Source organism: Dreissena polymorpha, chromosome 11 (assembly GCF_020536995.1).
Source record: "Dreissena polymorpha isolate Duluth1 chromosome 11, UMN_Dpol_1.0, whole genome shotgun sequence".
NCBI classification, from domain to species: domain Eukaryota; kingdom Metazoa; phylum Mollusca; class Bivalvia; order Myida; family Dreissenidae; genus Dreissena; species Dreissena polymorpha.
Window position 1 is genome coordinate 32,615,075 of NC_068365.1, and position 53,013 is coordinate 32,668,087.

The 53,013-nt window shown below is 34.9% G+C and overlaps 1 protein-coding gene and 1 long non-coding RNA gene across 2 annotated transcripts; both read left to right on the top strand.

Moving 5' to 3' along the window:
* Positions 1-13,527: 13,527 nt before the first annotated feature.
* Positions 13,528-15,949, top strand: LOC127850373 (uncharacterized). The gene is made up of 3 exons (XR_008035270.1): positions 13,528-13,634; positions 14,849-14,968; positions 15,684-15,949. It is a non-coding gene; the product is annotated as an uncharacterized LOC127850373 (long non-coding RNA).
* A 5,275-nt stretch (positions 15,950-21,224) lies between these two features.
* LOC127849738 (uncharacterized) lies at positions 21,225-32,415 on the top strand. The gene is made up of 9 exons (XM_052382489.1): positions 21,225-21,746; positions 27,761-27,920; positions 28,082-29,004; positions 29,217-29,331; positions 29,545-29,699; positions 29,926-29,995; positions 30,824-30,961; positions 31,608-31,783; positions 32,230-32,415. Exons 3-9 carry the CDS (start codon positions 28,144-28,146, stop codon positions 32,413-32,415), a joined length of 1,701 nt encoding a protein of 566 aa, XP_052238449.1. The 5' UTR covers positions 21,225-21,746; positions 27,761-27,920; positions 28,082-28,143.
* Positions 32,416-53,013: the final 20,598 nt, after the last annotated feature.

Genomic DNA, 53,013 nt, shown 5'->3' on the forward strand with positions numbered 1-53,013 from the left:
TTAATGAATACAAACAATTTTTATTCTCTATGTACATTAAGCAAAGATAAAACAGGAATGGTTTCTCACATTAAAATATTTACCGTACTATTCAAGATTACTCAACAAATTAAAATCCAACTGGACGTTATCAGTGTTTTGGTAAGCATTTATATCTGGGCCATATAACTTCTAATCTTGCACATACTCACGAAAATTAACTGACTATCACTTTTCTATGTTTATTTTGCAATATGATTGCAACTACCTTAGGCACCAGTGCTAGTTAATGCATCTTCGAATGTAACTTTAGAATGCCATAAACAAAAGATAGCAAAATAAGTTAATGTAATGCTCACCAATGTTAAAGCACGGCATCCAATTATTTCTTGAACTCAGCATTACATGATGTAAACTGACATAGGAGTGTACAGGATGAGGATAGGTTTGTTCCACTCTCGTACTATGAAAAGTAAAGGGCTTCAACATATGAATATGTTTGAGTTAGTTTACTGGCTGGCAATCCTTCTTCTTAGAGGAGGCGATGTCCATCCAAATCCTGGACCCGACAGCTTCCTTGATATGTCATCCTCTTCTTCGGGTACATCTTTCTCATCTTCAATAAATGATGCATTTGCACATAATATAAAAATTGTTCGTTACAACGTTCAGAGCTTCCTCGCCAAGAAAGATATTCTGTATGCCGATCTCAACAATTTTGAAATTATAGTGTTTACTGAAACTTGGCTCATCTGAACAGTTGACACTGACGACCTACTTTTTCCTTCTTACCATAAGCCGTTCAGACGGGATAGAAGAAACGATCCCCATGGAGGTATTCTAGTATACGTAAAATCCGATCTCTTTGCCATTGAGCGACCTGACCTACAAATTGATGATCTAGAATGTCTATGGGTCGAACTACGTATAAAGGGAAGGCGTCTTTTATATGGCTCTATCTACAGACCACCAAACTCTTCTCCTTATCTACTAGAATGCATACACGATTCGATCTCACTAGCCGTTGACACCGGTATTGAGAACATTGTTATCACAGGTGATTTTAATCTTGACATGAATAAACCACAGTGCAGGATCAAAATGGAGACCCTTCTTTTACAGTATAATCTCACACAGATTATTAAAGAACCTACTCATTTTACTGAAACCTTGAATTCCATTCTTGACCTTTTTATAGTAACACCTTCCTTGAAAGTGCTAAAAAGCGGCGTTGGAGAACCCTTTCTTAACCAGCAACTTCGATTTCATTGCCCAGTCTTCTGCGTCATAAACTTCAATAGATTAGCTGGATCTAATTTTAAACGTAAAATATGGCGATATAAATATGGGGACTACACTAATCTAAGACAACTTGTGCAGAATTACGATTGGAACAGTTGTTGTGATAATAATATTGACATATACACTTCAAATTTCACACGTCAACTTATCAGTCTCTGCGAAGCTACAATCCCGAACAAAATAGTTACAATAAGAACAGCCGATCCTCCATGGCTACATACTAATATTCGTAAGGAAATCCGACACCGCAAACAAAAAAGCCAAGGCTACTAATTTAGACCGACACTGGCACATCTTTCGCCAACAACGTAATATTGTTAATAATCTTGTCAGATCAGCGAAAAATGTGCACTTTGAAAATCTCGCTAAACTTATACGTGAAAATCAACACTCATCATCCGACTTCTGGAAAATAATAAAAAAATTCACAAATAAAAACACCACACAAAACGAGTTGCCTCCCTTAATTCATAATGGTACCATATATGAGTCACCCCTTGATAAAGCAAATATTCTTAATTCATTCTTCCAATCTCAATCTAATTTAACTACACCAAGTACGCATATGCACAACCTACATTCCCAAGAGCCAGATTACCCCGTCTTTGAAGATCTCATTATTTCCCGTCAAGATGTCTTGGATTCCATTAAAGTGATGAAAACGGGAAAGGCATCAGGTCCAGACCAAATAAATAGTCAAGTTCTAAAGCAAATTGCATCCGAGATTTCAGGTCCATTACGAAATCTTTTTATTTTTTCTATTAGTAATGGTAGGGTCCCACGGAGCTGGAAAGAAGCAACTGTTTGTGCACTTCACAAAAAGTCTGATCCTCAGGATGTTGAAAATTACAGACCGATCTCTCTTTTAAGTGTTTTAAGTAAATGTCTCGAGAGAATTCTACACAAATATATTTTTAACCATTTAAGGGCTATTGAATTTATAACCCCATCTCAATCAGGCTTCATTCCAAAAGATTTCACTGTCAACCAATTAGTCTCTGTGTATCACTCCTTTTGTAAAGCCCTTGACGAAGGTAAAGATGTTCGAGTCGTTTTTTGCGACATTTCTAAGGCCTTCGACAGAGTATTGCATGAAGGACTTATCCACAAGCTCCGACTTAGTGGTATCTCGGGCAATCTTCTATCTTGGTTAAAAGACTACCTACATGAGAGGACCCAGTGTGTTGTAATTTCTGGCTGCCAATCTGACCCATTACCCATAAACGCTGGTGTCCCTCAAGGGTCTATATTAGGGCCCCTCCTCTTTCTCATTTATATAAATGACATTGTACGAGATATCCACTGTCCAATTCGCCTATTTGCAGACGACACCACGCTATATATCATCGTCGACAACCCTGTTGATGCGGCTAATCATCTTAACACTGATCTTGCAAAAATTCATTCCTGGGCTGATAAGTGGTTGGTAACCTTCAATCCATCCAAAACCGAATCCTTGATTGTATCTACAAAAATCAACCGCCCAATCCATCCTCCTCTCTTTTTCAACGACTGCCAAATCACTGAGGTTTCGTCTCACAAGCATCTAGGCTTAACTTTTTCTGATACATGTTCCTGGCATGACCATATTGAATCAGTCAAGAAGAAAGCATGGCAAAGACTCAATGTAATGCGAACGTTCAAGTTTACGCTCGATAGAAAGTCCCTTCTATCGATTTACACAACATTTATTAGACCAATTATTGAATACGCTGATATAGTCTGGGATAACATTAATACACAAGATGAAATAGAACTTGAGAAGATTCAACAGGAAGCAGCAAGGATAATCAGCGGGGGAACACGTTTGGCATCCTTGCAAAACCTATACAATGAAACTGCTCTCGAACCATTAAAATAGTAGAACAAAACATAAACTTACCCACTTCTATAAAATGTATAATTCACTAGCGACCCCATACTTGTGCACACTTATCCCCTCTAGCGTGGGAGAAAGATCTGCTTATCCACTTCGTAACTCTAACAACATTCGCAGTATCCAATGCAAATCACAACTTTTTACACGATCTTTCCTACCATCAACTATAAACTTATGGAACAATTTACCCGAATCGGGAGAACGGCTCCTTCTCTCTCTGCTTTCAAAGCAAATCTTAGTAAAGATAAGAGAATAATTCCCCAGCATTTGTACGATGGGGAGCGGACATCTAATATTCTACATGCGCGTTTACGAATGCATTGTAGCAGTTTAAATGAACATTTGTACTCAAAAAACATTGTACATAGTCCATATTGTCAATGCGGTGCGATTGAAGACACATATCACTTTTTCTTTAATTGCCCCATTTATGCAGAAAAAAGAGTTATCCTTTTTAACAATTTGTCTAGATTCTTACCCATAACTTTGCAACTTCTTCTTTTCGGTGTTAAAGACGGCTCATATGAAGTAAATTCATTAGTGTTCAAACATGTTCAGTCTTACATCCGAGATAGCCATAGATTCTAACCCACTTCTATTTCAGGAACAAACCATATTCTGCTAACGATGCCCCGTTCCCGCAACTGCTTCCTTTCTTACCGCAACTTCTCTAATTCTGAAACTCTACTCTTCCACTGCTATCCCTTTCCTTCTCCACTTATTAGCTCTTATGCTTTCTACATTACTCTGTTATAATTTTTGTATTATAGGTTATATTATTTTTACATTTCTAACCAGTATGCAATAATCTATCACTGTAATATATTGTTTGTAATTTTGACATGTCTTTAAATAGTTGTTATACGTTTGGTTGTTTACACCATTACAGCAGCGCTTCTAACTGACAGAAGAGAGACATAGTATAAGCCTCGAGCTTCCTTCTCAATTCTGTCCAATTGTATGCTACAGCCTTTATGTAAAGCAATACTGCAATTCTACCTGCCTAGCATATTGCTCAAATATAATATGTATGTTTGTATTGTATTGCTTATATGTACTTTCAATGAACTAAATAAATAGTGTTTAAACCAAAGCACGGCAAGAAAACGGACAGCAGACTCTATGTTAACAGGGGCTTCTAACGCTTAGTTGCCCAATTTTAAATTCAAAAAGTTTGCAAGGTCTTTCCCGTCGCCCCCGGGGGATAACTCTTGTTTGTCCGAAAGGGGGCATTAAATAGGGAACATCCTCGCACTGGACAGTGGCGCATACCAGTAAAACGCCAAATAGGCTGTATTTGACTCCGACCCTAATTGAAAGTCCCAGCCAAAACTAGGTGGGACCGAAAGATATTTATCATAATGGATGCATGTACTAGGTCGCTTGCGGGGGATAACTCGTGTTTTTCCGAATGGGACCTTAATAGGTGCATTCCCACTCACTGGAAAATGACACATAATGCGCTTAATAGGCTGTATGTGACTCCGACCATAATTTTAATTTCCAGCCGAAACTATGTGCGCCCGACAGAGAGGGAGGTGAGCATGCACTATTTCACTTCCGTTGGATAACTCTTGTTTGACCGAAAGGGGGCCTTGAACGAGGAAACCCACGCTGTAGTAAATGACGCATCCCAGTAAAACGCTTAATAGGATGTATGGGAATCTGACCCTAATTAAAAGTCCCAGCCAAAACTAGGTGAGCCCGAAAGGCACGTCGCTTCCGGGGGATAATTATTGTTTGTCCAAAAGGGGTCCTTACAGGTGCATACACATTCACTTGATAAATGATGCTCAATGCGCTTAATAAGCTGTATGTGACTCTGACCCTTACTAAAAGTCCGAAACTAGGTGAAGCCCGAAACTAGGTGAAGCCAACCGGCAGTCGACTGGAGGTGTGCGTGCACTAGGTCGCATTTTTTTGGGAGAGAGATAAATTTTGTTTGTCCGAAAGGGGGCGTTGAAAATGCATTCCAACTCACTGGAACATGACGTTTACCAGTAATACGCTAAGTAGGCTGTATGTGACTCCAAGCCTAATTAAAAGTCCGGGCCGCAACTGGGTAAGCCTGATTTCAGCATGCACCAGGTCACTTCCAGAGGATAACCCTTGTTTGTAAAAAAGGGGTCCTTAAAGATTCATTCACATTCACTGGATAAATGACGCATAATGCGCTATAAAGGCTGTATGTAACTCCGACCGTAATTTAAAGTCCCGGCCGAAACTAGGTGAGGCCGACAGGCAGTCGACGGGAGGTGAACGTGCACTAGGTCTCTTCCTAAGGAAAACTTTTGTTTGTCCGTAAGGGGGCGTTGAAGGTGAATGCTAACTCACTGGAAAATGACGTATACCAATAATACGCTAAGAAGGCTGTATGTGACTCCGAAACTAATTAAAAGTCCCGGTCGAAACTAGGTGAGCCCGACCTCAGCATGCACTAGGTAACCTCAAGGGTATAACTCTTGTTTATCAAAAACGGGTTCTTAAAGGTGCATACACAATCACTGGATAAATGACGCATAATGCGCTCACAATTCTGTATGTGACTCCGACCCTAATTAAAAATCACGTCCGAAACTAGGTGAGTCCGACAGACTGTTGACAGGATGTCAGCATGCACTAGATCGCTTAAGGGGGGTAACTCTTGTCGGTCCGAAATTTGCCATTAACGGTGCACACCCAGTCACTGGAAAAATGACACATACTGCGAAAAAAGGCTGTTGTGACTCCGACCCTATTTAAATAGTCCGGCCAAAACTAGGTTAGCCCGACAGGTAGTCGACGGAACGTGAGCGCGCACTAGGTCGCTTCCGGAGAATAACTCTTGTTTGTCCAAAAGGGGCCAAAATGTGCATATCCATTCACAGGTAAATAACGTAATAGTTAAATCGTTAAGTAAGGATCTATGTGACTCCGACCATAATTAAAAGTCCCGGCCGAAACTAGGTGAGTCCGACGAGCAGTTGACAGGATGTCAGCATGCACTAGGTCGCTTCCGGGGGATAACTCTTGTTTGTCCGAATGTGGCCCATAAATGTTCATTTCACTCACTGGAAAAGTAAAGCAAACTGTCAGTAATGCGCTAAATAGGCTGTGTGTTACTCCGATATTAATCAAAATTCTCGGCTAAAACTATGTGAGCTCGACAGGCAATCGACGGGAGGTAAGCGTGCACAAGGTCACTTTCGGAGGATAACACGTGTTTTTCTGAAAGGAGGGCCTTGAATGTGCACACCCACTCACTTGCAAATGACGCATACAAGTAAAATGCTAAATAGGCTGTATATAACTCCGACCCTAATTTAAAGTCCCAGCCGAAACTAGGTGAGCCCGACGGGCTGTTGACAAGATGTCAGCACTCACTAGGTCGCTTCCGGGAGATAATTCTTGTTTGTCCAAAAGGGGCGCTTGAAAGTGCAAACAGACTCACAGGAAAAATGACACATACTGCCCTAATAGGCTGTTTGAGACTCCGACCCTAATTTAATGCCCCGGCCGAAACTAGGAGAGCCCGATAGGCAGTCCACGGGAGTTGAGCCTGCACTAGGTCTCTTTCGGGGATTACTCTTGTGTTTTTTTTTCAAAAGGGGCCTTTAAAGGTGCACACAGACTCACTGGAAAAATGACGCATACTGCACTAAATAGGCTGTATGTGACTCCGACCATAATTAAACGTCCCGGCGGAAAGTAGGTGAGACCGACAGGCAGTTGACAGGATGTGAGCATGCACTAGGATGCTTTCGGGGGATAACTCTTGTTTGTCCGAAAGGGGCCCATTTATGTGCATAACACTCACTGGAAAATAACGCATAATGCACTAAATAGGCTGTATATGACTCCGACCCCAATTAAACTTGCTAACTAGGATAAAAAAGATTTATGTTTCAGCCCATTTAATATACGTATTACATTGGCTAAATAGGTTCAAATGGCTGCTAAATAGGCTAAAATGGGCTTTATAGGATGTAGATTTCAACCTTTGTACGCGTAATTTATTTATGTTTTAGTCTATGTATAGGTCAACGAGTATTACGCTAGAAAGATTGTTAAAGTTTATAATTATGTCCTATGAAACGCGTCATTTACGTTAGAACATTTTCACAAATTTTGATATTATAGATTAAATGTTAAGTACGCGCAACATGTTAAATATTGTTTGCAGATGATCTAATAATGTATTCATTAGACTGCGGTACTAACAATAAGAATGCAATAATATCAACATGTTTAAAGTTTGTTACATTAACTAATGCACATGGTCTTCCTCTAGTCCCATTGAAAACGAATACATACTTCTTATAGCGTGTATGTTTATGTGTATACCATTAACACGTATACTCGTAAATGTGTGCGTGTGGCCTTTTCACAATTAATTGGTTTGGAGTTTGAAATAAACCAGGATAAAAAAATAATTCTAATAATCTGTTCAAAACAAACACAATCAATAAAAAGTCAATAATAATTATCTAAAAATTATCTAGTATTCAGTAATAATAATAATACTTCTAATAATAATACTTCTTATAATAATACTAATAATAATAATAATAATAATAATAATAATAATAATAATAATAATAATAATAATAATAATAATAATAATAATAATAATAATAATAATAATAATTATAAAACTAATAATTATTATAATAATAATAATTATAATAACAATAATAATAATGATAATAATAATTATAATCATAATAATATCAATGTATTGCTTTAAAAGTATTGAAGGTCTCAAGTGTATTAATACACGTTGTTAATATGTCTTCTGTTTTATGATAAGGAAATTTTGAGGTGGGAAACCCAATAAAATATATATAAATCATACGTAATGTCATACTTTATTTCCTTCAATGTCAGTAAACAAGCTTAGTGCTCTTGAACAATTGACAGAGGCTAACCAATTTTGTACTTGTTTTAGTGTTAACCCACTTAACAAGGAATGTCGCAACATATCAAGCATAACATTGCGCAGACAACTTGGTACGTTAACTAGCAACCTTGATTATTTTCATTCCGGACTATTTGCATGAAAAATAACTATTTTTTTATAAAAACGACAATCAAAGGCAATATATGGCGAAACTGACCCCATTCAAAATGATTTAGATGTATCATTGCTGCTTGGTTGACATTTAAGACCAATATTCATGATAAAGACCTGTCTACAGATTAGCGGGTAAATAGTGTTCTAATTCATAAATAAAATAGTGCGTAGCATAAAGGACATAAATAGCACGGCGGTTACACAAAATATAAGGACAATTACGAGTCGGATTTGTTGTTGTGTTAAACTGATGATTCAAAGCTAAGTGATGAATGAGCTTCATACCATCTTTGGTGCCAACTTTATGCATTTGCGTTTTCACGATTTACTTTTTAAACATTTTAGGGTACGTAAGTTAATATCCTTTTTTCTTAAGTTAACGAAGACGTTTATTGATATTTATATTATTTGAAAAATGCCTTGAAGCTTCCCCCGATGAACAAATGAAAGTTGGCCTGTATAACGCCTGCGTCCAACATCATTTCTAAGTAAAGCCATTGGTATCCGACAATGAGTCAATAATGCATCAATTTTAACAGGGATCTTATACAACCGCGCCTGTCGGGAAAGCACGGTTGAGCTTTGTCCGAAATAGTAGAGATTGTCCGGTTTCAAATGTGTTATTATGCCTATAGTTCCTTAAACAATATTCCCGAAGTGGTTGCATCATTGCGCGATAAAGGTGTACTTGTTGTCTCTCTAAACGAGACTCATTTACATGTGTTTGTCCAGGTGTAGTGCCTGGCGTTCAGCAGTTGATTCTGGACGCCCACAACACGGCCCGGCGTGGCGTCACGCCCACGGCATCCAACATGCAGTTGATGGTGTGTACCAACCAATCAAGAATAACACGAAACGTTTGGGTGTTTTCATTAGCGTTGTGCAATTGTTATTAGCGCTGCCATATTGCCATTAGCGGTTTGTTACTTTCATCAGCACTGTATAAACTATCCGAAATTCTATCTAGTGTCAATTTGTTAAAATCCGCATTTACAAAAATCTCGCAGGAATGTAATACATTTTCATATTCAGCAAATAATCAACGCATATCATCCACTTATCTGTTAATTGTATAATCTTCTAAATAATTCTAATTAAAAAGTTATGTTTTGCTTACTCATGAAAAGCCCTCATACAAGAGGTGCGATTTTGGTACGTAAGCCATTACTCGCGCATCAAATCATCGTGTACTTCAGCAGTATCCTTGTATCACCGATATTTTTATCCTTTCATAAACTTAATAGCAATTGTGTTGGGTTAGACATTCTTATACAATTCGTTTCATATTGCGTTCTACAATTTACACTCCCACGAAGGCCGCTGGTCAATTATTGGTAACATTCAAAATCCCTAGAATACAGTTGTGTTTACTAAATATATGCTCATTCTTATTACATTCATTTCTCATTTGCTGTTCGTCGCTTTTCTGCGGGTGACACGTGGCTTATGGGTCACTTTTTTAATGGCGCAAAACCCCATAGACTATGCCAAGTCAGTTTTTGCCGTGTGTTTTTGCTGTTTTTGCTAATATTGTGTTGCCATTGGTTACTTGCCATACATACAGGACCCTCTGCAAAATGGGGTTTCTCTCATATTCATGCAGCAGAAGTCTCGATTTCTTTACAGTCATATTCTGTGATACGATCTAGATACATACGCATAATATCGGAATAAAGACTATTAAGAGCTACACTCAGATCATTTGAGCCTCGTTATCTGTATTCTGGGCATAATGCATATGCGTTAAGTGTCATTCCAAATCAGCCCCTGCAGTCAGGTCGGCAATTTCCGCTTTTATTGTATTTTCGTTTAACGAAAGTATCTTCCTAGCGAAAATCCAGTTAAGGCGGACAGTGCTGTAACTGTTTAACCTGTGCGGACAAAGGTAATCTTGGGTGACAATTTCAGTATAACGGAAGTAAACTCCAGCTGCTGGAGCAGTATTGCCTTCTCCTGATTTACAATTTGTTGGTCCTTTATTGAAGGCCAGTAACCAATTGCCAAAACAATACGAAACAGCACAATACGAAACAACATACGCAAATAGACGAATAAAGCTGGAGTCACCTCCTTGGAACGGTCAATGCAAAGCATTGGGGGTTTAACCCGGTTTTAGAGCGCACAGCCTCACACTTGGCCCAGCAATATGCATAATACATATAAATGTAAATATAATGTAACCTGATAGCATTGAAACTCAAATTAAACATTAATAAAAGTGAATTAAAGCGCATTCAATTTGATTATCATTTAATTACTCAATGGTAGGAAGAAGACCAGATCAACAGAGTTTCAACTTTTCGAGGAACGATGAAATGAAATTCAGCGCATGCATTACGCACAGTTTTCACAGAACGAGGTTTTTTTCTCGTCTGCTACCACGACCATTTATCGTCCGTTTTATTCAATTATTTATTGCCTGCTTCAGGGCGCTTTTCAGTGGGTCAGAACTTAGCATATGGCTACTCCAGCTGGACAGGTGCAATCGAAGGATGGGCAAAGGAGAAGAAAGACTTCACCTACGGTACCGACAATAAAAACAAAGTTGTGGGGCACTATACTCAGGTAATGATCGTTTGGTTAAGGGAAAAGGTTAAAGGGCGGGGTTTTAGTTTGCTGTGCATTGTCTCTCGATTTTTACATTAACCTCCAAAACATTGGGATGTAAGTCGTCCATGGATACTCGGCGCAGTATACAGCGACGTCACTTTGTTTTTTCCCCTCATATGTACAAAAACATACAGCGTTTAAATTTGTAAGAACTTCTATTGCTTTGCAGTTGAATTAATACTTTTTGAAAAACTTCTTTTGATCTGCCTCCGTTCGGTTTGTGTTAGGATTAACACGAGTCGAATTGGGTCATCAAAAAATGTTCAATTACTTAACAATGAAATATGTGTCGATGATTTACAAACTCAATCCTTTGTTGATATCCCAACTGCTCGATTTTCCCATTGGCTAATCCATTACCCTAATATGCTTAATTAATGTGCTTGCTATACATTTTTGTTTATAAACAATCCGATTATCAAATAAGTGCCACTTAAGTTATAAAAATACAGACAGTTCGCCTAGATATACTACAATTACCGGTATCTTGTTTCCAGATGGTGTTGGCGCAAACATCAAAAGTTGGCTGTGGATATGCCGTCTGTAATGGTCGGCCTTATTATGTGTGCAACTATGGCCCAGCGTAAGTTTGGTACTGTTTTATCATTTTGTTTTCGATAAGTTTTTTTTAGGTCGTCTCAAACGGAGCAATGAAGAGGTATTTCATTTAGACTATAAATTTACACCCATTAACATTTTGTTCCTCATATCAGTGGTTGCAAGTTAAACCCAGTGGGTGCAAGTTGTACCGAGGGGTTACTCGTTATGGTAGATTTTGTTAGTTCTACATTAATCGTTAAACTTGTATAAGTGGTTACGTCATGAGCTAGTGGTAACCCGTTACACTAGTTGTCACTCGTTACACCAGTGATTACACATTGTTTGAGACGTTACATGATGAATGTTCACTTTTATTATATGTACCGCAATCTGGGAAAACTGGGCTTATACCATGTCCGTTTAGAGTCACCCCAGCAGTACACACAGGAAAGTCAGGGACGACACTTTCCGCTACACTGGCAGTTCGTTTAAAAGAAACCTTCTTAAAACAAAAAAATCTATAAAACCGTTTCGTCCCTGATTAGCTTTCTCGGACTGCACAGGCTAATCCGGGAAGACACTTTACGCACATGCATCAAGACCAGTTTCCCAGAACGTTTCTTGTATCTTACAGGGGTAATTATATGGGAGAACAGCCATATGCAAACGGCACAACATGTGCTATGTGTCCCAAAAGCTGTACAAATCGACTGTGTGGTAAAAATGTGTTTATTACTGACTAAAACAACGTTACTGAAGTTGCTTCGAAATACAATGCAATTTAAGATTTGGTCATTTCAACTAGTACAATCGTTGGCATGTAAGCTAATAGTCATCAAAAACAAATAACAACAGTTTTATCTTCCTCATAATAAGTTTAACAACAATCTGATACATAACAACAATCTTATAATTTGTTGACAGAAGAATATAATACAGACACAATCTACGAGCTCATCAAATTTAATAAAAAAAACATAACAGTTCAGCCTCGGTCTGTGAAAAAGGGTTTTAATGCATTGACGTGTCGTCCAAGATTAGTCGGTGCGGACTGCACTGGACGGCACTTCGTTAAAAGGCAGATTTTTCTTAACAAAAATCCAGTGACGGCAGAAGTGTCGTCCCTGATTCGCCTGTGAGGCTTGCACAGGCTAATCTGGGACGACACTTTACGCACGTGCATTGACATATTTTCTTTAATCTATCGATGATGGATAAGAAAAAGAATAACGGGTCGAAGTTGTGATATTTGCCAAGTCATAAAATTACAGTTTTAGACACAATGTTATTTGAACAATATTTTGAATTCCTGGCGGTGTTAAGGCTCATCGGTTTGCTTACGATTTTTCCTGCCGTTTTTAACCAAGTGCTAGTCATCTAATTGCCTTTAAGAAGAAGTTCAATATAAATAGTGCCCATCTAGGTTATTCATACGTTTAATTAGTTAACATTTACTTGTATAGTTTATATGAGAAGCGCTGGATGAAAACGGTGTTTAACGCATGTCTTTAAAGTGATGTGTAGTCCGCACAGGTTAAATATGACTACACCTTCCACTTATTGTTTTTTTTTTAGTTTCAGGAAGTATTACCTCAAAAATTCAATTTAGGCGAAAAGTGTCGTACTTGACCAGCCATTGCGTATTGCACAGGAAATTCTAGGACGACACTTAACGCACATGCATTAAACCCTGATTTGACGAGCTCGTGTAGAATGTCTTTAATTGTCATCATTCAGTACAGATCTCAACTGTAGAAAATACACTTGCAAATAATGAAGTTTAAAAAAGTATCGAATATTATTATGCTAATTGAGTTAATGGCATTTTAAATGATTATTTCGCAATGTATTTAATCGATGATTTGTGTGCATATATCAAGGAAATGCGTATTATGTTTTATTATTGTTCAAATAGTATGTATCATTAGAGTGGCTTTTCTATTTTTATATCTGAAATAGCACTGCATTGGCCAATTTTTTAAAATAATGCGAAATATGCTAAAAAAACACACAAAACCTAATCACCCTGTACAATTATCCGTTAAATTTCAAAACAACCGGGCCTGAGCGCAACCTTGAAAGTAGCATTGGCTCATTTATAAATGCATCTCAACAAAGAGGTGGCGTCCGTGATAAACGGCCGTGAACATGTACTTCTAATATTATTTTTTTCTAGGTTGTGGCGGGTTGGTGCGTCTAAACGGAAGGGTCCTGGACTTGAAGGAATGCAACTGTTACTGCTATCATTTCACATGCAACCGAATTGTGCACGTGAGTTTCGAGTATACAGACGAAGGGAAAATGTTATTTTTATTACTTATTTGTAGATATTTGTTTATATCCACCAGTGTTATATAAATTGCTAAATGTGTGACTTGATCTCATAAATTTAATTCGTATTACTTACAATTCATCTCATTTATGTTCGTTAAGCTTACATTTGTCATAAGTTTTGTTTTTCTGTTGCTTGAGTTGAAAATTAAGTGTGTAAAGTACCTCTCCTGTCTCTCCTGATTGACACACGATATCAGGGGCGTAGCTAGCATCTTTCGAGCTGTAGGTCCGGATATGATACATACAAACGGGGGGGGGGCAGGTGTCCACCGCCTGAAATAATTTACATTCTTTAACGCCTGTGGCGAGATTTAAAGCATATCAAGACAAATAATTAGATAAGAAATATAAGACTTTGGCCTGAATTTCTTTGATATTTTACTGTTTTTTTCTCAATGTCAGAGAACCAAATTTTGCTTTGTTCGGCATCAAGGTACCGAACCGACTCGGATTCAGTCAATGGATCGGGTTACGGGACAAGTGCTCCATTTTAAATTTCCGCGGTCATAAACACATTCGGAATTGTCTGAGGATTATTTCAATATGAAATGCAGATTTCTAACACATCAAATCCCCCCCCCCCTATCAGGGTCAACATTTTAATGCGTTTTTCGAAGTTGAAGCATTTTTATTTGTTCATGTTTCGAAAAAAAATGTAGGCCCGGGCCAGCTGTGCATTATAGCTGCTACGCCCCTGGTAATTGATACCAACTGTATGATTGCTATGAATCTCTAAAGTGCATTCCCACCAGTTGTTGTACCCAATGTCCAAATAGTGAGGGACCTTTTATTGAAACTACCTTGGGTGATTGTTTAAATCAATGCAATGTTCATTTTAAAGAACCAGTGCCCGTATTCAATAACTGATTATAAGAATGAATTTTAAAATTTAATTATATTTTTTAAACTTTAAAATACTCAAACTTCTTGAAAGTCCAGAAAAGTGTTGCAGTGAACAGTTTAAATGGTCTAAATAGCGTAAATAATACTATCTTTATTATTTAAGCACCATTTCGAGCCTTTTTATGTGCACACCCTAAGGCATTTTTATTGAGTCTAAGACTATTATTTATTCTTAATTCTAAGAAGCGGTTGGTAAATACGGACCCAGAATGTGAAGCATAAGATGAATTGTTATGACTATCTTGCAGTGAAATGCGTTGGCGCCGTTGATAGTACCCACTGCCCGGGTTTTTACTCAGGAAAATGCGAGGTTTGGACCAACGTACCAGTTGAGTGTCCCAAAATGTGCAAGTGGTGCCCATACGCGGGTAAGAATTATATGAGCCGCGTTCTATGAAAACTGGGATTCAATCATATGATTCGAGATTCATGCTGGATAAGCCTGTACAGTGCGCACAAGCCAATCACGGACGACACTTTCCGCCTTCACTGGATATCCGTATAGTGGAGGATTCGTTTAAACGAACATTTCTAAACAAGCGGAAAGTGTCGTCTCTGAGTAGCGTGTGGAATAATCAGTATCAAAACCACCAGCACATCTAACTCTGGAATAACTCCGCCTGTGCCTCGGCATTTACAAAGTCCTCCTAAGGCAGTTACTATGTCATCAGAAGGCAGTTACAAACAACTGGTATTTAATGAACCACCGTCACTACCATATCGGTATTATAAAACCATGTTCACCACCTCCACAGCACCGCTACCTCCATCATCACGACCATAACAACTGCAACCAACAATAATACCACCACATCTAATTGCCATAACACAAGCACTACCTTACGCCATTAGAACACTACCACCGCAATCATAACAAAGCGGTCAACTAAGCGACCATGATAGATAAAGCAATCGGACTCCACAACATTAACTGCATCGCTACATTAACTACAAGATATCCTTAACATTTCTCCATCATAACAAACAGACGTTAAATCTAGTACAGATTGTAATACAAACTACATTTATGCACACAGAATATAGATGTGCATACTATTCTCTGGTTCTTTTTTTCTGTTTCAGACAAGCAATTCCTCAAGTAACCTAGATCGTTCAGCCTTATCTCACAACGGATAATTAAAGCCTTTGAACAAAGTGCTTATTTGTTGACGCATTATAAATTCGCATGTACTTTTTATCGTTTTCTTTCGGTTGGACAATTGTAACTTATGTTATATATGCATGTGTACATGCATTAGCTGTAATTTAAATGTGTTACTTCGTTTACTTAACTTTAACGCATTTAGTAGTTTATTGCTTTACGTTGATTCCTATAGTTAAGATATTGTTGCGAATTTGTTATTTGACATGTTGTTTACGACTACAACTTGCTATATTGACCAACATAGAAATATTTCTTTTTAAAGAGTCGTGTTATTCTAGTTGTATATACGTAAGCATGTTTATATTGTATCGAAAAGTAAGCTTTTGTTCATTTTTTTTTATTTTGAATATATTATACAGCAGCTGTTGTGTTTGTTATTTTTCATATAAGCGGTGTACGTAGATATCAAACTCATTATTTTCGGCTGTTCTTTCTTTGAACACATTTATTTGTTGTTGTTTTTTGTGTTTTTTTTTTGTTTTGGTTAAAGTTTATTTTAAAAAAGCAAGTAAAGGCCATGAAACGAAATCCTATTCGATCTATGCACATGTTAAATCATATATTGTTTTTTTTATTAGAAGATTAAGTACCGATCAGAAATTGGAAGCCATTTTTATAATTAAGCGCGCAATTGGTAAATCAACCATTATTTTAATAAATACAAACATTCTCTATGTACATTAAGCAAAGATAAAACATGAATTGTTTCTCACATTAAAATATTTACCGTAATATTCAAGATTACTAAACAAATTAAAATCCAACTGGACGTTATCAGTGTTTTTGGCAAGCATTTATATCTGAGACATATAACTTCTAATCTTGCACATACTCACGAAAAATAACTTACTATCACTTTTTTATGTTTATTTTGCAATATGATTGCAACTACCTTAGACACTAGTGCTATTTAATGCATCTTCGAATGTAACTTTAGAATGCCATAAACAGAAGATAGCAAAATAAGTTAATGTAATGCTCACCAATGTTAAAGCACGGCAAGAAAACGGACAGCAGACTCTATGTTAACAGGGGCTTCTAACGCCCTAGTTGCCCAATTTTAAATTCAAAAAGTTTGCAAGGTTTTTTCCGTCGCTTCCGAGGAATAACTCTTGTTTGTCCGAAAGGGGGCATTAAATTTGGTACATCCTCGCACTGGACAATGGCGCATACCAGTAAAACGCCAAATAGGCTGTTTTTGACTCCGACCCTAATTGAAAGTCCCAGCCAAAACTAGGTGGGCCCGAAAGGTAGTTATCATAATGTATGCATGTACTCGGTCGCTTGCGGGATAACTCGTGTTTTTCCGAAGGGGACCTTAATAGGTGCATACCCACTCACTGGAAAATGACACATAATACGCTTAATAGGCTGCATGTGACTCCGACCATAATTTAAATTTCCAGCCGAAACTAGGTGCGCCCGACAGGAAGTGAGGTGAGCATGCACCATTTCACTTCCGGTGGATAACTCTTGTTTGGCCGAAAGGGGGCATTGAACGAGCTAACCCACGCTATGGCAAAGGACTCATCCCAGTGAAACGCTTAATAGGCTGTATGGAAATCTGACCCTAATTAAAAGTCCCAGCCGAAACTAAGTGAGCCCAACAGGCACGTCGCTTCCGGGGGAAAACTATTGGTTGTCAAAAAAGGGTCCTTACAGGTGCATACACATTCACTTGATAAATGATGCTTAATGCGCTTAATAAGCTGTATGTGACTCCGACCCTAATTAAAAGTCCGAAACTAGGTGAGGCAGTCGATGGGAGGTGAGCGTGCACTAGGTCGCATTCGAGAGGGAGATAACTTTTGTTTGTCCGAAATGGGGCGTTGACGGTGCATTCCAACTAACTGGAACATGACGTTTACCAGTAATACGCTAAGTAGGCTGTATGTGACTCCAAGCCTAACTGAAAGTCCAGGGCCTCAACTAGGAAAGCTTGATTTCAGCATGCACTAGGTCACTTCCAGAGGATAACTCTTGTTTGTCAAGAAGGGGTCCTTAAAGATTCATACACATGCACTGGATAAATGACGCATACTGCGCTATAAAGGCTGTATGTAATTCCGACCCTAATTAAAAGTCCCGGCCGAAACTAGGTGAGGCCGACAGGCAGTCGACGGGAGGTGAGCGTGCACTAGGTCACTTCCGAAGGAAAACTTTTGTTTGTCCGTAAGAGGGCGTTGAATGCAAACTCACTGGAAAATGACGTATACCAATAATACGCTAAGAAGGCTGTATGTGACTCCGTAACTAATTAAAAGTCCCGGTCGAAACTAGGTGAGCCCGACCTCAGCATGCACTAGGTAACCTCAATGGTATAACTCTTGTCTATCAAAAACGGGTTCTGAAAGGTGCATACACAGTCACTGGATAAATGACGCATAATGCGCTCAAAATTCTGTATGTGACTCCGACCCTAATTAAAAATCCCGTCCGAAACTAGGTGAGTCCGACAGACTGTTGACAGGATGTCAATATGCATTAGATCGCTTAAGGGGGATAACTTTTTTCAGTCCGAAATCTGCCATTTACGGTGCACACCCAGTCACTGGAAAAATGACACGTACTGCGAAAAAAGGCTGTTGTGACTCCGACCCTATTTAAATAGTCCGGTCGAAACTAGGTTAGCTCGACAGGTAGTCGACGGAAGGTGAGCGCGCACTAGGTCGCTTCCGGAGAATAACTCTTGTTTGTCCAAAATGGGCCTTAAATGTGCATATCCATTCACAGGTAAATAACGTAATAAGTAAATCGTTAAGTAAGGATCTATGTGACTCCGACCATAATTAAAAGTCCCGGCCGAAATTAGGTGAGTCCGACGAACAGTTGACAGGATATCAACATGCACTAGGTCGCTTCCGGGGGATACCTCCTGATTGTCCGAAAGGGGCTCTTAAAGGTGCATACTTACTCACTGGAAGATGACGCATATTGCGATAAAAAGGCAGTACGTGTCTCCGAGCCTAATTAAAAGTCCCGGCCTAAACTAGGTGAGCCCGACAGCTGTCGACGGGACGTCGCTTTCGTGGGATAACTCTTGTATGTCCGAGAGGGGTCATTGAAGGTGCCTACTCACTTACTGAAAAATGACGCATACGCATGATAGGCTGCATTTGACTCCGACCTAAATTCAAAGGCCCGGCTGAAACTAGGTGGGCCCATAAATGTGCATACCACTCATTGGAAAAGTAAAGCAAACTGTCAGTAATGCGCTAAATAGGCTGTGTGTTACTCCGATCCTAATTAAAATTCGCGGCTAAAACTTTGTGAGCTCGACAGGCAATTGACGGTTTGTTAGCGTGCACTAGGTCACTTTCGGAGGATAACACGTGTTTTTCCGAAATGGGGGCCTTAAATGTGCCCACCCACTCACTGGTAAATGACGCATACAGGTAAAATGCTAAATAGGCTGTATATAACGCCGACCCTATTTTAAAATCCCAGCCGAAACTAGGTGAGCCAGACGGGCTGTTGACAAGATGTCAGCACTCACTAGGTCGCTTCCGGGGGATATTTCTTGTTTGTCCAAAAGGGGCGCTTGAAGGTGCAAACAGACTCACAGGCAAAATGACGCATACTGCACTAAATAGGCTGTTTGAGACTCCGACCCTAATTTAATGCCCCGGCCGAAACTAGGAGAGCCCAATAGGCAGTCCACGGGAGTTGAGCCTGCACTAGGTCTCTTTCGGGGGTTACTCTTGTGTGTTTTTTAAAGGGGCCTTTACAGGTGCACACAGACTCACTGGAAAAATGACGCATACTGCACTAAATAGGCTGTATGTGACTCCGACCATAATTAAACGTCCCGGCGGAAAGTAGGTGAGACCGACAGGCACTTGACAGGATGTGAGCATGCACTAGGTTGCTTCCGGGGGATAACTCTTGTTTGTCCGAAAGGGGCCCATAAATGTTCATACCACTCACTGGAAAAGTAAAGCAAACTGTCAGTAATGCGATAAATAGGCTGTATGTTACTCCGATATTAATTAAAATTCCCGGCTAAAACTAGGTAAGCCCGAAAGGCAATCGACGGGAGGTTAGCGTGCACTCGGTCCCTTCCGGGTGCTAGGTGAGCCTAACAAGATATCGACTGGAGGGTAGTGCAGTAGGTCGCTACCGGGGAATAACTCTTGTTTTAAAAAGAATACTTCGTAATAAGGCTTAATATACTTAACTGGCTGCTAAAAAGGCTAAATAGGCTTCATGTTTCAGCCCATTTAATATACTTATTATATATAGCTAAATAGGTTCAAATGGCTTCTTAATACGCTAGAATTGGCTAAAAAGGATATATATTTCAGCATTCGCACTAAACTTGCTAACTAGGATAAATAAGATTTATATTCAGCCCATTTAATATACGTATTACATCGGCTAAATAGGTTCAAATGGCTGCTAAATAGGCTAAAATGGGCTTTATATGATGTAGATTTCAACCTTTGTACGCGTAATTTATTTATGTCTTAGTCTATGTATAGGTCAACGAGTATTATGCTAGAAAGATTGTTAAAGTTTATAATTATGTCCTATGAAACGCGTCATTTACGTTAGAACATTTTCACAAATTTTGATATTATAGATTAAATGTTTAGTACGCGCAACATGTTAAATATTGTTTGCAGATGATCTAATAATGTATTCATTAGACTGCGGTACTAACAATAAGAATGCAATAATATCAACATGTTTAAAGTTTGTTACATTAACTAATGCACATGGTCTTCCTCTAGTCCCATTGAAAACGAATACATACTTCTTATAGCGTGTATGTTTATGTGTATACCATTAACACGTATACTCGTAAATGTGTGCGTGTGGCTTTTTCACAATTAATTGGTTTTGAGTTTGAAATAAACCAGTATAAAAAAATAATTCTAATAATCTGTTCAAAACAAACACAATCACTAAAAAGTCAATAATAATTATCTAAAAATTATCTAGTATTCAGTAATAATAATAATACTTCTTATAATAATACTTCTTATAATAATACTTCTAATAATAATAATAATAATAATAATAATAATAATAATAATAATAATAATAATAATAAAAATTATTATTATTATTATTATTATTATTATTATAATCATCATAATAATAATAATAATAATAATAATGATAATAATAATTATAAGCATAATAATATCAATGTATTGCTTTAAAAGTATTGGAGGTCTCAAGTGTATTGATACACGTTGTTAATATGTCTTCTGTTTTATGATAAGGAAATTTCGAGGTGGGAAACCAAATAAAATATATATAAATCATACGTAATGTCATACTTTATTTCCTTCAATGTCAGTAAACAAGCTTAGTGCTCTTGAACAATTGACAGAGGCTAACCAATTTTGTACTTGTTTTAGTGTTAACTCACTTAACAAGGAATGTCGCAACATATCAAGCATAAGATTGCGCAGACAACTTGGTACGTTAACTAGCAACCTTGATTATTTTCATTCCGGACTATTTGTATGAAAAATAACTATTTTTTTTATAAAAACGACAATCAACGGCAATATATCAATTCACATGATTTGTGAATATATACATGGAATTAATGCGAAATGTTTTTGCGTGCACACCATTTGGCAAGATGACGATTTCATTGTGTTTTGAACAATAGCCCAAACACACTGCTCATGAGCATGCTAAAATTAATTTTGATAATTAAAAACAGTATGCATATATCATGGAAAAAAGTATCTACCCGTGCATTGGTGTGCTATTTGATTGCGTAAGATATATGGCGAAACTGACCCCATTCAAAATGATTTAGATGTATCATTGCTGCTTGGTTGACATTTAAGACCAATATTCATGATAAAGACCTGTCGGCAGATTAGCGGGTGGATAGTGTTCTAATTCATAAATAAAATAGTGCGTAGCATAAAGGACATAAATAGCACGGCGGTTACACAAAATATATGGACAATTACGAGTAGGATTTGTTGTTGTGTTAAACAGATGATTCAAAGGTAAGTGATGAATGAGCTTCATACCATCTTTGGTGCCAACTTTATGCATTTGCGTTTTCACGATTTTCGTTTTAAACATTTAAGGGTACGTAAGTTAATATCCTTTTTTCTTAAGTTAACGAAGACGTTTATTGACATTTATATTATTTGAAAAATGCCTTTAAGCTTCCCCCGATGAACAAATGAAAGTTGGCCTGATCTTCAGCTGTATAACGCCTGCGTCCAACATCATTTCTAAGTAAAGCCATTGGTATCCGACAAAGAGTCAATAATGCATCAATTTTAACAGGGATCTTATACAACCGCGCCTGTCGGGAAAGCACGGTTGAGCTTTGTCCGAAATAGTAGAGATTGTCCGGTTTCAAATGTGTTATTATGCCTATAGTTCCTTAAACAATATTCCCGAAGTGGTTGAATCATTGCGCGATAAAGGTGTACTTGTTGTCGCTCTGCGAACATGTTATCACCGTCTGTCATCAAAGTTTCGCAATGCGGTTAATCCCAATTATGGGTACCAAATGTGTCCGCTTGTGCGTTTTGTGATCAACTGGATGCAAATTACAGAAAATAAAAACAAAACATTTGCTTGAACCCTTCCTTAGAAAGTGCACTGCATATTAACACTTTAATACCAATTGAAGCCGTGTGTTTCTACTCTTACAAAAATGCAATAGGCAAACTATTTGTATTGTACTTAACTGGGCCAATTCGGTCAGGACGATGCAGGTACACTACATTTCATAAACATTTCAACTGATTATGTACTTACTTATTTTGCATCAATTTAACATGTCGGAAATCGAATTATACCTTTTGATGAGTAATTACTCATAAACTATATATCCGATTCCTATATCTCTTCCTAATTAGAAAATTTGAAAGCTCATTTTCCTCACCCAAACACTGAATTAATGTGATTAAAGACTAGTAAGAAACAAATATCTTCCGGTGTGATGCACCATTCTGTAAAAACAGGTTGGCTCCCATCCATTTTTATGTATTACCCGCTCAAAATATGTCGCAACCATGTTTGTCTTTTTTTCACCTTGCAATAATCTCGTAAAATTCAGACATACCAATCATGTTTTATGCCATTGAGTGTTATTTTAAGTAACGTACACTATTTTTAGGAACATTCTTATGTTTGCATCACCACAAACGATCTGTAACAGACGTCCTCTATGCACACGTGGCATTCGATTCCGTTCATCACCTTGTCCTCGTTTGTCCTCACTACTCAAACTTCGTATAGTTAACTTTTGGACACACCATGTCTGTAAACGACAACAAATCACAATGGTAATTATGGTCTCAACTTTGCTCAAACTTACGAAAGTAAATAATTTCCTCAAAACGTTTGAACACACAATGTTGACATCACTCTACTGTGTTGTTCACTACTTGTATAAGTGTTCATTTCAAATAATATGTTTTATATTTACTGCGTAAACGATGTTTGATTATTATGTTAAATGATCGAAAACCGTATTCAAACAAAAAGTTCTGCGTTAAAAATATTAGCTCTGTTGATGCATATGATATAATAGTTTGTGTTATCATATTTACCCTTAAACAAACAGTTATTGCGTTTTCTATTCCGAAAATGTGTGGGTTTGTATATATAAAAAATAAATTGCTTTCGGATCTATATGCTTACTAAATGCACACTTCCTGGGTCCTTAAATGAACTGTGGTTAAACAAATTTTGATTAAGGGAATCTATAAAAGTAAAACAAGCCTCACAAAGAACATCCAAAAAGGAAACGTTATAAATAGTGTATAATTATATGCATATTCTGTTCCGTTTGATCTATATTATATAGTTAAATACATCTATAATTGTATCATTAATATGTTTTGTTTACTAAACAGCCCATATTAAAATCATTTAATTTTCAACATATATTTCTAATGAACAATTCAATGCTAAGCGCTATGTCAAAAAGTCATATACAAATCTTAAAACACACACATGTACGCATGCTCGCCATCAATGGCTTCGACCAGCCCGACCATCCATCGGCTTTCCCATCTGCCCGCCCGCCTGGCTGGCTCCCCGTATGCCCGCATGGAAAAAGGAAACACACATATTCAATCAGCTGGCCTTTCAAATGGCGTATGCATTGTCGAAAAATTAGAAATATTTAGAGTAATTAAATTGCAATTTGCGTGAGATTAAGCGTTCATTGTTAACCTGTATGTAATGAAAACTAATGCCATTTGGATACTAAATATTTCGTTTTCACCCATGCAATATGTTGTATTGCTTATATCGACAATTGCTTTTCAAATATAAAACTGTTGGCTTTTAGAGGAAGATATAATCTCAAGTTTCTGAAAACCAGGCCTATATTCGCGTACGTCAATAACTGCTTTAGTACCGACATAAATTAGCAAAGTTTTATTACATGCTTACATGCCTATTGATTTTACGAATATCTTATGCTTTAAAACGCAATAAAAGATATTTATAGAAAAATCATAAAATAAAACCACGTCAACTAAGTCAGTGGGTAATTTGCGGAAATAACTGATGATAATAATATGTAAGTTATTACGAACGATTCTTACAGGTAGTCTTGTGTTTTAGTGCGAATATCTATTGTCATTATCAGTTCTTAAATTGTTTAATTATGAAACAAAATATATCAACGCCATAAATTTATCACATAAAACTGAGATTTACCCAACGTAGATATTAAATAAACGGTGGGAAAGTAGGTCAGGTAAAACAGATCGATATCAACGTAGCTTACAATGAAACATTATAATTATATAGATAATTATATAGATACCCTATCGGGGGCATAAAAAACCCATCAAAGATGCTGAATTGTTTGAAATGGCAGCTGATTAGTTTTAATGAAATAAATTGTATATTTATTATAACATAAAATTGGAATTGCTTTATTATTTGAAGTTGCCACTTTCTTTATAATGAGCATTTGATTTGTATGAAAATTTGTCATAGAAATGCAACACTAAACGCAGATAAAATATCTATTATAAACATATACTTTAAAAGAAAATTACATAAAATATTATGACCAACATTTCTAACCTGTAAACAAAACATATTACCGTCACAAACTACTCTTCCAAAACAAGAAGAAAAAGAAACAAGACAAAACCAAGTTCATATCTTATTATTACAATTGGCACCGTTTTTTTTAGCATTTCCTGTTTATAACTTAACACATGTTTTATACGGATACGATCTTTGATATATTTATGAACCGTGAAAGTCAACTGGTTTTAAGCAACATTATATTTGTCTTTTTATCCGTAATATAATGGCATACTGGAAACTCGCAAATTATGTCGATGCTAGCTTGATCGTTTTATAGAACAACACTTATTTAAGGTTATTTTATGTGTGGCTTTTGCACATGAGATGTTCGGAAAGTGTTCTTTATTTTTGGAACTCAATTTTCGGGTTGAGTATACATGAAGCTTTAAGGATATGCATTAAATTTTCTTTATTATAAATAAGGGTTTTGATACAAAGCTGTTATTTGACACATCATGTGTCGCTTTTTTCGACTCTATTCAATAAGTCAATCAATTTTTTTTGAGAGAATAACACGTCACTGCTTTATCATTAAATACTCGGGAGAAGATTATAAAAAAGCAAGAAATGTGTTTGTCGGAAACACTATGTCCCCTCCTGCGCCGATTTGATTTAGTTTTCTTGACCTTTGACCTTGAAGGATGACCTTGACCTTGGTCTTTTACTACTCAAAATGTGCAGCTCCATGAGATACACATGCATGCCAAATATGAAGTTGATATCTTCAATTTATCACAAGTCATTGCAAAATGTTAAAGTTGGCGCAAACAAACCAACATACAGACAGGGCAAAAACAATATGTCCCCCACAATAGTGGTAGGGGACATAATTACGGCTTGTCTTGCCGAATATTAGCATGTGAATTATACATTTGCGCGCCTTACGAAAATATAATAGCTACGCCCCTGCATTTTAAGCACGAATTAATCTTATCTATACAGTTTGACTTGCTGTGCCATGAGCACATTCAGATTCATTTTAATATGTGTATGTAACGTGTTTTTTGTGTGTTTAGTTTCTATTTGTGTCTACCATGTAAAGCATCTTTATATGAAGGTGTTTGTTTAATGGAATCCGGTTGATGACCTTAAAGAAGATGCAAGTAATATGGCGCATATCCAAAAGCTGACTTATGTAAACGCCTACTGGCCTACTATGAAAAATATATCGGGCAACAGTCTAGGGCCGATATCAGAGTAGTGGTATGATACAATGCGGGTTTTGTCAAAATGCCGATGTTGGAAACATATTTAAGAATTGATAAAGTTGAGTATTACGATTAATAAAACCCGGCAAATGCTGTGGTACAGGTCATATAATGCGTATTGTTTTCTTTGATAATACGAGTATGCTCTAGTGTTGACTTCATTGCAATAGAGATTGAAATGATCGATATTCACGGTTGAAACGCAATCTTTGTTTTACACGCACATAAAAACTATTGGTTCATTGTATATTGTGAGACATTGTGATATGTCGGCTGCATAGAGGACGGTAGATAAAGGCTCGTTTATGAAGACAAAAATGGTATAGTGCTAATACAATGAAATTGTTCAGATAAATATATGTTGTTTTGTAAAGAACCACTTAAAACCATGCAATTTTGTATTATTTTCGGACACGTAATAAATAAATATAGGGTAAAGTATGTATTGTTTTGTTATACTTTTAGTATGAATAAAAATTGTGTGTACGGAACTCAGGATTTCCGTCTGGTCATCTATGCAACGTTCCAGTTTTTGCTCCAGAAATAATCTAGAAACTTTGAAACTTTTAAGGAAGATAAATGGCCCGAAGTGAAATATCATAGAACGATAATTTGAATTATTGCTTTCATAAGTTAATTGTAATTTAAATATGTATAAATAAAGTTTGTACAGGCAGTTTTCGACCCGATAGAAAGTATCAGCTGAAAACTAGATAGACATATAGATGTCAAGCAGTGGTTAGGACTTATAATACGTTTTTCTTCCATAATTGTCAGGATATTTACCTTTGTTATTGTTCATATTTAATTTTTGACACAAACAAGCTGTTCATTATACATTATCTTATCAAAATCTTAAAAAATAAAATCATGGATTAAAAAAAAAGAGAAATAACCGCTGACAAAGCAGCACAGGGTATATTTCATTCACAACAGTGACAATTCTAGATATATGTCAGAAATGAGTGTTGAGTTGACTTTGTATGTAATCACCAACGGTCATGTTTGATCTGCTGACAATAATAATAAGTATTTTTTTAAATGATTAGTAACCATAAGAGGGATTTAAGATTTTAAAACGTAAAAAAGGGTCTTCATGCAGACAAAAACTCACAACCAAAACGCAATGCGCATTTTATTTGGCCAATAGAATAAAGAAAAGACGACTTACAAAACAAATTACAAATCCAAACATAAGTACAAATATGTTTATTTCAATTTGTATAATTAACTTTGAGAGACAGAAAATGTTCAATGTCGCATTCGCTGTCACAAAATAAACATAATGTGCTCCAAGCAAAATATAGTATTGTGCTTATATATTTTAGGCCTTTGCTTTATTAATGTACAGATAAGTAAAAGTATTGTTGTAGCTTTTTTCTTGTTCTTCTTTGATTTTGACGCATACAAAAATGTTTATATATTATATATCCGAATACACAGGTAATAAAAATTGGTTATAACGTTGTATTTTCCCTAAAGTCTTTTTTTAGAGACAGTATTTGTTACTTATCGATTAACATTTCATTTATCGCACTATGGCGCGTACACATACAAATAGCGGTACAGTCATTTCAAACTTTCTTTTAGAGAAGGACATATATAGAACGAATTTAACTAAAACTCGAAAACATAACACATCAACTAAACCACAATTATATTATAAACATGTAGGAACTTGTATTTTGCATATTTCGATTAATTTTCTACGTCTGTATATATATTTGTGTATTAAGGTAGACGAAGAGCACCGACTGGAAATCTAGCCGTTACAACGGCATGTCACTATGATTACTGTTATGAAGAACAAGAACAACGTATTTATTCTGTGAGATTAACAACGGAAACAATCGATGATGTCTTCAAACAACAGAAATTATGCAGCAACACAATTAAGTATGTTCTTATCGATTCCGATAAAAAAACGATTATTGATATCTTAATTTGTAAATGCTCCGTTTACTAATAAACATTAGTTTTAAGTTAACAATGGACGTCAATACATGCACATGAGGACATATTATAAATGTCTTACTTGTATCTTTCTATATTTTAAGAAAGTTTTACCGAAAAAAGAACAACATTTTGCATTCAATTGGATCCACAATTTTAAAAAGAAATGCATAATAAAAATATGGCAAGAGAACGACAAAAATCCATTATAGAAACGTTGCATACATTGTCGCCTTCGCAAACATCTAGAGGCAGAATGGCAGTATATTTTCGACACAGACAGGTTTACTTAATTTCAATTGAAATGTTGCCTCGACACAAACACTTGATCAAGGATATAAAGAGTATCAAACGCCTGCCATCCACATTCTTTGCATACGTTGACGAATCGGGTGAGTTCCAGATATGTGGAAACTCTCCGAATAACGCTAAAGACATAAAACCGGTGTTCAATTATTTGGATGCTGGACATCAATCTGGAACAGTATTTAATATCAACTACCACGATTTAAAGAAACCTATTTCGCTGTCTGACTGCAAAGGCAAAGCGTTTCTAGAAGATAACGATAAATGGCATTTTGATTGTTTCAAGACTCATGCTGGATCTAAGTTGAACGTTTTCCCAAACGACCCACCTGCATATAATGTGCGTGCTCAAGAGTCTGAGGAATCCAACCCAAATTCACGGGCAGATCAGGTAGAGGATGAGGCGGACGGTTTTAGTTCAATAGTGCCGTCATCGTGCTCAACAGAATTTCCACCTTCCAGTTTGGATCACAGGCCAAGCCATTTATCGCTTCACTCAATTGTCCACAACAACTCCAGTTTTGAATACGATTATTGTAATGACCTTCCAGAGTGGAACAGACAACACGGAGAAAACACTCGTGTTTCTGAAATCGTTGCAAATGAAGTTTTATTGCAAAATAGGATAAATCGTCAACTTCAACAAGACGATGTATCAACGCATCTTAATTCTTTTCGCCTTACAACCAGCGTCGTACAAAACCGAGAGCAGAATTACCTGGTATTATTACATTAAGAATAATATCGTGATGTGAATATGTATTTAAAACGTCAACTGAATCACTATTTGTACATATGAATACACCAACAATGCGATGATCACTTAAAAGAAACATGTAACAGGATGCAGTTATTAGAAAATAAAGTTTCGTTGCATTGGCATAATTTATATTGCAGTGGGTATTATTAATAAGTATATGCTATATTTTTCAGACAGCAAAGTATCCCGACTTCAGAAATGAGGAAGTCAGAAGGAAATCTTTCGATAATTGGCCTAGGACACTTCCAGATGCGCGTGAATTCGTCCCACGAGGGTTTTTCTATACAGGTAAGTCTATTCTTGATATTAATCAACGTTGTTTTATTTTATTTGGTGCTGTTGAGTAAAATAATATGTGTTCTTATTACCTTTTAGACGTGTAATGTTTTTAATCAGTTAAGTTTGAACCGGTTTGTTACGGTACCTTTAGCAATCTAAGTGCAACAAAACAACGGATTTTATGTCAACATTGACTTTATCTTTATATTAAAAATCCATCAGGAATCGGTGATCTAGTGAGGTGCTTCTGCTGTGGTATTGGACTGAAGGACTTTTCGGACGGTGATAATCCACTCATGGAACATGTGAAACACTCTAGAAACTGCGCTTTTCTCGTAGAATGTTTTGGTAGCCGAGAGGAATTACACAGATATGCGGTATACATTGTTTCGAATTTCATAAGTTCGATTTGCGTCTTTGATAACACACGCAGTAGATTAAGGACTATTTTGGTGATGGCAATAGTTCGTCCTTCTTGTTGTTTCTGTTCAAATGTAAAGAGCAGCTTAAAGATTAAAACTCTTAAATCGTCACCCATAATATACCTTTGAATATAATAATATAAATCGACATATTAAAGTAAAATAAACTTTGTCATTTTAGCAAACTATTTCAACTCGAGAGCCTGAAGATATAAGGCGTCAACAGAGGCAACAATATAACAGCTTGCAAGGTATACCATAATATATCTTCATTTATTGTTATGAGGAAAAGAAGATTGTTCTAGTTTAATAGACACATAGAAGTGCTAAAATCCGTATACGTATTTTGATTATGATATTGATTATTATCAAAATATTAATAATAATAATAATCAACACCACCACCACTACCACAATGACAATCATCATCATCATCATCATCATCATCATCATCATCATCATCATCATCATCATCATTATCAACATCATCATCATCATCATCATCATCATCATCATCATCATCATCATCATCATCATCATCATCATCATCATCATCATCATCATCATCATCATCATCATCATCATCATCATCATCATCATCATCATCATCATCATCATCATCATCATCATCATCATCATCATCATCATCATCATCATCATCATCATCATCATCATCATCATCATCATCATCATCATCATCATCATCATCATCATCATCATCATCATCATCATCCATCATCATCATCATCATCATCATCATCATCATCATCATCATCATCATCATCATCATCATCATCATCATCATCACCATCATCATCATCATCATCATCATCATCATCATCATCATCATCATCATCATCATCATCATCATCGTCATCATCATCGTCATCAGCATCGTCATCATCATCCATTATGATTATTATTATTATTGGTAGTAGTAGTAGAAGTATTATCATTATTTTTATTGTTATTATAATTCTATATTATTAATATTATTATTATTTGTTGTAGTAGTAGTATAACTATTATATGTATTATATGTATTAATATTATTAGTGTTAAGTTATGTAATTGACCAGGTCGTAATGTAATTGGATATAGAGCAAGACACGAAAGTCTCCGCTCTCTACAGGCTCGTCTAGATACGTTCACAAACTGGCCTTTACACTTAACCCAAAGGCCCTATCAACTTGCCGATGCTGGACTGTATTATACTGGTGCGTACATTTCACAGATTGTAATAAACATATTTATCAGATACATATATGTCTTTTATATATGAAATGAACGATTCGACTAATGAACTCGTCAGAACGGCGAAAAGGGCGACACAATTGTTGTATTTTCGCCATCTGTGTCATTTAGGGGGTTATTTGTCTCGTTCTTTTGAGCGTAATGGTTGTATTTTTACCCTCCATTTTCATTTTGGCGTTATATTTGGCATTTGTTGCCTGCAGACAGGTTTGAAAGTTGTAAAACGACAACAGGTTAGACTGACAAATGTACCCGTAAAACAAAAGAAAAAGGCGAAGCATATAATTATGTTTTGCCGCCCTTTTAGTCATTCCAGCGGATATAGTTTGTGTTCCAAGTGTTGGTGGGTTTGAAAGTGAAAACAACGACAACACGCAAGAACAACTTTCATACCCACCAGAATGATACGATTGGCGTAAAATGTCATAATTTTCATTAAGGCGCCCTTTGTGTCGTCCCGGTTGGTATATGTTGCTTTTTTGAAATGGCATGTTGGCGATATTTTGTACACCCGTCGTTCTGCCAAAAATGAGAAAGCGGACACTGGCATCAATATATGATTATAAAATTATGAAGCTATTTAATGTATGGTATCGATTTTATTAACAGGAACTGACGACCATTGCCGCTGTTTCGCATGTGACGGTGGATTGAGGAAATGGGAACCAGGAGACGATCCCTGGATAGAACACTGCAGATGGTTTCCGGCTTGTCCTTACGCATTTGAAACGAAAGGCCGCGATTTTATTGACCTTATTCAACTTTCAGCTGATCAGGCTGCAGAAGTAAATACTTGTTTTTCAGTATTCTAAGAACATATCCGCTTCGAGATGTTGCATCGTAACAATAAAATGAACACGAGTTGGGCTTGGGAGCGTGCAACACGTATATCTCATTATAAAAGTTTACTATCCAACTGATTTTTTTCCTGAAATAATCAAATACACTACTGTAACTAGTTGCGATGGTAAACATGTACATGATTATATTTATACATGTACTAGTCCCAAAAGATATATTATAAAAAGGATTGCAATATTATTTAAATGGATTTGTAGAAGAATTACAGTTTTTAGGCTAGACGAACAAGTTTAATTAATTCGTATACTAACGCATTATGCAAAACGTATTATTCATTATACAAATACTTGATATTTGTTGATACTATGTAAATCATCAGATAATACATTTAATTATGTTATTATTATTATTTTATCGTTTTGTTTCGAAGGAAAACGCGTCCGCACCGCAAGAAGATATGACTAACGCATTTCATGCCATGTCAATGCAGGATCCTCTAGTACAGGGAATTGTTGATCGACATGACAGTATGCTGAAAGAGAGCATGGGATTTTCTGACGAAATAATAAAACAAGCAGTTCTCGAACTCGTTCAGCAAGGTATGTTGATACAATGAAAAGTATACATATTAAATAAAAGTGAAAGAAACGATGGAAAATGTTCTTTGTCTGTGTTTATTTTTATTGTAATTATATTACTTTCTTTTTTGCATTTTAAATTATGAAACAGCAATATTAACAAATGTATACAAACGAAACTTTCCCATTGTCTTTTAATAAGCTAAACCATATTATACCCACTATCCAAGTATATTCACCAATTTTGCATAGTTTTTTTATTATACCATGAATTGTATATATAATAGGGCTTACTTTTGTAAATTTGTTTCAAATTTACATACGCGCACGCTTTTCAAATCAAGCAATAAAGACGCCAACATAGAAGACATCATCACACAAATTGAAATCATTACGGAGAAAAACACAATCCTTCATGAGCACCGTACGACCCTGAATTTCAATCAGGCTGAAGGTAAAATACTAATTTCAGATTTACTTGGTTTTAACAATTGTTTTTGAATAATAAAGACAAATACTCATTATTTAACTTGTTTTTGAATAATTTGAAGGTAATCATAACTTTAGTTATTTGTTTAAAATTAAATTATCATATTTGAATGATTCGTGAAATGATACCAATGTCAAAGAGGATTATCTGGGCCTTAAGTTCATATTTTCATGAAACAAACGGGTTGATTTGTTTTATTAAAGAAAATATTAATTGACTTCATCCTTCTCAGCTGTTTGACATTATAAAGAAAACGAATGTAATAGCAATTAGTTCAATAAAAGCGCCTCTGTGCGCGATTGTTATCGTCTAATACTCCATAGCAGATGGACTACTGGAGGAAAACAGCCGACTGAAAGGAATTCTAATGTGCTGCATTTGCCGAATAAATCAAGTGAACATTCTTTTTCTTCCATGTACCCATCATAAGGTTTGTATTGAATGCTCGAGCGATATTCACATATGTCCAGTTTGCAACCGGATCATCAAAGACAAAATCCGTACTTACATGTTGTAAGATGCAGCCTATGCAAATGTAACCGAATTCATAGCAATCCATTCACAAGAAAGGGCATCTATTGACAATTTCTGGAGCATTGATAAATACTCTACGGAGTGGATGAACACACCAACTTTGCTTTTCTGATGGAAGGAAGTAAATGAAAATAAAAATCTTAACTTTTTACCAAACAACTTAGTGTACATTTAAACGTTATACTTAACATTATCCATATATTGTGAGCAGTGTTATCTAGAAACAATAAATTTCAGGTTTATGCAGAGTCTATGAACAACCACTACACCTGCATGTTTAGAGACATGTCAGGCATGTATTGTTTATATTTAATTAATACTGTCATGCTTGTTTACTGCTATTAACAATTCTACGAAGATTCGACAGAAAAGTCAAACACAACCGGATTTTTCCTCCGTTTTGCTGTCCAGTGTAATTGCTATTGACGAGTATTTAATGGAGAACCATGTTTGGTTATGTTGAATAAGAAACTGGAATGTTGCGTGGAGTGTGTGCGTCCGTTGAGCACAGCAGAGCTGACAAAACGTGTCAAATGATTACACTTCACTATGCACTATGTTATATTTTTGAATTATTTGATTCCTTGCAAATGTGTCGGGTTTTCATTCCCAAAGTAAATTAAAGAATTTTTCCATTAGTTTTTTTAAAATGTGAATTCGGTTTTTGAAGAACAGTCATGCTTTAGGAATCAAATTGTTTTAGAACTATGATCTTAAGTATCAATGAACGATTTTTTTTTTTCAAGAGTCTAGGAAATTTTGGATTGATTAATTTGTATCAATTATATTATATGCTATAGTTTCATTTGGATAATTACTGAAAGTTATACCTTTTGATATCGCTTAAGTTGATTTTATTTTTTTGTATTATACCCACATTACTATTGGTAATGGAGGCTATATAAGAGTAACTTTGTCGGTCGGTCTGTCTGTCCCGTAAATGTCATCCGATCTTCACTAAACTTGATTAGACGTTGTATCTAGATGATGTCTAGGTCAAGTTTGAATATGGGTCATGCCCATAAATTGGAGCATTTGCCTTTGAAGCGTTGTGAACAAGCGTCGTCATTAAGAAAGTTTCTGTTTTGTCTCTGTATTTCCAAAATTGTGTACCACTTATTTTTTGTCAATGTTTTGTAATTGATGACATTTCAATGATTATTATACATAGATAAGGCGATGAAGGACAGCTTTGTCGAAAAAAAAATTCAATTTAACACAGTTAACAGTAAAGTTTATCAGTAAAACGTGCTTTGAACTTGTTTGGAAACAATTTTACCAATTTTAAAAATTAATTAATGAAGCCAAAGCGAGGCCGACATTTGAACATAAAGATGTGGTCTAAGCTTTCGATTGCCGTATTGAAGTACGAAAAAAACAGTAAACAAGACATTATTTGTATTTACTGCATGCATTAACTCTTCTTATAATCTATAATTTCCTCGTATAAATCGACATTTCATAAAGCCAGTTTCAGTATTGCTTATCGTTTTTCTTAAAAAGCTTTTTATTATATTTGGACCGATTTTGAATGCGATTGTATTGTCAAAATTATGCAGTCGAACTAGCCGAAATATGTTTTAGGATAATGTATCGTTTTTATTTTGGTGAAAATAAATGAATGTTGTGTTAATTTAGATCTGTTAAGCAATTATATTCAAGAGAGAAAATGAGCGGATGTACATTCACATTGTTTGGTAAATCATTATCAGTTGTATTGCATTCGTCTTAGAAAATTAAGGATATACTGAACCATCAATTTGCTTTGTACAATATTTAGTAATAACCTGTTAATATGTTCTATGTTTTCGTTTGCTTTATTTAAAATTGTACCTGTTTCGGCTTTTATTTGATAAACAGTTTTTGTCAGCCCTTTTGTCTCTTAGTAAGCGCAATAGTTGTCTTTCTTTTCGGTCCATTTAATCCATTCTGACTTTGCTCGTAATAAGATTCATTTAATGTTATCTTCCATTAAGTGTCCATCGCAATATTATTTTTATATTTAGTTATTTGATTATATATTGGTTGTATAGCGTTTTGGTAATATGTTCTTCTACTTCAGTGATTTTAGATTATATATTTTTTCCTCATTTGATATGTTCTTTTTAGTTGGCCTGAATTGTTGATTACATCATCTCTTTATCGGTCGTGTATCACTCCCAACAATGTGTTAGGGTCTTCTTGTATTTGCTATTTCTCAAATAGACCATTTTATATGTTTTGATAATCTTTCTTCAAAATGATCGGATTGTTTAATTTTAAAAGATCCCGACCCCCTTTTACTTCGTGTGTAGTTAAAGATGTAAACGACTATTAAGTGGTCTTATTTTAAGCATGGTCAAATTTAACAGTATATTACGTTGTTTGTACGGATTATATTAGCAACATAGACTATTTAATTTTGTAAACTATTATCGTATGCCAGAAAATATTCATAGAAACATGCATGACTAAAGTACAATTTAATAGTATATTTTTTACAAATGCATTAACCTACTGCGCTTTCAAAATGTTGTTTTGTATATTTACAGTATAGTTTTGCACGTAGTATTTCTTTTTTTTAATATGTGTGTTAAAATTTAAGTTTTAAATTCTTATTAGTTGTTACTCTCATTTTCTCAAAGTTCATTTTCGTTAAGCTATATACTCTTATATTGTGTATAGGTAAATAAATCCAATTATGTTTACAACTTTTTAAAATTAACTTATGTATCTCACAAACGTTTCGTTGTTAAGTGTTAAACATCATCTTGATAAGTTTATACAATTACATTTTGCAAAAAATACTGTTCTCTGGTAGTATCTCCACACAAACTATTTCGGGAATCTTGTGTACATTTCAATAATTTTGAAAGTTTCAGGATTTTAATGGTTAACAGTACAATAAATAACTTCGCGACTTATTGAGTTTTGAAGGACAGGAGAACTATTATTATACATATGATACTTTAATAATGTATGTATGTCATTTCTTAATAAACTATAAAATATAATATGCAACATAAATCGTTTTGATGTAAAATAAATGTTAGAATCACAAATAGATTATTTTTCAAATAGAAACACACACACACATATTAACAAACTGAATAATGTTAAGACATTTTCTAATCTTCAGATTTGTTTTTGTCCGCTGGTAATTATTAGACACCGTATATAAAATCGTCTTTAGCGTTTTGTGACGATCCTAACAAATCCGATACGATGATTCCAATTAAAAACGGATCGTTCTTATCTTTGGACTTTTCAACTGTTTGTAACATTTTAAGACCTATATGTTTAATACTACTGGCGTCAAGTTTTGATATGATTCTGTACGGTTGGTTAACGATTACCGCTACGGTTTCAATCGTTATTCTAATCGTGGAAGTATGACCGTAGTATGAATACTGTACATGTGACATGTACAGAAAAGATTAGCATTTACAATAGAAGTTGCTTCCCGCTTTTGTTCTAAGTAAATAAGTAACTGTTAACACTTCTAAATATAAATTTAAATAGGAATGGCAAACTAACAATATCAATGTGCGAGTATATCCTTATTTCAGAGTGTTTTTCAAGCCAAAACGACAGAAGTTGATGGTTGGGATCAGGTATCGAAAATAAATATTGTCAGTGTAGTTTATACACTTTATGTTTGCTTTAGGATATCCAATAAGGAGGTCAAAGAGTATCCGATTAAGAGGTTTAAGGAGAATATTTCACAGTGTTGACATGCGCATTCACTGACGTGCAATTTATTTTTATTGCTGAACGTTCAGTTGCAGTTTTATTGGAATGTGAATAAATGGTATAACGCTACAAAGAAAGTATTTCATTAATGCAAGGAGGGGATTGGAAATGTTTACATATTCTATAATTACACTATAAAAGTATGTTTATGCATATAGGAGTGTAAAATAAACGAATAACCTATGCCCTGCAAGGTTACCAACATTTCTTTCTATCGAAAGCGCATGCTTTTGTTATCCCCACGCTTTTAAAAGCGATATAAAAATATTGTATTGATCGCCACTTTCTGTCCGTCTGTTCTGAACACTATCTCCTCCTACACTATAAGCACTAGAACCTTGAAACTTACACACATGGTAGCTGTGGGCATATGTGCGACGGTGCACTATTTGGAATTATGATCTGGCCACTGGGTCAAAGGTTATGGGGAAATAAATGGGTAAAATAGGTTAACAAACTCATTTTACCAACAACATGCGACGCACATAGAAATAACTTTTGACCCAGGGGTCAGATCAAAGTTCCAAATAATGCACCGTCGCACATATGCTCATAGCTACCATGTGTGTAAGTTTCAAGGATGTAGTGCTAATAGTGTAGGAGGAAAGAGTAGCCGACCACGCCCAACCAACAATTTTGTTTTAACATAGCTTCTTCATTTATTCACCAATTGACTTCAAATTTATACTGAACATCTCTTATGACAACACGGTCTATCTCGACCATCCATGTCCACATTACTCACCCCTGGGCCCCGCCCACATAGGCCACACCCACAAAAAGTTGCCTTTGTTATAACTTCTTCATTTCTACACCGATTCACTTCTAATTAATACTGAACTTCTCTTATGACAATACAGTCAATCTGAACTATGCATGGCCCCATTACAAACCCTGGAGCGCCTCGCCCAAAATTTTGTTTTAACACAACTTCTTCATTTATTCACCAATTGACTTCAAATTAATACTGAAAATCTTTTATGACAACACGGTCTATCTCGACCATCCTTGTCCACATTACCCAACCGGGGCCCCACCAACATAGGCCTTGCCCATCCAAAATTGTCTCTTAAGTTTTCATATAACATATTAGCGGCGTGGGGATACGCGTCGGCCTCTGCCTCGCCACTTTTAGTTTTAACTGTTTTAAAACTTAATAAGTCATAGAAATGCGGTTTGTAAACAAAACCCCATTTTTTGACAAGCATTTCCACTAGCATAACTAAAACCCTATTTCAACGAGAGGAAGCGGGAATATCGTAAAAATAATGCGATACGGTTTGGATTGGATCTGCATTTCAAGATTGAAAAACAAGCGTTCTGCAAAAATTTCGTCCAAGACGTTTAATCGCTGTATGAACATGATATTATCATAATATTTTATTTACTGCAAATTTAAGAAGTATTCAAAGAATATATGAAAATGATTTAAACATTATTTTTGCCATTAAACGCAGAATCTTCGAAAGCTCTATTAATGATTTTGTTACTGTGACTGTAATTTATTTATGCGAATGTGATCGAATGAAGCAAAAATAATTGAATCGCGAACCCAAAGCGGCAAAACATATGTACGATATATTTAGTGGAAGAGAACACATTATGTTTGCCCCGCTTTGTGTAAATTAGCTCTAATTTAAACGCGTCCCGAATCAAACTAGTCGACAATATTTGATCGAAAGTTTGTTAAAACTACGCGTTTTCAAATACAAAAGTAATACGATAGCAATAACAGGCTGTCGAATGAACAATTGCAAAAATATCGTGTGTGTGTGTTTTTTTTTTTCATTTGCATTTTTAGAATCGAGTTTTCAAAGAAAATACCAAGGAAGACTTATAACAACATTTTTATAAATAACTCGGACTACACGCGATGCCCCTAAACAGTTCATACGCGTATACTTAAACACTCGTTTATAAAGCGTATGCCTTCAAACAACCTACATTTTTCTTTAAGTGATATTGTATGATATTAAATGTTCTTCATTTTGACAGTTGTATACTTTTCAGACAGTAAGTTTAATACAAACTGAAATATTTATTGAACACAATCAAAATATGGTCAGAAATTTTAAAATCGAATAATGTGTCGAACTCACGACTGTATAGTCATACACAGAAATGGCATCGAAAATAAATAGTTCAACATATTTCTTAACAATATTCGACAATTCGGTAAAATCAGCAAACTATGCCACACGTAATATAGTGACACTTATATATTGAATTGAAAGCAAATATTGTTTTATTATATCTTACAATAACTATTTTAAAAATTTAATCATTTACATATATTATCAGTTGTTGCAGTATTCGATGCCCATTTAAATTACATCCAATGAGACAAATACAAACCATGTTTAAAAGGAAGATTGATACAAATAGCAACGAAGCGATTGTGCTTGTGTGCTATGTTTATGCGCTTATCATGCTATTTGGACTGTCATATAACGTGCTCCCGACTTCCTTTGAGGTATAGTAACAGCGGGTTAGCAAGCAGTTAATAGATAGTTTAAAACAAACCGACATGCATTTAATATGATTATATTATTCAATAATGAGACACATGCAAAAAGCCATACCTTATCAATATTTGAACCAGTTTGTTTTAAGATGTGACTTACCATTGCAATCGTCTTAAATATATTTAAATATTCGACAGATTTGCATGCAAGTGTAAAAATAAGTCATCATTTGGGCACATGTTTATGGTTTGGTGTGATTTCTTTCTTTGCTGTACCAATCAAGTTCGGTTTATTTTAAGTTAATCATTAACCCACTCAATACAGATATTGATTGAATAATGATATATCGAATCTTGCTGTTTTCTATTGGTGGGGTTTGAAAAAAAAATCTTAAGTACAAATGGTATTATAAAATGTGTTGATAGCTCAAATGCATTCAAATAATTTGAGTTATAATCAGGTTTAGTTAAGACCTATACACTTCAATAAATTCAATCATAACATTGTGTTACCTCCTTTAAACTTTCCAATCTTTGAGCAGAACATAAAATTTCAATTTATGTTGCATTATAATTTTACCATAGTGCACGTCTGTTTAAGTGCAGTGGATTGGTTTAATGTACCAAATGAATCAAAAATAATAAAAATTCATGGCAGAACATATATGACCACACACAAAAAAATATATTGATATAAACGTAAGTGGTTGGGCTTAGTAAATCTTACAAAAAACGCATTGAATTTAAGTCCAATTATTACATGTTCTCTTGTAAACCGCATTCGAACGGGTATTATAAACAGTGACGGATTATGGATAAATACATGATTCGCTTTGGAGTAAACATGAGGCACCATTATATTGTATTTTTTATCGGCTGTATCGGTAAGTTGTTAAATAGAAGCTTTAAAATTTAAGCTTTTTATTCATGGTATTAATATCATCATTTTAATTGCCCAGTTAACTAGCATTTTCAGCATACACATTGTTTGAAAATAAATGTATGAACACACATGCCAGTCATTCGCTTTCAAATGTGTGGTAAATAAACCAAGATTTTATGCATTCAGTTTAAGAGAATGAAAAGAGCGTTATTTTTTTTATTGCATACAAAACATATATATTTTGTGCTTTTAAGTAAAAACACAACAATTGAAGATATAACAATATAATCTTAAATCAAATAATTGGTGATTTATATAAACATCTTAGGGATATAAATAATAAAACATGACGTCTGTCGCGAACTGCGATTAATTATACCTTGGATGCTGGATCTGATATATGTTATTGTTCGAGAGAGAGGGTTTGTTTGTTTTAGATTAAATGTGCTCTGTTGTGAGAGAGGTGACATTTACGGGCTGTTTTATGTTGTGAATGTTGATAAGTGTGGGTCTGTTTTGTGATTGTGGACAAAATTGTAGTTAGAATTTAGGCTTAAAAGAAGTAACATCGAAACAATTTCTCATTGTGGATTATAGTTGCTTTTCGACCAGCTAAATATTACGTGTAAAAGTAAATACTGCTTATTTTGGAATATAATGAAACTTGTGTCGAAAGTAAAAATAAATAAAGATCTAAATATTAATAAAGTGTTGTGTTATTAATGAACTCAATGTAGTGATTAAATTGAAATACAGTCCGGAAAATCATTCTTCAAGAACAATTAGGAAAATCTCGCTACAACGTCAGTATAATTAAAATTTCGTGACGAGAAACCATTAAACAACACAACATAATACACTAAATGTGTATACTTTAAAAAATAAAAATTGGTAAGAATCGGTCCAAAAAGAAACGGTATTTAGAAAATGTATTTAAAGTAAACACACATATTGAATTAGTGTAACTTAGTTGCTGCTTGAAAATAATGTTTTTTACAATTAGTTAAGCTTCGATGTTTTTCATGCACATGTAATTCGTTAAAGTTCGTCACTTATTTCATCTCCATTTTGTATACTGTCTTAGTTTAGGGTCAGTGCAATAACTATTAAAGTAGAATTAAATCTTCGTAATAAAACATTAATGGGCCTAAGACGCTTACTGCGTTCGGCTTCTTTCTCCAAATAATGTACGTACTAAATGCTGCTCTGAACACGTCTACAAACTGAGTACTAAATACAAAACGCAAGGAGCTTCATGCTATTAAATGTATGTTTACATTAACCAAATTACACGTCTAGTTTTCATGCAAAGAGCGAAATTAAAATGAAAGATAATAGACCGGTTATATTTATTAAGATCCATGTACAGTCGGGTCTTTTTACAAGTTAAACCACGAGTGGCTAGCTGAAAGTTTCTGACTTAAATAAACTGTTAATATCATATACCATGTCACTTGGCGATGGTTATTGTCTTTCAAACATATACCACGGAAAGATAGTTATTAACTGTAAAAATGAATAACTTACAACAAATTTTACAACGATACGCTACGTTAAGTCCAGATGAAAACGTAACGTCAAAAAACTATACGTACGTTTTAATTTTATAAATTTACCTTGCCAGAGTCAATTAAGCGTTCTTTGTTTGGTGTTACTGTGTTACTTTGTTTCTTTGTCCCGGCGTTTTTGAAATACGGCGGTTCGGATTCTGGATAAACTATAATTAGTAGATAATCAGGCTTCAACGAAGAAAACAGACATAAAATATTCAAACACATTCAATTAACTCTTAAGTCGTTAATAGCGCTATTGTAATAAACCGCTCACTGAATGTTTTGGACAAGTTGCATAACTTTAAAATGAGCATGGACATCCATTTAATTGTAGATGACAACCCTATCTATATGAAAATACGTCGAGTCAATGTAGCTTGCCCATTTGATGACTGGAAAGCATCAATGGTCAAACGTTACATAAACTATCAACGTTAATGATTTGAAAACTAAATTTTGTTATAATAGCATAATACAATTAGTTTCAAATGATGATAACATACGTGTATCGCTAAAAGCGTATGGCTTTAAAGAACATTCTTTATATTTGTGGTATCAGTAATATCTTAATTTAGACAACTTATGCCGGATTGTATTTTGCTAATTATAATGATTATTTTATAATCAGGCATTTACAATATATCTATTTTTTTACAAGAGCATCGTTATTATTTCAATTTGCAAATCTAACATCAATGTGTCGACCAGGTTTTAAGTTATACCATTAGTAAATTAGCCTTGAGTATTGAATCCGATACGGGAAATATATCATTTGACATGCAATGATCTATTCATTTTTTTCACACACAGACGGTTGTTACTGCTTATTAAATTAATCATATATCATTTTGTTCCAATTTTGTTTCATACTACAGCTCGGCGAAACTCAATATGAAGGTTCCCGGTTCGCAAATAAACCAACGTGCCACTCAAAGGCAAATGCATAAAGACACTTAAGAAGCCAGTTTTGTAAAGGGTGATATTGGAAAACACTTTATAGTAAATGACAGAGGTGCTCTTGTACACAAGTAATCTCCTCTTTGTCACAATGTGCCTTAGATATATTACTAAGGATAGTATTAATTATCCCCACGCTTTTTAAAGCGTGGGGATATTGTGGTTATCTCCGCTGTCTGTCCGTCCGTCCTTGCCACTATCTTCTCCTACACTATTAGCACTAGAACCTTGAAACTTGCACACATGGTAGCTATGAGCATATGTGCGACGGTGCAATATTTGGAATTTTGATCTGACGCCTGTGTCAGAAGTTATTGGGGTAAAATGGGGTAAGATTAGGACATTTTCACTCATTTTACTATCAACATGCGACGCACATGCTATTTACATTTGACCCAGTGGTCACATCGAAATTCCAAATAGTGCACCGTCACACATATGCTCATAGCTACCATGGGTGTAAGTTTCAAGGTTCTAATGCGAATAGTGCAGGAGGAGATAGTGGCCGACCACGCCCGCCCAAAATTTTGTTTTAACATAACTGCTTCATTTATTCACCAATTGACTTCAAAATAATACTGAACATCTCGTATAACAACATGATCTATCTCGACCATCCATGTCCACATTACCCACCCCATGGTCCCGCAATATAGGCCACACCCACCTAAACATTGCCTTTTACTATAACTTCTTCATTTCTACACCGATTCACCTCTAATTGATACTGAAACTCTCTTATGACAAAACGGTCAATCCCAACTATGCATGGCCACATTACCGCCCACATAGACCACGCCCACCTAAAATTTTGTTTTAACATAACTTCTTCATTTATTCACCAATTGACTTCAAATTAATACTGAACATCTCTTATGACAACACGGTCTATCTCGACCATCCGTGTCCACATTATCCACCCGGGGCCCCACCAACATAGGACTTGCCCACCCAGAATTGCCTTTTAATTTAACATCTATGCGGCATGGAGATACGCGTCGGCCTCTGCCGCGCCACTTCTAGTATAACATGTTGCGCAACCTATCGTTAATGATGCATGGTGTGTGTACTGATGTATTTAAAGGCCGTAATATCAAGTATGCATGTGGTGTTTATTTTACACATGTTGAAGCATGGGGTTCATTTTTACAATTTGAACACTAAATTCATCAAGCTAAATAGTAAAATCGATATTTGTTTTAAGATACATATGTTTATACCAAGTCCCAGTACACAATACAATGTAAAATGTATTACCCATACCATATTTACACTTATAGTTGTACATGCCATATACAAGCACATACTCATTAAAAACATAAATATTATATTACATTCAAAAAAGAAGTACTCGACAAAAACATTTCGCCATAACGTTACAAAAGCATTCACAACCAAAGTCTCCAAACCCGATTTAACTCGTAATAAATAACTCTTATGCTATTCTGTTTAAAATTGCATTACGTAGATTGAAGTGTTGTTTGAATAATGACCAATATTCGTTGAAATCTTCTTATACTATTCAGACTTACAAAGAAGCTACTTTTACACACAATTTCGCATATTGAAATGACTTTTTTTCCATAACATGGTAGGGGCATTCATATTTAAATGTATGTTTTAAAACATTTATTTCGCAATCCCGGATTTGACTTAGTCACTCCAAGTATAAATATTTGATTGATTTGTTCGTGTTTGTTTTTCAAATTTCTTGATATGTTTGGGAACATAATACTTATTTAAAGTAAGTCCCTATATAAGATTTCAAAACTCCATACAATTAAATTTAAGAGTCGTTTTATTGCAAATTCGATTTCTTAGTCTTTTAAACAAATCTCAATTAAATGCACTTTTACACATTAAACAACTTTAGTAATGAGGTTCACGAAAACACCACTCTAAAATTAATTTGGCCAAAAAGTAGTTTTTATTATGTGAGTCATTTTTATTCCAAGTAATAAATATTTTAATACATAACATTTCACACAACAGTTATACAATATTAGAATGGGATATGAGCGAAAGACAATGTCATATACAGTTCTTGTTTCTCGGTATAAATACAGTTGCATGTTGTCGGACGAACGTTATTAGAATTTAAATGATTAAGCAATAATCAGAGGATGATGTAAAAATACTATAGAAAACAACAGTATCATAGCGTAGTTCCCACTTTTGGACTTTTGGACATACTATTGAATATCTTACACAGCAGGCTTCCGCGCAATCGCATTAAACATTAGCTTGTTACGCTTTATTGAAAAGACACTTGCGAGAAAAAGTGTTCATACTTAGCCTATAGTTAAAAACAATATTCTTTACAAATGCTATGTTTCGATTTCTTCAAGTTATGATTTTGCATTTCCAGATTTACAACTAATAATAAGTAATACGAACTTCAAATAAATCTTTGTCATTGGATGTGATAGTATATGTTATTTTTGCTGTTTTGGTTTATATTCAAAAGGGACCATTGTATGGTTAATAGATACATTATTTCCCAATTGGTTTGCTGTGCGATTGCCTTTGTAAATGCAAATGACGTATGCTAGCTTTATCTTTCTCTAAATAATACATTCTAAGACAAGGGTATGCATGTCATATACTTTGCAAACAACCTTGCGAAAACGTAATACGTCTTTCACAAAATCGCGAAGTTATGTTTTAATATAATGTTGCCTTAAGATCGTAATTAATTTAATGGGATTTCTCACTTAAAGCGGGTATATACGATTTTTATATGTGTTGAATTGTAATATATTGATACAAGTATGTTATCATAACACACAATATGCAAGAAAAATGATACATTTTAGACGAATTTCATAAAATGCAGCAAATACAAATTAGCGCCCGAGCCGAATGTGACAAAGATAATTCGTACATATTTTCCTACAATAACCGATGCATTCGTCTTTTTAGTAAGTGTTCGTGTGTCGTATGAATCGATATCGCTGCAGGAATTTAAAATGAACCGTTAAACTAAATTTAGATTCACATCGTACATGCATTATATACATGTTGGCGAATTCGGCTGTACAGCCTTTTTCGATTTCAGAATGAAATATATGGCTAATTTCGCATTTTTCGACACATGTTCTTCTTAACTTTTATTTAAGTTTATTTTGAAATGTATATATAATAAGTTTTTTTTTACACATTTTATAGTAATTAATAAATATTTGACAAGATCGTATATACCCGCTTTAAACGGTGATGTAAATGTGATTGTAACAAAATGAATGCTAAAACGTTTTCAATAAACTACTAAAGTACTTAAGCCTATCTAAATCTAAATCTATTTAATTTTTATAGTAATAAATAATTAATAATACTAGTTAATTGTTGTCAAAACTTTGATTTCCAAACTGTGTATAGCTTTAATGAAGATACACAATCTAGGTGGAATTGTGACAGCTTTAATTCCAATTAATTATTCCTAACAAAAGTACTATATCAATTCTACGTATTGCATTGCATGTATAAAAAAATTCCTGTTTATTATGAATTGTCAGATTCGGGGATAATTAATAGTCACGAGCATTACAGAAAAAGACACATTTTTTGCCTATGTAACCCTTTTTGCCAGATAATCAAACTTTTACAAAATTTCGTTTGATTTAGGAAGCGTGTGTTTGTACATGCATGTATGTTTGTTAGTTTACTTGCAACACAAACGGCGTTTAAGTTTGATTTATTTTGCATAACGATGATATTAGAGTGTATTTATTGTACAATGTAGCTTGAGCACGAGATACCGTAAACACCCTTATTTAGCATTAACAAAACATTATACACAACTCTAATTTAGATTTAGCACGAATACATCTTTTTACAATAAAATATCATGTGTTTAAGCGGAAACAAACTTACATATGTCGTGTTAATTTCACAAAATACGTTCAAATCAGTGAACTGACATTGCAAATAAAAGAACATACTATTTGTTTTCCCATGAACATTTTAATTTCTACTGTTAACGTTTAAATGATACGATTCGATTAATATATAACAGTTGGTATTAGAACGATACTATAAATAGGGAGGGAATAAAAACTATGCTGTGTATTTATTTTAAAACTAGCGTATGTTTGTATCCATAACTTAAGGGCATTCACGTATAAACAAAAGAATTGCTTATAAAAATACCGTTTACTTTTTATCTGCTAATTAACCAAACTTATTGGTAAAAGATGATGTAGTTCGTATTCTGAAAATAATTGCAGATGTAATTTATGGAACATATTTCGTCAATGGTATTTAAAGGAATCACGCATGCATGACCTGTACATACCGCAAACCTGGTTTTGTTATAAACAACGCAAATACTATATACATTTCACAATGACACAAATTGCATGTTAATTTTGTCTGAGGGAAATGAAATGCATGTGTAGTTTTGTCTGAGGAAAAACATTTGGAGGTATGTTATTATTCATATTATAATAATCATCGTCATTAGTATTATTACTAATATTATTATTATAATTATTATTATTATAATTATTATTATTATTATTGTTTGGTAATTTGTATTATCCATTTCATCTAAGCTGCAGTTTGTTTATGATTTCCATTAAAGACGTGTTTTAAATATGACGAATATTATTTTAAAAACCCATGCGCGTATTACAGCATTTGACGAGTAAGACGTTTGCTGAAATGTGCTTATAAACTAATAACCAGTACACTTTATTAAATACAACTCAAACAAAGATAAAGTAATTAATTACAAAAGGCTTTGGATTGTATGTTAATTATAAGTCAAAATATACAATCTTAACATCCACCTCGAGCAGACGTAGATTGCTTTGAAATAAAATCGCGCACCAATTAGGTATGTTTCAATTCTTTCTGAAGAGATAAAATGACGGTATACGATTCCATAAACATAATTTCAAATGGTTGCAATATATACGGGTCTTATGAGCAAAATAACAAACCGATCCTTTTAAAAGATCATGCTTATAAACAAATGCGATAAACTGATGTCAATTTTGTTAGTTCATACTTAATGCCATGCCTGTTCATACGTTACTGTGCGCTGCTTTACGTTCCATTGGGACCTGTTTTGTTGGTTTAATGTTTGTTTGCCAAATTCGATTCTCATAGAAGTACGTCAGTTACCCAAACAAAAAGATGTCTCGGCGAGAAAGTGATATTAACTCTTCATCCAACGATTTGAGCGATTGTACTGAATATTTTTGCCATTAAAAAAAATTGGCAATATTCATATGAACTTTTACGCATTGACTGTCAGTGTTCAAAAAGTATATTTTAAATAAACATTTAAAGGTACAATAGTGAAATATTGAAGAACCAATTTAATTCGTTCGTGTGCAAAATAGAACACACCTTATTGTTTTGTTAAGCGGGGTCTATGAAGAAATACAACGAAATATAAGACAATATAATTGTCGTTACGGGTGCATATCCTAATTGCGTAGCGTTTTACGAGAAATATGCATACAACGTATGAATATATTCATGGTGTGGTGACGATTGATTTTCTGTGCAGCTTAGTTATCAGTTTAAGAATCGTACAACTCATGAATTATGAACAGTTTTGTGATATATTATCAATAATGTAGGAATGTTATATATATATATATATATATATATATATATATATATATATATATATATATATATATATATATATATATATATATGTATATATATATATATATCCATCCATCCATCCATCCATCCATCCATCCATCCATCCATCCATCCATCCATCCATCCATCCATCCATCCATCCATCCATCTATCCATCCATCCATCCATGCATCCATGCATCCATGCATCCATCCAGCCAGCCAGCCAGCCAGCCAGCCAGCCAGCCAGCCAGCCAGCCAGCCAGCCAGCCAGCCAGCCAGCCAGCCAGCCAGCCAGCCAGCCAGCCAGCCAGCTAGATTAAATAAATAAGCATTTCACAATCGTTTTGGGCCTTATAGTCTAGTTAACAAAATGAATAACTATGTAATGTTTAATTGTGTGACTGTAGAGATTCAGTGTATTGTAAAGTATATATAAAGAACTACTTTCCTGTAATACATTCTAATTGTATATTTTATGTTTCATTTTCAACAAACGTATGCATTCTCGTAGATGAACTACTTTCCACTATTTGTACTACAAAGACACACCTTTTAATAACAAACATTCACACGTGAATCATTAGCAAAATAAATGATACTATAAGTATTTAAATGATAGTATAAGTTACAGCGACTTTCGATATCAATAATACTATATTGTTTCACATGGTTTGCTGTGGCCACACGGGCAGTCTATTAAAATATTACCATAATAATTCACGTCGGGCTGCCTGTAGCAGAATCGACATGCTTAATGAACATCACCATAACTCTCCTCGCCTCATCATCTATGGCTACAGCAGTTATATATTAAAATAATCCCATAAATAACTGTGGTTGGATAAATTGAAAACCAATTTAGATTTCCATGTCCGGTCGCTAATATTTTCAGATGAAGGTTTTTTGCGAAAATACAAAAAAAAACCCCTTAGTTCCCCACGTCTAGTCGTCTATTTCCACAGCCGTTTGCAATAGAAATGGTTGGTAAACGTTGACATAGACGACTAGACAGGTGTGGAATGCACCCAGATCGCCATAATTAAAAGTTTAAAAAATTTGACTGGGTAAAGAGCGATTTACAAAAGGTTTTGTATTCGCAGTTGTGAAACACCTAGTTCTGCCTGCGCACATTGACGTATCGTGGCAAGCAAAAGACGATAAAATAGATAATTATTAATCGGGGGATCGGCCGCACGACATTGAGCTCTTGCACCAGTGAGTTAGCACTACACAAATGTTCCGTTCAGAGTAGACCAAACCTAAAAATATTGGTACCTTTACTAGCTGACTGTAGTGATCATAGACACACATATATTCGACTTGTAGTGTTGTTTTACAAAGCTGACGACTGTTGACCAGCGGTGCACTTACGCTAATATACAATCCAAATTCAACACCGAAACTTATTGATTTTTACTCCAAAATTCATAGTTACACTTTTATATGTTCATTGATATGAATTAACTCTCTCTATGGAAAAAAGTCCATAATTCAAAATAAGACATGCATATAAATAACACCACTTTAAAGGGGCCTTTTCACAGATTTTGGCATTTTTTAAACTTATTCATTAAATGCTTTATATTGATAAATGTAAACATTGGATCGTAAAAGCTCCAGTAAAAAATCAAGAAAAAAATTAAAAAAAGGAAAAGAACATTGCCCGGAGCAGGTTTCGAACCAGTGACCCCTGGAGTCCTGCCAGAGTCCTGAAGTAAAAACGCTCTAGCCTACTGAGCTATTCCGCCGAGTACACATGCTTGACGTATTTTATACCTTATATAAGCAATCTTCGTAGTTTCACAAAATTTAACGACAAAAGCAGAACTCTCCAAATTATTCAATCGTTTCGCGTTGCAACGCTTTATAATTTGTAGGTTTTAAAATCGTCAAAAGATGCATATAATGGCTATATTAGAGCATGGTTAATGTTCAGTATTACTGTTTCCTCACAAATATCATAACTAAAACGAAAACTTACGAATCTGAAACAACTTTTTTCAATTTTGTCAATTTACCAAAGCGTGAAAAGATCCCTTTAATACAGTGCCAATATTACACGTACATAGATGAGGACAGCCAAATGAAATGTGTATGCTATTTGGAAACCATAAATCATTAAAAGAACATTTGTCCAATTGCAGTAAAAATGCATTTTACAGGTAGGCCATTTGCAGTTGTTTTGATAATCAAACAGTTGGTATGTGGTGAAAGGAAATGCGATTAAATAAACATATTCAAATGAAAAATGTGTTCAAACACGGATTAATATTATAAAACCAACTTTACCAATAAACGAAGAGAAAATACAATATAAGATTAGTAAAATCACAATAATATTTTTTAACATTTACCGCGCGATATAACTAGCATGGTAAATTGAATAGTTGGTAATAGTTGGTAATAAAGCTGTATGCTGGGTACTGGAATTAAAATGTCGTCTTTCCTTTCAACCGTCCGTGCGTTCGTATATTATATTTTGTTCGAAAGAAAAGAAGTTAAAACATATGTTGTTTTACTATACCATAGATTCATTGTAACTTAGCATATTACATAGTCTGCGAATAATAACACTTCATTTATTTTTATTAAATAACCAATGTTTTTATTAATTATCAATCACTTTTCTTATTTTATTGTCATTGCCATTTTTTCTATGTTTCCATGTTAAAACTTATTATCACTTTTAGATACAATAGTTGTACATGGATAGATCACTGTCAGGTGTTGGATTATGCGAATAGCATTATTATTAATGGAACTATTACCCTGTGCCAGGTGTGCTCTTTCGGTCATTTCCCCATGATGATACGGTGCCTAAATACCTTAATATTGACTTCAAAATGAATATATGAACAGGCGATTGTCACTAGCTATCCGAGGAGAGGTTTTTGTTGGTTAACTCATCGCCGTGGTATGACTGACAGTGGCGATAAATCAAACTAGACCAACGCAAACATATGAACAACATCTAATTGAATATCAGCGAAAACGCACACGTACACATACTTGAATAATGAATAGCATATTCTATCTTCATATGTTGAAACTAGCTTTACATATTGGTAAAGACATTTTTAAGAAAACAGTGACGTGTTCATAACATCTACGGATAGCTGCTATGTAACAAACGCAGGTACAATTTGTCTAAGAGATTATATGATAGTACACTAATATTATTATAAAGCGCTATGCATTTACACGTATTCGTTCTTTATTTTGAAACTCTGATATTTAGAAGTTCAATATCCCAGATTATCAGGGTGATGTTATGTCGATGTTTTGCATGTCTGCACGCTATAAATTGCTCTCGGTCGCGATATGTGTTTTTTTTTAACATTTTCGTTTAGTTCAACATAATATTGGTCATTAACGGTGGTCAATTCAACAATTTACACTTCTTGGCAAGCTGGCTTACCAGTGTGAACACTGCATTTTTATTAAGGACTTTGGTATGGGACACGTTATTTTTTTAGCAATTCCATACAAGTACCAGGGTAAGGGTGGGGTCGTAGTCGCATTTTATAATTTGCAATGCTGAGCTCTACCAACGTAGCTAATCTGCCCATACGTTGCGTTCTGGTCAGTATATGTCTATAATATATATACCGAGACTGTAAAGGTCTGATATCCAGTTTAGACATGGTCCGATGGGTCTTAGTATGATGAATTCACGAATAAGATCTTTCTACAGCACGATTTACTATCGACTTTCATGAAAGCAAACAAATCTTTTATCAATCATTGGTGAGCACATGGGAAGACGCCGATTTATTTTTACCATTTTTGATAACGTTTCATTATACAAATCGATAACATATCGAGCTCGAAAAATAAAACATAATTTTTATCGCCGACTCATTGCAAATAGAGTGTTATGCTTAAAAATTATTCTTGAGGATTGAACTGTCTGATATATTACCGATAGTCTGATACGTTAAAATTAATATTTGCGACACACGATTTGTTACTGATTCGATCAATTAGGAGCATGGGACGGACGGAGTAAATGATAAAAACTGATATCAAAATGTGCACGTTGTATTCTTATATCTATTACACGATTGGGCATCTGCGTATATTTTCTGATTAATTATTTCAAACAAAATATATTTACCTTTTCATTTGAATACAGCTACAACCCATGTGTTACAAACCGCAAGTGTGGTTTACAGACTGACGGACATCAAGTTTTAAGTTGATTTATTATGAATAATAAAATTATGATATTGTAGGACACGCGAACAAACTTTGGGAGCATAAAAAATTCATACTTGTTTTGTGAAAGAAATTTATTGTGAACATTCCCTACCCTTGCTAGGACTTGAGCATTGATATATCTTAGACACTCTCTGTTGGTGGTCACACCTTTCACTACATCCATTTCAATTCATTCATGATGTTCAGCTAACAATAGAAT

Coding starts and splice junctions, on each gene's coding strand:
- LOC127849738 (XM_052382489.1), top strand. CDS start 28,144: ATGCATAATAAAAATATGGCAAGAGAACGACAAAAATCCATTATAGAA. Junction 29,005..29,216: donor ACCGAGAGCAGAATTACCTG/GTATTATTACAT, acceptor TATATTTTTCAG/ACAGCAAAGTATCCCGACTT. Junction 29,996..30,823: donor ACAATATAACAGCTTGCAAG/GTATACCATAAT, acceptor GTAATTGACCAG/GTCGTAATGTAATTGGATAT.